Source organism: Amblyomma mixtum, chromosome 3 (assembly GCF_055824585.1).
Source record: "Amblyomma mixtum isolate Tamu chromosome 3, ASM5582458v1, whole genome shotgun sequence".
Lineage (NCBI taxonomy): Eukaryota > Metazoa > Arthropoda > Arachnida > Ixodida > Ixodidae > Amblyomma > Amblyomma mixtum.
The window spans coordinates 403,594,945-403,647,933 of NC_143014.1; the positions used below are offsets into that span (position 1 = coordinate 403,594,945).

Consider the following 52,989-nt stretch of genomic DNA (forward strand, 5'->3'; position numbering starts at 1 on the left):
GTGCGATGTCAGCGCACGTTAAAGAACCCCGGGCTGTCGAAATTTCCGGAGCCCTTCACTACGGCGTCCCTCATGGCCTGGGTCGCTTTGGGACGTTAAACACCAATAAACCAAACCAAACCTTCTATCTTTTGTATTTCACTCGCATCTTCATGCATTCTCCCACGGTGCAGTTAAGGCGTCCTCTGAGAAATTGCGCACTTACTACGCCTTTCCTAACCTTAAAACTAGGTTTCCTTGTTGGTATACTCTCAAAACATTCCCGACGCAGAAAGAATTGATGAAATATAACAAAGACGACGGTATCCAAACGCACATCGTGTTAGGCTATCGCAAGTAACAGAAATGAATGAGTGAAATGAATGAACGAATGAATGAAAACTTCACTGGGTTCCGGTTCGTCCTTAGCCGAAGATCAAAACAGGCAACGCGATAGACTGCGGCGATGATCAAGTGGATTAAGGCACCAGGAAACGAATCAGTTTTAATGCATAAGCATTTCTTGTCGTCTCACGAGTGGCGTGTACAGGACCTGTCAGCAAAGGGTGTCATCAGAGAGTGTGTGTCGTGGGTTCGGATCCCACCGGCGGCATGTGGTTGTTTTTTCTTCTGCTTTTCTAATCAATTATCTTTAAGCGATAACAGATTCAGTAAGTAATTTTCTAAATTGATCAACACCACAAAAAGTAAATAAATTAAAAAAATCCCCTCAGTCCCTTGGTTTCTGTGGCTGTTGGCGTCTCTCATATATATGTATATATATATATATATATATATATATATATATATATATATATATATATATATATATATATATAACGTAATTCGGTTGACACACGGTAGAAAAACAACAACTTTATTCTAACGTTTCGACCAGGGTCTGGCCTTCGTCAGAGTGATGGGGTACAGGCAAAAGACACAGTTTATAAGGGAATGTACGCGGGGAGGGAACATTCTGATTGGCGCATCGCAGCGGCAAACACCTCAGTATTAATCCCCAGTGAATGATAAATGTAGTCAACGAAGCACAGTCAAAAATTACTAAATCATTGTGGAGGATAACCGCAATCACATTGTGAAAAAAATGTAAATAATAAAAAAATGTTTTGGTCCTAGCTCAAATGCACAAGAAAAGGCGAACAACAACAACAACAAGAAAAAAAAATAATAATAATCATCACACACGAGAACACAGGTGAATACTACTTTTGATTAAACAACGCCTCTTGTGAAAGGGTATGGTACTAAGATGCGGTGCTGTTTCAGAGATAAACAATTCACTAAGACAGACAAAATAAAAAGAAGTAAATTGTTTATCTCTGAAACAGCACCGCATCTTAGTACCATACCCTTTCCCAAGAGGCGTTGTTTAATCAAAAGTAGTATTTACCTGTGTTCTCGTGTGTGATGATTACTATTATTTTTTGTTGTTGTTGTTGTTGTTGTTCGCCTTTTCTTGTGCATTTGAGCTAGGACCAAAGCATTTTTGTATTATTTACATTTTTTTTCACAATGTGATTGCAGTTATCCTCCACGAGGATTTAGTAATTTTTGACTGTGCTTCGTTGACTACATTTATCATTCACTGGCGATTAATACTGAGGTGTTTGCCGCTGCGATGCGCCAATCAGAATGTTCCCTCCCCGCGTACATTCCCTTATAAACTGTGTCTTTTGCCAGTACCCATCACTCTGACGAAGGCCAGACCCTGGTCGAAACGTTAGAATAAAGTTGTTGTTTTTCTACCGTGTGTCAACCGAATTACGTTTATGTTCTACCGGATCCATCCGATCTTCACCCCCTTCTTATATATATATATATATATATATATATATATATATATATATATATATATATATATATATATATATATATATATATATATCGTACCATTGTAGTGTCCGTTCGTTCGCGCTCAAGGCCGCAAAAAACGGGCGTTATCATTTTTGTTCGTGACGCGAGAAGCGACCAGGCTAACGTTCATTGATCACAACCATGAAGAGCTGCATCTACGTTTTTCCAGGTTACTGTAGATGATCTTGACCTGTTATCTCAAAGTTTCCTTGCCCGCTTTAAATTGAGCGATGCGGCGAGCGGCAGCATTCGTAGTTCGACGACTGACGAACGCGTTTCCTGCTTATGCCGCTGCCGTGCTGTTAAGTTCGTTTGGGGGCGCAGGTCAGCCCAAATAAAGAGCTTCGTTTGCAACTCTTGCTGCTGTCTTCCTGACCGCTGGACTGCCGTCATTACAATCTGACATCTGGTGGAGGTGCCGGTAGCCTTCCATGTACCGGACACTCCCTGCAAGTCGTGCCGCCAGCCCTCTGAGTCATTCACCGCAGGACCTGACTCCAGTCCACCGCGTAGGCCGACGTCTGCTAGGGGACGCACCTGAGTTCGAGTCTCTGCCGGACCCTACCCAGAACCGAAAGCAAAGAGCAACGTCCGCCATGAGCTTGCCCCAGACGTCGACTGCAATCAGGCTGAAGCAGCCCCGGGTGCCACCAACCTTCGACGCTTCGCCTGGTGCCGACCCCGAAGAATGGCTGGAACTGTTCGACCGCGTAGCTATCTTTAACAACTGGGACGATGCCATGAAAATTAGGTACGTCTTCTTCGCCTTGGAGGGACCAGTAAGAATCTGGTTTGAGAAAGAGGAAGCTGGCCTTACGAACTGGGAAACCTCCAAGGAGCAGCTTCTCAATACTTTGACAAACGTCGTGAGAAAGAAGAGAGCCCAGCAGCTGCTACAGCCTCGCATACAACACCCAAAGGAGAGCGTTGCAGTGTACACTGAGGAGATGAAGCGTCTCTTCCGGTGTGCCGACGCGAGCATGAAGGAAGAAGAAGAGTAAAAGCTACGGAACCCACCCAAACCGTCGCGGAATTCGTAGAAGAGGCATCCATCATGGAAAAAAAACTTGATGCCAGAGCCCGCCGGTATGACTGCCAGCAGCGCGTTTTCTCAGCAAGGTGCCTGGACACCACTAACAACGATAACCAGTGGGAGGTTCTACGTCAAGTGGTGCGAGAAGAGCTCCGACGATTGCTGTCAACGGGAACACAGCCGCAGATTAGATCGCTCATGGACGTCATCCGGGATAAGGTTCAACAGGCCTTGGGTGTGACACCGACAACCACGCAGCCTCTGCAGTCCCCAGCCATGAATTACGCCGCAGCAGTGCGCCGTCCTGCACCTCGATGACAGGACCCAAGTCCCTATCGCTCTCAGTCAGCTGCGCTGGACCGCCGCCCTCTCGCCCCAACCCGCCCGTCCTACAAGCGTCGCACGCGGCCGAGGAAATGCGACGAGTGGAGAACTCCCGACAAGCGCCGCCCACTATCCTTCCACTGTGGCGAAGCCGGTCACATCCTCCGGCACTGCCCATAGAGAAGAATGGGCATCCGAGGGTTCTCTTACGCCACCCCACGACCCCGACCACGGCCAGCGACCAGCCGAAATCGAGGAGTTTTAGTGTCCGGAAGAATGCTTATCGCTGAGCCGCCTATCACGTTCCCCGTCGCCATCGTCACCGCGCTTTTTTCTCCTAGCCGACGTTACGCCGTGTGTGGATGCTCCCCCAGCCCCCGAAGGTTAAAGTGAATAAAGCAGCCTCTAGAGGTAAGGTTGCTTCTAAGCTCAAGAACAAAGATCCTATCGACGAAAACGCAAGACCATGCCTCAACTACGACGACAACACCGACAACGACGACGCGACCATACTTGAAGCTTTTACCGCTGCCGAGATAATTAACGTCGGAGTACGCCCACCGCAGCCTCGCTACTCGACGAAGCCGAGATCGGACACCGAAGACAACGTGCAATAGGAGAATGCGAACAAGTGACATTGAAGTTACGGTCGACGGTCACGCGGTTACTGCCTTGGTCGACACGGGAGCTGACTACTCCGTCATGAGCGGGCCACTCGCTGTCCGACTCAGGAAAGTAACAACAATTTTGGATGGTACGCTGATCCGCACCGCAGGGTGTGACCTTATTACGCCGTCAGGACGCTGCACAGCGAGAGTTACAGTAAATGGGCGAGCTTATGCTACAACCTTCCAGGTCCTATAGCAATGCTCGCGAGGCGTGATTTTGGGAACGGGCTTCCTGAATGAACATCCGGCGATCACCGACCTTCGATCTAAGTCGATCAAGCTTTTCACGGACAAAGCCACACCTGCTGTGACGAGCGCGACTCATCACGTGGCCTTAAAGGGACACTGAGGAGAAATTGAAGCTGGCTTGTATCGACAGAATAACAGCTCCTGATTACAAAAACGCCACTCATACTGACAACAAAGCTCTTGTAACGTAGAAAAGAGCAAGAACCAAAATACAGGTATCGCCGCCACAGGCCAAACTCGCAAGTACAAGCGTGATGACGTCATAGGACAAAACAGTGTTCCTAGAACCAATGGTTCTAGAAACACTAGAACACGAGAAGCCACGAATCACTGAGGCGCAGCCAATGCATGCGCAAATCTCCTTGACGTCGCCACATGGCGCCACGTATCCGGTAGCAACGCGCGCGCCTGCAGCATCGGGACCAATAAGCGCCTGCTCACCGGCAGTAGGCGGGCTCCCGGTATTCCGCTAGCGGTAACAAGGTACACGGTATGCTAAAGGTGTCTATTTGCTAGAACTTCCTTGACGACTTCGAGAACGGGATCCATCGTAACGCTGGCAAAACGCCGGTGCAAAAGTAAACGAAGCGACGGTAGCGACGGCCGCAGTAGCCGATAGATGCCTTGAACGTGCTGCCCGCGGTAGCTTCTTTTTCGGCTGCTGCCAGGCCGCACTGCTGGCCGTCAGAAATCACGGAGTCTGCGCTACGTCATGTGCACGTCATGTTTCACGTCACTTAGTCCTGTGTCGTCATAGGAGAATCCCAAGTTTGAATCAGAGCGGCGTGAAAAACTTTTTCAACTTCGAATCCAAATTTCTTAGAAATAAATGCATCTTTCGCTGCCGGCCAAGTGGCAACAAAGCCATGAAATGCCAAACTATCGGATTTTGCTGTAAAAAAATATTGATAGCTCTCCTCACTGTCCCTTAAACGTACTCGACGAAGCATTGAGCGTGCCTCCCCGATCAAGTGTCGTCGCCTGCATAGGAGTCATTGAAAATGCCGAAGGTGTCGTCGAGGGGAACACCCAGTTACTCCTGGATCGAGGACTGGGCGTCGCAAGGGAAGCCGCCCAAATCCGAAGTGGCCAAGCCTAGATGCTGCTAACCAACTTCACCGGAGAATACCGGCATCTAAACAAAGGTACGACGATTGCTTTTTTCGACGAGCTGGCAGACATCAGAGATATATTTGCCCTCCCCGACCAACCCGTAGAACCATGTGACCGAGGCCAACAACCCACGTTTGATATCAACCCAGCATTACGCAGCAGACAAGACCAATTACGCAGTCTTCTTCAAACGTACAGCGATTGCTTCTCATCAGCATCGTACGTGCGACGAACCCGGCTTGCCAAGCACCGCATTGTCACAGACGAACACTCCCGACCACTGCGGCAGAGCCCCTACCGCGTATCTCCCCTAGAACGCCAAGCTATCCGCAAGCAAGTTGACGAAATGCTTCGTGACGACGTCATCCAGTCATCAAGGAGCCCCTGGGCAGCACCTGTCATCCTAGTGAAAAAGAAAGACGGCACCCTTCGCTTTTGCGTCGATTAATTTACCGCCGCCTGAACAGCATTACTAAGGAGGATGTCTACCCCGGGTCCTCCCCCGCATCGACGACACATTGGATCGGCTGTACAACGCTAAGTACTTTTCATCAATGGACCTGAAGAGCGGCTACTGGCAAATTGAAGTCGACAAAAGAGATCGCGAGAAGACTGCGTTCATCACACCAAATGGACTCTTCGAGTTCAAGGCCTCTGCTCTGCCCCAGCGACGTTCCAGATACGGTGCTCGCAGGCTTGAAGTGCCAAAATTGTCTAGTCAACTTAGCTGACGTTGTTGTCTTCTCCTCAAGCTTTGAAGACCACCTCAGAAGGCTTCGGACAGTGCTAGAAACAATCAAGTCTTCAGGCCTAACGCTGAAACCAGAGAAGTGTCACTTCGTCTACGAGGAGCTGCTGTTCCTTGGTTACGTGGTAAGCAAGGGTGGAGTTCGCCCGCACCCCAGAAGACGGCTGCGATCGACGAGTTTCCACAGCCTCATGACAGGAAAGCTATACGCAGATTCCTTGGATTGTGCGCTCATTACCGGCGATTCGTCAAGAACTCTTCGCGCATCGCTGAACCTTTGACCCAACTTCCCAAGGCTGACGTGCCTTTTAAATGGCAAACGCTGGAAGTGGGTGGAAGCTTTCAAAGAGCTGAAGCGCAGCTTACAGTCCCCTCCTATGCTCAGACACTCTCATGAAAACGCCGAAAACGAAATTCATACAGATGCAAGCAGTGTGGGCTTAGGAGCGATCCTCGTTCAGAAAAATGCTAAACAGGAGAAAGTTATCGCGTACGCTAGCCGTTCACTGTCGAAAGCCGAAGCCAACTATTGGACGACCGAGAAAGAATGTCTCGCCATTATTTGGGTAATGTCGAAATTTCGACCTATACCTGTACGGACGACCGTTCAAGGTTGTGAGTGATCACCATGCTCTGTGCTGGCTTGCCAATTTGAAAGATCCTTCCGGCCGAATTGCTCGTTAGAGCCTGCGTCTTCAAGAATGCGACATAACTGTAGGCTACAAATCTGGCCGCAAGCATTCTGACGCAGACTGCTTGTCACGAGTCCCCGTCGACGCAGCTCAGGAAGAGGTAGACGACGGCGCTTTCTTAGGACCGGTAAGCGCCAGCAGTTTCACGCAGCAGCAGCGCTCGGATCCTGAGTTGCAAAGCCTAGTTGATTATCATAAAGGCAAGACCGCATCGCTCCCCGAGGGTTCAAGCGCCAGCTGGCGTGCTTCGTCTTTCACAATAATGTCCTCCTGAAGAACTTCGCGCCCAACAGGACAGTGCATCTTCTTGTCATGCCCAAAAATCTCAGGCAAGATATTATGTAGGCATGTCATAATGAGCCGACTGCAGCGCATCTCGGTAATGCTCGCACGTTGCACGGCAATGAGGAGAAGTACTATTGGCCGCGGCTAGCTGCTGACGTTTCCCATTACATGAAAACATGCCGTGAGTGTCAGCGACGCAAAACGCCTCCGATTAGACCAGCCGGACTCCTGAACCCCATACCACCTCCAACTAAGCCCTTTCAAGCAAATAGGGATGGACCTCCTCGCCCCCTTTCCGACCTGTTCATCAGGTAACAAGTGGATCATCGCGGCCACCGACCACATGACCCGCTACGCCGAAGCAAAAGCATTGCCTAATGATATCGGAACAGAAGTCGCAAAATTTTTTCTCGAACGATTTCTGCTGCGACACGGAGCCCCCGAAGTGCTCATCACAGACAGAGGAACGGTGTTTACAGCGAAGCTGACGCAAGTCATTTTAAACTACAGTCAGACAAACCATCGGAGGACAACTGCCTATCATCCGCAAACCAACGGACCCACAGAGCGTCTGCGCAAAACCATCGCAGACATGCTCTCCATGTACATCGACGCCGAATACAAGACGTGGGACACCATTCTGCCCTACGTGATCTTCGCCTATAACACTGCCGTCCAGGAGACAACCAGGTTTACCCCATTCCAGCTTGTATAAGGCAGGAAGCCCACGACAATACTCGACGCAATGCTCCCGCAAGTTTCAGACGAAGACAACCTCGACGTTGCCGCCTACCTTCATCGCGACGAGGAAGCCCGAAGACTTGCGCGGCTTCGCATTAAAGACCAGCAGCACACCGACGCCCGACACTACAACCTGCGCCGGCGAGACACGCATATTACAAGCCGGGTGATCGTGTTTAGATATGGACGCCAATTCGCCGCCATAGATAGTGAAAAGTTGCTGCGGCGCTACTTTGGTCCGTACAGGGTTCTGCGTCGCATCAGTGATCTCGACTGTGAAGTCAAGACTGAGCTCCATGTACGCGAAAAAGTAAGCGACGCGACGAGGCGGCGCGGCGACGACGGCTGGCTGTCGCTCCTTCGCCCACCGGCCAAGCTCCATGCATAGCGACAACGCGAACGCGAAACGGAGACGACGATCAGTGTTGCTGGCATAATACACCGCAAAGCTGTTTGCGTTTATAACAAGAGTCACATTATTTGCAAGGATTAAAATTTTGGGCAGAAAAATGTCAAATAAAACGTGTTTACAGCTTTGTAATTGAATGTCATTGCATGTCATTTTATGTTATTGTCACGGGCGCCGCCATGTGAATGAATGAATGAACTTTATTTCCGTCATCATGGGGCCTCACGGTCGGGGCGCAGCAATTAGGAGGGGGCACCTCCCAGCCGGCTCTCAGCACCGGAGACCGCGGAGAGAGTGTTGTGGTAAGCTGTCTCCGCCTGCTGAACGTGGGGCGCATACCTGTTTGAACCTCGCGCGCTTTCTGACCTCAAACGACGCATACTCGCTAAGCCTAGCAGCACAGTAAACACAAGCAATCTGAAAATCTGGGGTGTTTTATCGCTAAAATTCTGTGGTTGACGCAAGTTCAGAGAAAGCGAAAGCTTCGTGAGCATTTAGTTTGCCGTGAACGTGGGGCACAGCGTAGCGACGACGACGAATCGGTGGTGAAGCAAGATTCCCGGCCAGAGCCAGCGCCATCTTTGCCAGAGCCGGCAAGAGGCTCGGTAGTGACGTACGCTGCCAGGTTAGCTGCTATTGGCTAATCGCGTTGGCAACTTCCGGGCGACGAGCGAAATTTTCTGTGAGTGCAGATCCGAGCGACACGACAAGCGACACGGGTATTTCGCTTCGCGCGACGGTGCCGCTCGTCGCTTGCCGCTGTCGCGTTCGCGTTCGCGTGAGTTTTCGCGTACATGGAGTTCAGCCTTCATTACCGACGGCACGACAGCATCTCAGCGACGACGCACACGACCGGAAGTCGTACATGTCGTACGCCTTAAACCATATTATGAACGCTAAAGGGCTCCAAGTTTGCATTCTCCGTGTTGATTTTCATTTTTGAAGCATCGAGGCGGCGCTTCTTTGGGAGGGGGGTAATGCCGCGTATCATTGTAGTGTCCGTTCGTTCGTGCTCAAACACGCAGGAAAGGAATGTTATCATTTTTGTTTGTGACGCGGGAAGCGACCGGACTAACCTCGATTGATCACAGCCATCAAGAGCTGCATCTACGTTTTTCCAGATTACTGTAGATGATCTTGACCTGCTATCTCGAAGTTTCCTTGCCGGCTTTAAATTGAGCGATGCCGCGAGCGGCGGGCATTCGTAGTTCGACGACTGACGAGCACGTCTGTTGCTTACGCCGCCGCTGAGTGATTAAGTTCTTTTGCGGGCGCAAGTCAGCTCACAAATAAAGAGCTTCGTTTGCAAGTTTTGTTGCTGTCTTCCTGAGCGCTGGACTGCCGTCACTACAACGTCACAATAGCATCCGGCGATGCCTTCATATAACGCCGGGAAATCAGTCAAAAATTCTGTTTCGACAACTCCTGTTCGCAGAGAAGGTGAAATAAAGAAAAACGAAATTACTTCATCAAAAAATAAAGCTCATATCTTGCTCGCTATGGGGGGCACCTACTTTCCAATATCGCCAATATCGCATAAAAAAAGCGGGCACATTTCCGTCTTAGAAGTAAGGTGCCATGCGTCCTATATTCCGTATCCATGCGTGAACCACCGTTTCAAAGCAATTTTGCGTCTTTTCCGAGCAAGCGTACTTAGTTGCGCCTGCCAGTCTTTCTCTGTTTTCAGCTTTTCACATTGACCCTAAATGGGAAGGCGCACCAGTTACTATTGCACCAACGCTGATGTGGTAAAACGGGTTCTCGCACCTCCTCTGTCCGAGACGCAGGCGAACACCAGCCAGCCGATACACAGCGCCCAGACGAGGTGGTGGTAGGAGGCGTACAGTGCCGCAACCCATGGCGCCGGCAGCGCGTCTCCGTCGCCCCAATCCTTGGTGCAGAAAAGCACGGTGGCTCCACCCAAGAACACCGCGCTCCACGAGGCCTCCTGGCACACCTGCACACGGCGGTCAAGGTGAGCGGTGCGGTTGGCACGGAAATGCAGATGGTGAGCGCCTCCAGCAGCAGAGAGTTATAGGCTTACAGCAGAGCATGTAGCAAAGCGTGAAGCGCCATCCGCTACCGTGATCCGCTTCCGTGGGGCACCGTAGGTATACGCGCTGATCGGTCCCGAGTCCCGACGCGGCAGGCGCGCACGCACCTGACGGGGACGTGGCGCCATCTGGCGCCCCCGTGGCGTTTTGCGCACGCGCGGTGGCACCTCGCGGAGGCGGATCAAGGAAGCGGATCGCAGGTTGCGCTATGCTACAATTGTCTAATGAGAAAGATCAGCGGGTTCTGCCGAGGCCAGAAAAGAACTAAACGAGCGATGTGTATTGCATAACACATGAAAGATGGCGCCTGGTAGCTATTTACGCTGCAGATGTGGTTATATGCGATGAATTCCCGTCCATTTTGATACTTACCTTTTCGTGAGGTGACTAATGCCTTATAAAAAAGAACCGATGTGAGAGTTCGAACTTAGTGTATGAAAGGGTGTTTTAAATGAACCCAGTTATCATGGTGAAAATTAACGCCGCTACAAAAAGTATTCGTATGTGTTCATAATGCTTGTCGTGGAGCAACCTTGCGAATTGTCAGCCCTGTGCTATTATTCAAAAAGTTTATTTGCGTGTGTGATCGTAATAGAATAGGCTATGAGAGCTAGCGCGTTCAAATTTGGATATGCCTGTTACTTTGGAAGAGCGCAGCTTCAGTCACACGGCGGGCATCAAAAAATATTCTCGGGTGCCAGTGTTTGAGTCTTTAATGCGAAAGCATTTCTAGGCTATGTCGGCGGTGTCGTGTCACCAAAACGTGTCCGCTAAACGTGTCCGCAGAAGTTGTCACGTTCTCAGAACGGACAGCATCAAACGACTGCGTGGTTCTCATCGATAGAGGACGGTGTCAGCATGCTGCGCAAAAAATTATGTGGATAGGATGATTAGTTAATTAATTATAGCTAATAATGTCGAAATCACGTCGAAATAGCGCGGACGACGATAAAGCGTATGGACGGCAAAACAGCGGTAGAAGGCAAAATATTGGGAAAATCGGAAAAAGGTGAAAATAAAGTTTGAATTTAAATGCATTTCATGAGCGATAATAATTCTAACAAAAAGTATTATTTACATACAAGAAATAGTTAATAAATGGCAGCAAAAATAATTGGACGGTTCAATAGGGTTCCTAGGGGCTGGACGGAGATACGCCAAATTTGAAAAACAAAAATGCTCAAGATAAAAGAAGGTATAATAAGGGTAAATAAATCGGTTTTCAACTGAAGCATCAGAATATTACCCTGATTCAGCAGTTAAATTAATTAACAAGCAAAAAGAAAATGACAAAGAGCGGCAACGAGTGCCGAGGAGGCGCCAATGCTTTCGCATTCTCCCAGTGCGGGTCGCCGCAGTGATCTCTAAATGCTGGTGTAAGAAGATCTGATAGAGCTTCACTCAGAGACATTCTGAACCTGTTCAGCTTAGCACCTGTCGTCGGTCATAATAGAGAATTATGAGTCTAGAAGCAGACGGCGTCTGGGTAGGAAGATCAACTGCAGCGTCCGTCTGTGATGCTTTCAAATCAGTGATTCGTAGCGTTGGCGGAATATGGTCACTGGCGCTAGGACTTGGGGTTCTAACCTGTGTTCAGAAATTTTTTTTCGTCACAAGATATTAATAAAAAGTGCTCGTTTCAAGACCTAGAAAATATATCAGTATCAATGAAAGAACCGTTTATTTTCTCAATCGATTTCAATAAATGCTCATTTCAAGACCTAGAAATTATATTAGTATCACGGAACAATTTCATGCATTGTAACTACAAGTACTTTTATTACAACAGCTATAGGGGACTTCTTTTCGGTGTTCTCTCATTCAGACTTCTGTAATCTGCATACATGATATACGACCAGAACCCTATCTGTGGGATATGACTGCAGAAATTAGGTGCGAATTTGAGGTAACAAACTTCTCTTTCAAAGACACCTCAAGATACCTCGAACTTCGTTTCCTTTCTGGGTGGAAAGTGGTGAATTTAATTTTGTCCCCTTCTGTCATACGTCGTAAAAAGCGCTTTTGTATGGGCCTCGACAAGAAAGCAGTTTATAATGGTAATTTTAAATGGTAAGTATAGCAGCTGTAGCAATTTGCTACTCTGCCAGTCGGGAGACTGCGTACCGTACGACAGCTCAAGAATTCAGCAGCCAATGCCCGACAAAGAAGACCCTCCAGCGGATGGCGGCGGCCGATTGTCATGGCGTCGCGGTTATGCCCCCGCACCTCCAGCAGTGGCATTGCAGGAGGCTTTCAGGTGCAAGAGGTTTAACCGCAGATTAACAGCATTAGCCGCGAATATGTCAATTGGCTGACGCCCTTGGCTTGAGGGCCTCCTTTGAGGAGCGTTTGCACCTGTACTCTTAAAGCTGTGCTGTAATCATTTAAAAAAATAAATTAATATATATTACCAGTATAGGAGATAAGTTGCGTTAGCGCACATAGCTCTTTTACAATTCATTTTCCTGCTCAAAATGGAATGAAAATAATGAAAATTTATTGTGAAAAGCCAGGCAAAACGATGTTTGGTTCCTAGGGGTTTAACGTCCCAAAGTAACTTAGGCCATGAGGGACGCCGTAATGAAGAGCTCTGGAATTTTGACCATCTGGAGTTCTTTAACGTGCACTGACATCGCACAGTACACGGGCCTCTAGACTTTCACCTCGATCGAAATTCGAATGCCATAGCTGGGATCGAACCCGCGTCTTTCAGTTCAGCAGCCAAGTGCCATAACTTCTCAGCCAGCGCGGCGGATCAGAGGATGACAAATAACATATAGCTAAGGAACAACTAAAGTGTCCTGCCACGCTAATACATACTAAGTTGAGGCTGTTAAAAGAATGACAACCCGCGGTACTTATGTAGAGCGGGGAGTTCACTCTAAAGGACTCATCTACTATCTGTTAAAAGAATGAAAATTAGAAGTGCTCCCACTAATATATTTGTTAGAATGGGCAATAAAAAAAGAGACCTTTTCTGGTCTCAACAGCGTGACGTCAAAGGGGCAAGGCCCAATGGGAAAAATCACCCACTTTTTCTTCTAAACTGGTTTTGCATGTGTCGATCATTTTCCCATCACCTTTCTTCTCCCGTTTACAGACCCCTTGGTATGAGCAGGGTATGGGCAGCACCTGCTGCCCCTCCCGGTCAGAAGGCACATGATTTGCCCGCCAAACCAGAGGCACCTTGCGCCGGTTACAAATGCCGGGAGATATATTTAAAGTTGACGTTTGCTTCTTCAGTTCCTACCTCAGCAATTATGGTAAGGTGCAGCACACAGAGGCTGCTATGGAGCGCTTCACCACGCTACTGCCGGAAGCGACTCTGCAATCTCGCGCGGGCGGCTAGACTCGACGCAAGGACTCGAGCCCAGCGTAATCGCAGTTCAGTAGTCGGGAAAAAAAAATGTCAGCGTGAAATGGCCGCTGCGCGGGCGACTACACGCAATTTTTTAACCGTGCTTCATAATGTGCGTTCGACGAAGTGTAGCTGTATCCTATCACAACTACGTCGCTTCGCGACGCGGTGAATCCTATATAAGTGTAATCAGAGGAAGAATTTCCGTTCAGATTCCGCACCCTATGGCGCAACTGTTCCGTGATGCGGGGCCACTGGTTGCGAAAGGGAAGGAAGAGGCCCTTGATGAAGCGTGGCGAGGCCTTTTGTTGCGTGAGTCACACCATGCACTCACTTGTTCTCTATCTTTTCGAATCTGCGAGTCGCTCCGCGGAGTATGAAGCATGTTTGATAATTGTGTTTCTCGGAATTTCGCCCAGTGTTTGTGTGTTCTTAAAGCTAAGAATTGGAACTTGGACTGAAAGTTTTGTCACGTTACAGTGTTTTCTCCACGCGTCTTTGCAGGTGCGCACTGCAGTGCACAATGCATGGAGTTTGGCTCTTAACGTTTGAGTATAATATTATGTGTGTACCACGACTCAATTAGGAGTCGCTTTTGAGGGTTGGTTTCATGTTGCCGGGCAGCAGTGCTGTCGAAGCAAATTTTGTAATTTCGTGGTGGGTGCAATCTGGATGACCGTTTGCCTCGCTGCGCTCACTCGAGATGTTCCGAACGTAGTTCTTGCACTGATTCTATTTTTCAGCTCTTCGTTTCACCAGTGCACGTCATTTGCCACTTCCCATAAGGGAGTTCGTTCATTAGGCCCTCATCTCTTCCTCTTGGAGGACGAACCTTGGGCGGAACGAGGAATATTTACCTGATGAAAAAAAGGCACACACATAAAGTTACTACAATGCATAGCCAAGTGTGCCGTTAGAGAAGCATTTAATTGATGGCAATACTCGCGCCTTGAAGAGCAAACCGTGTGCCCATACACTCTTCTCCGCAAATGAAGCATATAACAACAAAAACACGAAATAAAAACACACAAAAAATTATGGGGGCATCTAAGCAATTCTTGTGATGTGTAACTGCGAGAGCACTGCTTGTCGCTGAGTTCTTGACGGGGACTTGGGGGGGGGGGGGGGTGAACGTTATTTCACTCCAGCAGCCTGCTTCCCACATTTCGCTGCGTCGCGATGGTCGTGTACTTCATCGGCAGTGAACTGCCGACTCCGCCGCCACGCTTTGCTGTCTCGCCTGTTGATGTAGACGCGAGCGATTCAACTTGACGATGAAGTTTCCATAATGTCGCAACCTCACTCACCGAAAGCTGAAGGCGAATTAACGGCGACAGTGGGGTCTTTCTCTTTGGTGTAATCTCTAGCCGCGTTTACATGAGTACGACAGAGCCGCATCGCATTTCCTATCCTATCTCGCGGAGGCGACACGCCAATGTTTGCATCCACCACATCAAGTCAGGCTGGACAGTCGCATCTCGGCCAGTGTCGGCGGCGGAGTGGGCTAGCCGCTGCCGTCTCGATTCTGGTCTGCTTTGTTACAAGAGTGAGGGGTATTGTACAGCGACCTGAGGAATATGGACGGGCGCCCCCCAAAGCTGCTTCCATTCCATTCCATTCTCGGAAGGACAGCCGCATTGATGGTGATGACGTCACTCATGTGCGGCGTGTCTGTTATGCGTGCCTGAGGCCTGAGTGCTCCTCCCGTGACGTCACGACAAGAGGCCCAGAAGCCCAGAGTCGCCGCCACTTTTGGCGGAGCTTAAGGAATCGCGATTGGAATCAACTAGCAGCAATAAGCTTCCATTTATCACTCCAGATTTTTTCTTTTGTTAAAATACTGGAATGAATAGCAGACACTTTACGCTGAATTTATTTTGAGGCACTAGCCGCAAACCATCCGAGCAAAGGTTTTTTAAGCACCTCTATCGCATTGCGCTCTCTCAGTAGATGTTTTTCTTTATGCATTACTTGAAATGAATTTGCCATTGTTTAAAACTTTACCTTTTTTTCACCTAGTTTTATGAACCACAGTGATAATGAAGAATTAAACACTCTCAATTAGCTTCACAACTGCGTATGTGTATTTTTATTGGAGATACATGCATTTGTTCTAAGATCATATTTTAAATGAATACGATCCCTTGAGGTGCTTGGCTTAGAAGTATAAGACGGGCATCCCGGAAACTTTGATGGGATTGCTCCTGGGCGAAGGCGCAGATGCGAAAGTGGTGCAGTGGTGGTGCGCCCTGTAACCTCGTCGATGTCGGAGGCCTCTCGCACGGTGTCAGACTCAATGAAGTGAAGCTGGCAAGCCTAGAAGGACGTGTAATTTAGTTTAGCAGCTGTAACTTGGAAAGAGAGTTTTCTTGAAAGGCTGCATTCGCTACCTGCAATGCTAACCAGCTGCTTAGTTTAAATACACTATTTTTTACAGTACATGCGCTTAAGCTTATCGTATTTTGCAAAAGTAACTATTCTTTGAAGAAGCTTCGAACATCTAAGCCCCGTTTCACATGCTGCGACTAGAACGAAAATAGTCGTCCTAGTCGGTGACGCCGCAGTGCGATTTTCGGTCAGTGCCTTCACATGCAACGCTGTACTCAACGAATTCGGTCGGCGTGACAAGCAGGGTTGCTAGATGTCTGCTTATGCAACCCGTGAATAAACACGACTGTAATGCAACATGGAATGTGTTTATATTATATTATTCATGCGTACTTTTAGATACCAGGTAACATTTCATATGTTTTTAGTAAAGTAAACAGTTTTGAATTATTCAAAAAGTACGGTGGTGCGCTGAATGAAACCCTTGAGACGTGAAAATAGCGCGGGCCACCAAGGCGTCGATATAACGCTTGGGCTCGCGCTGCTCGGGCTCTCCCCGCAATTTGGCAATGGCGACAGTCGGAATGTACGATCCCGAAGGCGTGCGCCTTTTGATACTCGAGGAGTACTACCTCCTCGAGAAAAAAAAGTTGCTGATTGCCATGGACCCAGACAGCGTCTGTGAAGCGGAAGACGTCGACACGCCGGCGCTTTCCGCTTCCTTCGATGCCGAAAATCGCCGGCTCCTGTTGCTCGAGGAGTACTGCCTCCTCGAGAAGAAGTTGTTGGAGGGCCTGCCGACACCGAGGCGTTGGTGGGTGCGGCCAGTCTGGGAGAACAGGAAGGCGGAGTCTGAATTTTACACAGCCGTGAGTTGAGAACTTTTAATGCCGCCTTGTGTGTTTTTTCGCATATTTGCTGCTTGCTGAGTCTAGCCATAATCGTGGTGTGCAGATGCCACTCCTGATCTCGGGAGACCGAGATTACTTTCGGGGCAATTTCCTCGCTGGCGTCCCAGAACCCTCCTCGCATCGCCGCCCGTCCTCCTCCGCTCCCCTCCTCCTCCTCTTTTTTTCTTTCACGGCTGTTGCGCTCTTCGGTCTATTCCTCCGGCGAGTCTGCCTCCGCGCACCGCCGCCACGAATCTGCGCGTCTTCTGGACCACGCGGTCTGTGTTTAATATTTTTCATGTTTTATAGTTTAATTTCTTTATTATTTTGTTTCTTTTCATATTTGCATTTTTTTATTTGTTTTATTTCACTCACGAAACCCGTGCGTTCACTAGATGTGCCTTTTCTCTAATATTTTTCGTGTTTTATGATCTAATTTATTATATTTTTGTTTCTTTTCATACTCGCAATTTTTTCATTTGTTTCATTTCACTCACGAAACCCGCGCGTTCACTAGATCTGCCTTTATTCTTGCTCAAACCGTGTTCGTGGCGGCGACTACCATTGAACTGCCAAACGCCCTGGTTCGATTCCCAGTCTCAATAAAGTTTTTTTTTTGTTTTCTTCGCCGGAACTCGAACACACTTGCTAGCATTCCCTGCTCACGGCAGTATGAGGCATTAAAGGCTTTCGCCTTAATAAAGCGATTCTGCTCGTATTTTCTTTCACAGCTGTTCTGCTCCTGGCGAGCTTCTAGGGCGTCTGGCTCGCGATTTTCGCGTTGCCCTTCGAGCCATTTGTGTGGCCGGCACGTTCCTCGCGCAAAGAAGGCGACTGCGCACGTACTTAAAATGGCGTTAAAGGGCGATTCACACGACGGTCCGTTCGCCCGCGGCCCGCGCACTACCTGGTCTCCTTCCGTGATATTCTCTCGTATTACCGAGACAAACGAATGGAATACGCGCCCCCCGCTCCGTCCCTCACCATAGCGCAGGCTGCACATTGGCGACAACTACAAACCCGGACTGCTCAATACCCAATACTGCTGCATGCCCGATACCCAGACCAATTCTCGTCATCATGCAAACTTTTGCGGCAAACCAGGCGCCCCTACGATTTACATCATTGGCAATAAACGTTTCCACCACCACCTACGTGTTCATGCGTCAGCACATTGAGAGGCGCGCTGACCAGGCCGCGGTCCAGAAGACGCGCAGATTCGCGGTGCGCGGAGGCATAGCCTCCTCTATTTTTTCTGTGCCTGGTCAAAGGCTGCTGAAGCGCCGTCTGACTCCGCCGTGTTTCTCCGCGGGGCGGCGCTGCCAGCCCAGGATGGATGGGCGTGCGCGTAGTTGCGGCCGGCTGCAGGGGCTTCGGCGGCCGCGGAATAAATGTGGCCTTTGCCTACTCCACAAACGACCAACTCGTCCTAAGCCATTACCAAAAGTATATAAAAGCAAACATTCGACAACACAAAAACGACGTCCGCAACTATGCAAGAAAGCGCGCAGTCCTCTAACCGAACATTCCTAAGACACACAATCAACATCGACGAAACCAGCACACTCAGAGCCGGAACAAGTTAGCAAAAACGCGCCTAATCCTTGTGCACTGAAATGCGCAGCAACCCGGAATAAAGCGGCGCTAAAAACAGATTTCGAATTAGCTGAATGAAGCCCGGCCGGCGACCGAAGCAGACGGCCTGTACAAGGCGCCGAAGAAAAACAACAACACAAGCAAAGCGACAAAATCAAACGTTGAATGCGTCAAATACCTCATTGCTAAAGAGGGGTTCAAGTTTGTTCTGACCAGAAAGTTTTCTTCGGACCCCATAGAGTCGTTTTTTGGCTGGTTAAGGCGGTCTGCAGGAAGCAATGATCAGACAGATGCTAGAGCGGTACTCGCTGGCGTAGAGGCCTTAAAAACTGGGTTAGTGTCTGCTTCCCAACACAGCAACGTAATAGAAACGGAAAGGCAAGCACTTGGAGCACTGAACAGTGCACAGAAACTTGCAGTCACCCAGCGCGCGGACGACTTTCCACCGGAGGCGAAAAGTCTCCTTGAAGACCTTCTCAGGACACAGAAAACGTTGCTGCCAGCGCCAGACACTGCAGCACTTGCGATGTTAGGAGGTTATTTGGCTCGCGTCGTTCAAGAAAAAATTGATTGCAGCAGCTGCAATGCTCTTCTCACGCGACCAGCCTCATCTGCGCCCAGTGACAGTTTGATCCGTCTTCAGGACAGAGGAGGCCTCCTTTATCCTTCAACGCAGTTTTTGTATGTTCTGTACGCCCTCAAGAGCTACGTCGAGGTGTTGCTCAACAAAAGACGGTTCTTATCAAAACCCCTGCAAGCTGCAGTCAACAATGCAGTTGAGGCTCTTGCAGAACATGGAGCACTGAAATGCGAGCTTGCGTCCAATGACCACCACAGCCAGCTTCTGAAACTCATCTGCGGAAAGTTTTTCCGCCCTGTTTTTGCGAACTATGCCTTATCGGTGACGGACAGGAACGATGTAGTGAAACCGCTGACATCAAAGCCTCTATCTAGAAAGATTTTGAAGTTGTGAAAACATTTTTGCATGTATGTTTTATTCTATATACGACAGTAAATTTTTTTCCATTCACTCATCTGCTTATATATTGGGTCAGATACGACCTATGCTAAGAATACGTGTTTTGTACAAAGAGGCACAGTAACAATTACCGTCGATATAGCTGTAAACTTAGGCATTCATCTCGGTACTGGAGCAACGTTCGATATGTATGCCCGGCCGCCGATTTCATATTTTCCTTGATGAGCAGCTTTTACTGAAGTACATGTGCACATGGCTTAACAAAAACAATTTAGCACTTTAACCATCGTGTCCGCACATCAATCTTACTAAACGGAGAGTAGTATACACAGTAGCAGAATTGCGCGCCGTCTTTTACGCTGCGTGCAACTCCTGCCGCGTCGTCTGCTCCATCCTTAAAGCCCATCGATAATTTGAAAATAGCGACACTCTCCTCCACTCCGGCGTTTTCCTCCTCGAATATCCTCGCCCGCCGGCTGCGCGCGCTGCACACGGCACGCTTTTTTGGCCATCGCTCGCTCGCCGTCCGGGCAGTTGGCTGACACATGCGCGCGCTCTTAAGTTCGCGCTTTTTCCACGCTCTGTTATTGAATAAAAACAGGAGAAAGACATGCGACACGCGTGACTACCACGAGCCACATAAATCAGCGTCTCGTACGCGCAATGAAAGTGCCAATTACGAGCGCTTGCGGCCCGAACAAAACCACTTGCTGCATACATCTCACATTCTTTTTGACTTTTCAATACCGTAAGTTTCAACACGTCATAGTATATGAAGCATAATATTTACAATATATGTGAACATTCCTGAATATTTTCAGCATACCAATGTTTAGTTAAATGTATATTCTCTTCGAACTAATTATCGCGAAGTACAGTTTATGAAGTTGTTCACGCCGGCGCATTTGCTTCAATGGCCGTCCTAAAATTTTTCATTAAGGTTCAGAATGAGTTTGGCACCGCGCAGTGCACATGCAACGGCTTAATCGTTTTTGTAGTTGAGAATTTTCGCGGTGGCTTAAAAACGAATATGAACTTTTCATATAAGCATGAAACGACTTCAGCTCCCGCTGTCGGCGACCTTGAGGTGATGTCGAGCCGAAGATGAGAACCAAAGATCCGCGCACCGATTTTCCGTCATCCAAGGAAAGTGTCTGCACCCCAAAATTTGGCCCCCTCAACCACCGAAATTTGACCTTGTCCGAATTTCACCAAAATTGGTGTCAAGCCTAATTTTAATATGACCAATTCAATGGTGAGCTCCAAAATTAGGTGGGCTATCCCCAAAATTTGTCTCTCTGGACCCCATAAATTTGACGTCGTCCATATTTGACCAACATTGGGGTCCACCCTAATTTGACTATGGGAAACTCAGTGTTGGCTTCCAAATTTAGGTAGACCACCCCCAAAGTTTGGCACACTTGGGCATTTTCCGCCCACATTCTATTCCTTTTTAAATCCGCTTAGAGATGTTTCGTTAGGAAAGAAAAAAAACTGATAGCAACGACCGTGACAAAACCCAAGAGAAAGTTATAGGGTCTTAGCAATTTGGTCAGCCACAGTCAAGGCTATCCTAAAGCAAGTGCCTGACTAATATAAGCCTTGAGTATACAGTCACAATATGACGCACAGTTTTTAAGATGCAATGTTTTTTACAGATGAGTCGTGTAGTTTTACGCCGAAAATATTCATAAAAACCACGAATAAGCCAGCTGTGGACATCTGTCACCCGTTGGGTGCAGTTCTCAAAACAAAACACAGAAAACAAAAACATAATTAGGGAAATGAAACAGCTCAGATGTAGGCCTATAGTTTTTGAGCGGATGATGTATTCAACAAAAGGCTACGCGACCATGCTCAACTAAAGCAAATGATCACAAATTGTAGCAATGAATATACAAAAATGGCATGCATTGGATATTTACAATACTTGAGTAGATTCAGGCAAAGATGGAAAGCACTGAAGTTATTAAAAAATGAATTATTTATGTGAATGCAATATGAGGTCTTTTCCGAGAATGTGGCATTGATAATCTCACCTGGTAGAAGCGTAACGGTTCAGCAAAACAACAAATAAGCGTAGATCGTTAGACAAGTTGCATTCATAAAAAATCTAGGTTAAGTCTCGCTCGGGACATGCGCCGCATTACTGCGATTGTGCACCATTACCAGGGGTTCGAAAAATTTACCGCACCGCGGATACCGCAGCACGCATACCAACACTTTTGCTTCCACACTTGCTAACACATGCACACACATTGTATGCATCAGCCTCCGCTATTATAGCACGTTGAACGGAACCATGAAGTGACAACAATAACACGCATAACGACGCAAAATGATCAGTGAATTAAGTGAGGTTGTTGGCTTTGTGATGCGCATGCATGCAGTTTCAGTATACACAGTTGCTTGGAAGAAATGCACAGTTGCTCGCAGAGGTGGGCAGTCTTCGTCGGGGTAAAGTTCTTGCGGCCGATGTTGAGCAGCCGCTTTTTTCTTCTAATGGTGTCTTTCTTGCCGCTCGGAATCGCGAAAAGAACAAAGGCTTTTTCATGCCGGCTTGTGCACTGAAATGCGCAGCAACTCGGCATAGCGCTGCTCTAAAAGAGCGCGAATAACGCGAAGTGCAAGCGCACAATGCCAGGGAGCTCGGTCGTAGCAGCGGCGGCTGGCCAAAAAATGGCGCCGACAAAAAATGAAAACACAAAAAGAGCGAATTTTCCGCGCGCTTTTCCCGGAGACCGCCCGCGGAGCCAATCACCGTTGAGAAAAGCGCCGATGGGAGAGGTGAGAGAGGAGGATCGGCGAGGGTGCGCGGCGCGGCGGCATAGTTCACAGAAAGACGCTACTTTCAAATTATCGAGGGGCTTTACTCCATCCTGGGCTGCGCGCACCACTCGTCGGCAGCTTCGCGTACTAGCACGAACGGCGCCTAACAAGTAACAACGGCGTTTCCCGCGATTGAGCGGGCACGAAAAAAATAGAGGAGGCTATGGCGGAGACAGATTCGCCGGAGGAATAGACCGAAGAGCGCAACAGCCGTGAAAGAAAAAAAAGAGAAGGGAGAAAAACAGGAGGAGGAAGGGCGGCGCTGCGAGGAGGGTTCTGGGACGCCAGCGAGGAAATTGCCACTTTCGGAAGTTCTACCGGATGACGCCGGAGCGTTTCGAGGAACTCTATGCGCTGTTGGAGGATGCACTCACAAAAGATTACGTGACACGTGAGCCACTTCCTTCACGAATGAGGCTCGCGATCACCCTCAGGTTAGTGGCCATGGTGTTAGAATAGGTTAGGTGTGTGAACGGGCCGTCCCGCGTCGGAGAGCAAGTGGCGAGAGCGAGGAACGAGTTTCCGCCAGCCGCCGAGAGATGGCGCGGACCGTTGGTGGCTCAGTGGCTGCGAGCCCGCGGCACCCGCGTGTGTCAATGCTTGTCCGTCGTGTGCGTCTTTCATTTTTCTCGCTGTGCACGTGGCTTTCGCTGCTTCTTCTTCTTCTTCTCCACATGCTGCTATCCACGCATCGTTTTCTTCGATGGTGTATTCTGCGTTTGCGTGATGGGGAAAAAGTGCTTTGTGACCCGTTGCAATACGGGCTACAAATCCTGCAAGGAGAAGTTTTCGCTTTTTTCGGCGCCGAAAGACGACGAACGGCTGCAGCTGTGGCGGCGGGCCATACCAATAAAGGACCGAGCTCTGCAAACAACAGATTACGTTTGTGAACGACATTTTGAGCCGAGTTGTGTGTCCAAAACCTGGACGGCAGAGTACAATGGGCATGTGCTGCAAAGCGCACCACGACGTGCGTTGTTAGCAAAGGACGCGGTGCCCACGAAATTCCCTGACTGTCCTGCCTACCTTTCGAAGACTTCAAAAAGCAGAAAGCGACCCGCCGAAAGACAACCGCTAGAACCGAAAAAACTGAAGAGCGCCGAACCTTGCGCAGAAGTCTCAGAAGAAGGTAGCATGCGCTCCTCGTCGATTACAGCTGAGGCGTACAACGTGACAGCGGTTGAAGAAGAATCTGATTCCAACTCACCAACAGCGACGATATCAGTATTCGCAAGCTTGTTCGAAAACCCTCCACTCCATGCTCCACTCTCGTGCCTACCGTCTAAAGGCTGGAGTTTTCACCGACTCGAAATGGACAAAGTCAAAAGTGTTGTCTTTCTTCAACTAAAACGCTCCAGGAGATCTGCCAGCCAGTTGTCGTCGGATACCTCACGTGCTGCATCGGCGGACGACGTCACGTCAGACACGAATGAAGCAACGTGCTCGTGGGGCGCCATCTGTCCTGCTGCTTCTCTGATGGCTGCCAAGCTCGTCGAAATTAATGACAGAATGGAGGTGAGAGTAGTGGTGATGGGCAAAGTCGTTTCCTTAGAGGATTTGAAATGTGCAAGCTCTGTGAGATCTTTGGAGGACGATAAAACTATTCTGGAGCAGGTAGACAAAGTAAGGCTTTGTACTGGAGGACCAAGCGCCAAAGAGTATCCTAAGGCTGAGCCGCAAAGTGCGTTTCTTGATTACGATAATAAATGGCGCCACAAGATATGTCCACTAATCCTCAATGCTGCTGAATCGGTTTGCCAGAAGTGCTCCAGTCTCTCAGACACATTCCGAATTCGCCAGAAGAGGCTAATGGACAAGCAACGCAAGTTGAAGCCTGGTGGTGCTCTTTTTTCTGCGAAAAACTTGCAAAACGGCGAAAAACTTGCAACGCTCAGGCGTGCGAACTATGCCCTCAAAAGATCCAAGAATCGCCTTTGTAACCGGCTGAAGATCCTCACTGCCGAGCTTAAGCAAGCCCGTGAGCGCCTGCAGACAATTTCTGGAGAAGACCTTGAAACGAAGCTTTCCGAAGCTGAGCTACCAGGAATACAGCTGACAGCAGTGAAAGAGTGTTTGGCAGCTGCCAAACTGGCAAATAAAAAGAGCAGGCGCTACACCGAAGACTGGCTTTTGCTGTGTCTGTTACTGCACATTCGCAGCCCATCGGCTTACTCCTTCCTTCGAGAAAATGATGTTCTACCGCTTCCTTGCGTCACCGCAGTGCCAAAGTACTTAAGTTTGGTGAGGGTGAAGTGCGTATTTGACACGCGATTTTTTGCCGCATTTAAGAAAAAAATGGCAACCAAAGACGAGTTCCAGCGACATGGGATTTTGGTGCTCGATAAAATGCAAGTGAGAAAGGAGATGAGAGTGCACTCGAAGTCAATGACTTATTGTGGATTCAGCGATTTTGGGGACAGTTCGCCGACCAGCGATGACCTCCCCGACTGTGGACTGGTCTTCACTTTTCGAGCATTTGGGGACCACTACTCACAGCCAGTTGCTGTCTTTGCGAGCAAGGGTCCTACAAAAGGGACGAAACTTGCACAGCTCATACTAAAAGCGATATTTCTCCTGGAGGAAGCAGGTGCGTTGGTCGATGGAATAGTGTGTGACGGAGCAGCTACTAATCGCCTAATGTGGAAAGAGTTTGGAGTGAGTGGGGCTCTTCGGCACACCAAACACTTCTTTACTCATCCTGTTGACAACAAACGCAGTGTTTTTGTTTTTTCCGATGTGCCTCACCTCCTCAAATGTGTGCGGAACCGCTTGCATCGACAAAAGGTTTTGGTTGTTAACGGTGAACGGGTGCACTGGGAGCACTATGACAGACTGTTTGTTGAAGATTCCAAGCAACCCGGTCTGGCACGTGTATGTCCTAAAATAACATTTTCCCCTATCAATCCAACGAACACTGAAAAAATGCGTGTCAAGCTGGCGACCCAGTTGTTCAGCCGTAGTGTAGCAAAAGGGTTGGAGTTTTATTCGAGGAGAGGCACGCAACGATTAGAAAACGTGAAAGGAACGATGGAGTTTACCATGAAACTCAATGACCTCTTTGACGCCCTCAATCGAAACTGCCCGCAAGAAGGTATTACTGTAGGGAGCAAAGATCTGCGAGTTTTAGCTTCTTCATTGCATTGGCTAAACAGGTGGGAGCAAGATGTACTATCTGGAAAGATTTCCCGTGCAAATTGCCTCACCGAGCAGACCGCAGAGGGTCTGCGCGTGTCAATTTTATCTGCACTGGAGCTGTCTCGGTATATGCTTAAGGAATGTGGGTTCAGCTATGTCTTGACGGGCAAGTTCAACCAGGACGTGCTTGAACGTTTCTTAGGAATAATTCGCCAGGCAGGCGGCCAAAATGACCACCCCTCTATGCCCACTTTCCTGCAATTGTATAACATGCTCTCGGTGTACAGTTTGCTCAAGCCGCCAAAGTTTGGCAATTGCGAAGTCCAAAGCGCCAGTAATGCACATGCACTAACACTGAATGATATTAAGCTTGCGTTCAAGGCTGACACCGAAGAAAAGACACAGCTTCAGCAACTAAAACAAAAGCTGGATGGCTTAGTCGACGCGGAAGCTGAGTGTGAAGACGTTTTTGATCATGTGTGTACAGAGCCAGAGGTTATTGACTGTATAATTTATTACCTCGCTGGTTTTATGTGCCGAAAACTTACGAAGAGTACAACATGCTCAAAATGTAGAGAGTGCCTTATAGGAGAAGCTACTGCACAGTCTCTAAAAGAAAGTGCTCTAGTTCAGTGCAAAACTCGAGGTGGACTGTTGCACCCGAGTAGGACCATCTTCCACCTTCTGCAAGCAGCCGAGGCTGAATTTCAGAAGAATACTTTTCATAGAAATGTCTATGAATTGACAGTAGAAAGCATACTAGAAAGCTACCATTTTTCTTTTCCCTGTCCGGAACACAAAGAAGAAATTATGGCAGGCCTTCTGCATCACTATATAGCAATGCGAATGCGACAGGTCTGCAAGCAAAGAAAAGCTGATGCGAAAAACAAAACGCAGCAGCTGCGAAAGCTTGCTAAACTTGTTTAATGCGTGATTTTTTACTTATCTGTGTTTTTTGTGTGCCAGATCTTTTTTTGTGAACTAAACAGAAGATAGCATAATGTAGCCGGATCTCATGCAAACTTTTGATGCCAAAATTTGCGCAAACCTGTAGAATGTGGCCTTTTTTGTGATTGCAGATATGTGTGTGAAATAAATGTTCATGTAGCATTGTGTTTTTTTTTCAGAGCATGAACGCAATATTCGGCGCTCGAAAGCTACGCAGAAATTCGCACATATAACAGCTGCAAGCGAAAACACGAGAAACTCGTTTCCGGACGCCAACTTCCAGAAGTGCCGACAGTGTTTTGCATAATCAAGCGCAACACCGCTCGCATTATAGCTTAATATGAGGACAGGCTATTAGGAGCACTTTCAGACGTATCGCAGAGTAGGTGCTGTTACAGCCCGCATCAATTCGAAATTTCAGTGCGAGCGAGAGCGAACAGCCCTTATTTAGTGGCGTACGATTTTCACGGCGAGCATTTAATACAAAGCGCCAAAAGGGGTTAGGTTTATTCCGACTAAGGCAGAGTTGGCTGTGATAAAATAATGCAAGTAGCCAGCAGTGCGCGCGTTCACCCTGTCCGTGCTATACTCGAATCCACGCAAGTCTACCCGCGCGTTTACGGGCGCTGCGCCGCTGCGCCGTCGAGGGCCCTAAGGCCCCTAAGGCCCCAAGTTTGGCGCGCCGCCTGCCGGAGTGCAGGCACACTACGAGCGCCGGCGCGCCGCGCCGGCGAGACTCGTTCGTACACCTAACCTATTCTAACACCCTGTTAGTGGCTTTACTGCGTACAAGTTCGTGGGGTGTCTGTACGTCTGCGGCCGATTTATGATGTCAAATTCTTGTTCGCATCCCAATAATTCTGTCATTCCTGCAATCAGTAGTTGTGGACTTGGAAGTCTGAAAAGTCACCGCACATACCAGAACGGGCAAGCGGTCATGTCTCTTACCTTGTTGCCACATGGCATTCGTAAAACTGAGCTGCAATATCGGGGCAAAAACTGTGTTTTTGACAATCGCTTCGGTAGGCTAACTATTTCATTGGAGCGACACAGTTTTGAGAAAAAGAATGTGGAAAGTTTTTCTAAATTTGGAGGGACTGCTCAGTGCCATAAATCTTGCATTAACTTTCTTCACCTTCTCTTCCACTTTTGTCTTTTAGGTACTTGGCATCGGGGATGCATATGCAGGAGGTGGCATTGTCCTTCAGGGTAGGCATCTCCACAGTAGCCGGGATCATTCACTTCACATGTCGGCTCCTGTGGAAGGTGTTGCAACCTCTCTGCTTAAAGGTATGCTTTATGGCATGTATACCTGAAGACTGTAGTACATGCTTTCGTGATCATGCATGCATATTTTGGGGGATGATGGCCACATGACCCATGCTTTCTTCCTTCATTTCGTGAGGAAATTGGCAAGTAATGACTGCAGACATAATTCAGTGGTTCCAGTTGTACAAAAGCTCCCAGGAATGTGTGATGAGGGGTCAGTGGGCATGGTGTGAATAAAAACAAACTAAAGAGTGCCAGATGAGCGTAGGCTTTTAACTGAGAAACCGGAATGCAACGCTCGTCCTGTCTACTCTGCCTTTGTTTAGCCTCGTACAGCAGTTTTGTTTTCAGTTCTACAGTACTGCTATGGGAAGTGCCAGAAGCCTATGCAGCTATGAGTGTTTACGCATTGCATGTCTATTCACTTTTTTAAAACATACAAATTTTAAGATACACTGAAAGTATTAAATAAAACAGCATTAATGAACTTGTGTAATGCAGATGAACAGTGTCGTTATAATGCTGGTGCAAGAAAACTGTTTAGTCTTGCTGTGTTAACTTGAGATCTGTGTTCAATATACCCTTGAAATCTCCATTAGCACTTGAATTTATAAATATACCATCACTGCCTCCATGTAACAATCTGATCTCTTACACCACCCCCGCTCATAAATGTGCATCTGATGGCATGGCAAATTTTTAGTTCAGATGCCAACAACTGAAAAGTGGTGCGAAATTGCGAATGGTTTCCACCAAAAGTGGAATTTTCCCCACTGCGTGGGCGCAGTGGATGGAAAGCATGTACAAATACAGGCGCCACCCAATTCTGGAAGCCTGTACTACAACTACAAGGTACTACCAGTGCTTTGTTAGGTTTCAGCAATAATGCTTATTGTTTTGGTTCCTTGCAGGGCACATACTCCATTGTGCTGATGGCGGTTGCCGACAGCAACCTTAAATTTATTATGGTTGACGTCGGTGGCTACGGTCGGCTGAGTGACGGCGGCACACTAAGTGCATGCAGGTTCGGAAAGAGCCTGGAGCGAGGTGTTCTTGGCTTGCCAGCCCCAAAGCAACTTCCCGGCTCTGCAGTTGCCGCACCCCACCTATTTATTGGGGACGAAGCCTTTCAGCTTCGACCTGATTTCCTCAGGCCCTACTCTGGCAGGTGCCAGGAAGAAGAAAAAAGGGTCTTCAATTATCGCCTGAGCCGGGCAAGGTAAATTATGGTCTGAAATGCTGTTCTCAGAACATCTATCAATATATGCTATTTATTTCCAGGAGGTGCGTCGAAAGTGCATTTGGTGTGATGGCCTCACGTTTCCGCATTTTTCGGCGTGTCATCAACCTTAAGCCGGAAAATGCGGATTTTGTGGTGTTGGCAACATGTGCATTGCACAACTTCCTCACCGAGGACGCCTACTACATCGATGGACAGTACGTGGACCACGAGGACCACTTCGGTAACGTAACCGAAGGACAATGGCGCTCTACGCTGGCAGCTGATGGAGGCTCAGCGATGCTGGGCCTGCAGCCTCCTGCTGGCCATAATTTCTCTAGGGCAGCAGCTGAAGTGCGAGACATTTTTTGCTCTTATTTTTCTAGTGCTGCCGGTTCTGTACCATGGCAGCGTGCATTTGCCGGGTTGCGGCCATAAATAAGATCTTGTTAACAATAAAATTTCGATGGAGGCGAAATTCTAGAGGCCCATCTACTGTGCAATGTCAATGCATGTTAAAGGGCCCCTGCCCACCCCATGGTCGCAAACACTCTCTACCTCACTTTGAGCGAGCCTCCTCTCCTTCCATTCCCTCCTCGAAATTTTCCCTCCCGCTCCTCGTCGAGTAGGATCGGCAAGGCAAAATCACCCCTTCTTTCTCCAATGTAAGCCGGAGGCGTGGTGTCTGTGGAGTGCGTCACAGGGCTACGTCATGGCCCCGCCTTCAATAGAATTCTTTTCTTGGTTTTTCCTGCTGGGTCTGTTCGAGGGGAGGGGGGGGGGGGGCGCTGCGGGCGCGCACACTGAACGATCGAGAGGCGCGATCGGCTCGACCACCTAGACTTGTTAGCGAGCGCATCCTTTCATACATCTGTTTGTCATTCCCAGTTAGCGAGCCACCTTTTCATTTTTTTAGGCCTCCCCATCGCTTCACGAGCGGAGGGGCGGAAGTCGGTTCTGTTCGAAACACACGGCGAAGTGCGGGCCCGGCAACCGCCCGTTTGCTTTTCATGTGTGTTTGTGTTCTGTGTGTTTGTGTCTTTTCTCCGCTTCGAAGCCCATGTCGTTCATTGGAGTCAAGGCGTATGCAAGATGCATGAAGGATAAGCGGTGTCTGTGCGGAGCGGTCAAGTGGGCGAGCGAGGGAAAGGCTCTGCTGCACTACTAATTAAAACCTTGTTTTGGGGGGCTTGCATAGAAGAAAAAAAACTGAGAAGGGAGCGCGCACGCAGAGCGTCTCGTGACGTGATCACGGCGGGGGGGGGGGGGGGGGGGGGGGGGGGGCGAACCAACTCTCTCAGTTTTACTATTTTTTTACTTTTTATGGCTAGGGTTCAAGGCTGTCGCCGCACGCTCCCTCCGCAGTTTTTTTTTTGTTCCTTCATGCGGGTTTGTAGGCATGAGCCAGAACAGAAGGCGCTGCGGAAAGCGTTGTGCAGACGACGCGACGCCAAGGCTACGCCCGACCTTCTCCCGTCAGTCAGAACGATGCACCAATGGAGTGCCTTTAGCGAAAGTAACCCCCATGACGTCAACGGGGTTCAGAGTAGTGGGACGGGCCGTTTTTGTTGAAGGAAAGAACGAGCGGGCTTTGATTTGAATTTTCGCAGCTTTTCGGGGCGCGCATGGCTCTAGTATTTTGCAGAGGTTATCTTCGATGCCTCATCTATGCAGCGGGCTTGTTTTTCAAAAATGTCCGGACCCTGGGCAGTGGCCCTTTAAGAGAACCCCAGGTGGTTTAAATTTCCAGAGCCCTTTCACTATGGTGTCCCTCATAGCCCGAGTTGCTTTGGGACGTTAAACCCCCATAAACCTTTTTAATGAGGATCTCTCTCTCGGGTTTTATACTTTCGAGTGATGTACTGGTGGATGGCCGGCATCGTACCAGTAAAAGGGGGACAACCTAACTCTTTAACTATCGACCAATTTCTATCTCCTCTTCCTGTTACAAGTTACTTGAACACATAGTTTCTATCTTGCTGAAAATAATATTTTGTCACCTGTGCAGCAAGGTTTTCGAAAAGGTTTATTGGGGGTTTAACGTCCCAAATCAACTCAGGTGATCAAGGGACGCCTTATTGAAGGGCTCAGTAAATTTCGGCCTCCTGGGGGTCTCTAATGTGCACTGACATCGCACAGTACATGGGCCTCTAGAATTTTGCCCCCATCGAAATTCGACCGCCACGACTGAGATCGAACCTGCACCTTTTGGGTCAGCAGCCGAGCACCATAACCACTGAGCCACCGTGACAGTCTGTGTTGTAAAGTGTAGAGTTCATCACAGCAATCTCGTTTCTGTACAAGGGCAATAAGGAGCACTGGTGTGCACACGTTCTCAATATGATCCTTTTATCAGGAGTAATGCCATGGTGCTTTCTTGAACTTTCATTTTTTAAGCTATGGCTATGATCAATGCCAATAACATGGCTACATTTTTGTCTGAGCCCTGCGTTCAAATGTGGGACCTGTTTTGGTTGCTTTGTAGACGTCTGCTTGCTCAGTACTCATTCATTGTGACTGCTGTATAACACAATGGTAGATGTGCTCGTGTATATAGTGTATATAATGTGTACTTATGCATGTTCGCATTATTTGTCTGACATGTGTGAAGGGAGCGACGATTTGTTTGTTTTGTGAATATTTGTATGCATATAGATTATACTTGTGGAGTTGTACCTATTCTCTATCCAGTGTTTGCCTATTCCTTGTATTCCCGTACCACTTGTGTTGAGTCTGTCATTGCCTCTGTCTATAAGGAGGTGCGAGCTTGTCAAGCCGCCCATGAGGTATATGTGTTAACAAAACCCGCATGTCGACCACCAAAAACCAAACTCTTGGGCAGCAGACCATAAAGGGGCTCTTTATGAGCTCTGCCTAGCCAACAATGATGTCCTGAATGCTAGCGGTGCAGGCAGATCATCTTATCCTTTGTTGCTGTGGGAGCAAAGCAACGAAAGGAATTTTACAGCATTTCATTAATAATGTGCACTGTCATCAAGGGCTCCAATGCAAAGAGCCATGGGCAGCTTACCTCTGATGACAGTGAAGTTGCACTGTACAATTAGACCGAAAATAGTGTTTGTTTTTTTGTCAGAAAGAAATAAATGCCTCGAATTATCCCCCACTATTCCTCGGAAATAAACGAACACTGCAAAAAGCACAGCCTAGTTAAGTGTGAGCAACACCTCATTGTGCTCCTCAATAGCATAATCAGAAACCATGGCTAGGCTACGTAAATGCAGTGGGCAGTCTCTTCTCTTTTTAAGCAATTGAAACAAGATGTTTGTGACTGTAATGTCCTGGTAGCTCGGTTTTCTTTGTCTTTGTCATCAGTGTGCCACGTGTGGTCACCAGGTCTCATTCATGCGTCTTTTGTACCAAAAAGAGGAAGTGCTACTGTGTTTTTCTCTCTTTTCCAGTGCAGATAATATTGTCTTGAAATAGGTTGCAACACAGGCATAATATGCGAAAAAAAACAAAGCCTGTTTCAGCTGTTCCCCCTGAACACACGGCATTGAGTAAAGCACATTCATACTATTGTTCTGTGAGCCCTACAAGGTAATAACTTGCCATGGCTTCTTTGCTCCATCTTTTCTTTTCAGAACTGCAGCACAGTGAAATAAATGTGGTGCCATACATACTGCATCTCTTGACACTTATTTATATTCTGATGTATCAAATGTTTAGGGGAATTCCCCAAGGTGGAGTAAATTTGTAATAAGGGAGTAATTACTCATTGACATCCACCTGAGCGCAGCCATAGAGCTACAAAGGAAAGCTATACAGCTTTCCTTTGTAGCCGTATGGCTGCGCTTGGGTGGATGTCAGTGAGTAATTACACCCTTAACACTTATTTATTCTGTCGTTATCATCAAGTAGTAAAATGAGTAATAAATAATCAGTAATAATGGTAATAAATAAAAAAATAAATAACGTAATAAATAAGTAATAAGGGTGTAATTACTCACTGACATCCACCCAAGCGCAGCCATACGGCTACAAAGGAAAGCTGCATAGCTTTCCTTTGTAGACGTATGGCTGTGCTTGGGTGGATCTCAATGAGTAATTACACCCTTATTACTTATTTATTCTGGATTTATCATCAGGTGAGTGGGATATACTCCCTGACTGTACTGCCCTACAATGTTCAGAAGTTCCATTTGCATATGGTGTCTCATATTGTTTGGTACAGTTGCCACATATGGCTTTAACGACAGCAAGAAGTGTTCGTCTGCATCTGCTGGCCTGTGCGCCAGTAATGCACTGCGAACAGTCGCAAGCTGTGCATTCACGACATCGAGCTCTTCCCGTGCTTTACTCCGCTTTTTGGGCTGCGGCGGGCCATTCCCTGCAGACTGGCTCGTCGTGCCTTCATCTTCATCCACAGCCACAGACTGAGAGGTGCTGGGCTGCGGCACTTCAGGGCACAAAAAAAATGTCCTGGAATGAGGCTGCTGGTGCTGAATCTGCAGCTGGAGACCCTAGTCGTGGGTGGTCTTCGAGCGCTTCTTGCACGGCCACCACCTCCATGCTGCTGTGTCCTCTGCAGGATGGTCACATTACGTAAACATTGAGCACTAAGAGAATGTAGTGATAGATTTTCACAGCAGCACTGCGAATACACCTGTGACTCTACTGATCACTATGTCGCAAACCTGGCATTCACGAAATCGAAGCTGCAATGAAACTGCACAAACTAAATTGAGGCATTACATTGAACAGTTATTGTGGTGGATGAACAATACACCCTGAGAAGCAGTACATGCAACATTAATTTTTTTCTGTGAAAATGATGCCTAAATGTTTCCGCTCGAAACTATCGCAAACAAGTAAAATGAAATGTGGGTGGGAAAGTTGCACTGGAGTAATACTTACTGACGTACTTCCATCTGGTCTTTTAAAAATCGCATCCTTTCAAGGTGCACCCCGCACCTGCTCTTCGGCAACGCTCCAGCGCCACTCCTTGAATCACATTCGAGGTCTCTGAGCTTCCTCCTATATCTGTCTTTCGAATTTCTCCATCTCTCCTGGGCACAATCAACTGTAACTGAAAAATGTATGAAAGTTAGCTACAAATGAAACTAGTTATCTGATTTGAAGTATGAACGCTTTCTCACATGCTCCAGAAATTGTCTAGTACGTTCCCAAGTTGTTTGTGTAAAACAAAACTGACAGAACTACACTCTATTAAAAGCAGCAAAATGAGCCAAGTATGACTAAGAAACATTCCCATATCCGTTTCTTGGTTTCGGCGAGTGCTTGGTTCCTTCATATTTTGAATGAATATTCAGTGATATTCCCCTGAACGTGCCTTCACTTCAGCGAGTGAAAATGCATACCACAATAAATAGTGACAGCACAAGACAAAACTTGGACGGGTTTGGTGCCGGGATAAGGCTATTTCGACGTTTGAGCACACAAATGTTGGCAAAGCTGCCACAGTAACTTCAAAGGTCCAGAATGATTCCGGTCACTTGAGTGCCTTTATAGCGAACCGACAGTCCACAGCACGCGACTATTTTTCCATTTCGCCGCCACCTGAAGCCGTAACACAAACTCGGAGGCATTCGTCTCGCGCTGAGCGGCAAAATTTACGGTACTTAACCGGGCACAGTCGTGTAGTCCCAATTCGTGAACAAGACTGGGTGTCATTACGCTTACTGTCAGTTTTCTTGTTTAAGGATTAGAAATTTTACTGAAATGAGAGCCCACTCTGTGCACGTGGTTGGCCTTCGCAGTGTGTAAACAATTATAAGGCCTGAAAAAATATGCGAGCAAAAGACGTTTTCGATATTTTTTTTTTGAGCAGGGCACAGTATACTATGGTTCAATGGCGTTTTTATGTTCCCGTTAAACAAAGCAGTGCAGAGTACCACTGTTTAAAACGCCGAGAATCCGCACGTGCAGCTGCGTGCATTGAACATGTTGCCTGCGTCGACCTTCCGAGCCGGCTATCGTTTATTGTCAAACAAAGGGCGGTGCAATCACTCATGATCAGAAATTCGACATTACAATTAACAGCGCTAAGAAAAAACATACTAAAATAAAAATGGACCAAAAGAAGTGGTACTCACCGTTGGGGTCGATTGATCGCAAGGCGTCTCTAACCTCCTCCCACAGCCCAGTTTTGTTTGCATTCTTTCTGTACTCATTCGATTTCACGTTCCACAAAAGTGGCCGCCTCTCCACTTCATCGATGAGAAGTTCATTACAACACGCGCGCGTGCCTTCAACACCTCGAGGAGCAGACATGTTCTTGTGCCCACGTGCACGCGCAACAACCAAAACACACTTTGTGTTTGCCGCTGCATCCGTTCTGCTACACGTGACCGCACGTGACATGACATAACGATGCTTCCCATTGGTCAGTCGCAGCGCGATCACATGACGCTGCGTAAGGATTCCAACCGGACGGAACCGCTGCACGGAATGTGTTGATGATGTTATGACCCGCGTGTTTTTAGATGCAAGGCAATATTTCGTACGTTCTGATTAGAATAAACAGTTTTGCTTACGCCGCGGGAACAGCTCCCACGTGACCCCACGCCGAGACGGCGCGTGACGTCACGTCACGTGCCGTCTCGGCGCTGCCCATTGGTCAGTCGCAGAGCGACGCTGCGACTGAATTCCAACCGGACGGAACTTGGTCGCAGGCCGTCTGCGGCTAGACCGACGGCCCTCTCCAGTCGCAGACCGACCGAATTCGCAGCGTCGCAGGCGAGAATCGCATGCACGTGAAACGGCCCTTACCCTGGAGTGCGGTGATACAACGAAGTTCTCTCGTAGTATTGCCCTTATCCAGGTGTTCTGTTCTTCTTCATCCCGGTGAAACTTGAAAACGTGGTTTTTGGGACACGATTTGTAGTTAATCCGGCAACTGGGCACGCAGCACCTGTTAGGCATATCACGGCAGAAGCGTAATCCATGTTCCACTCTAGCGATGGTAGGGATGGCATTAGAACACCGTCTCGGACACAACCGCACGCGCAGCAGGAGGTGTAGGCACAGTCAACGTCTAGAAAAAAATTGCGTTCGGAAGCATGTCGCGACATGCCGTGACTTTCCCCGAGGCAATGAAAGGAGTGCCACGTGTTTCCAGAACCGATCGCATTGTCGTCTCCTTCGTCCCCCACTCTGACTTCTCGGTACAGGTGGGGTTAACCATTGTGTACCTTCCAGGCCTCATCTTCAACGCGAGTGCGCCGCTCGTAGCTTCGAGACGTGCTGCACGGAACTTCTATGTGGGCCTCTTTCGCGTGACGTAGCTCAAGGGGGGGGGGGGGGGGGGGAACGAACAGCCAGCAGGCCTTAAGTTATGCCTGCCACGGCTTACTGGCTACGGCGGGGTTTTCCGTAACGAGCCAAGTACCATTATCACACGCATGTTTAGCGACGCTTTCTCGAAGTGCACTTTTCTTGAACGAATGACACTTTCGGTTCGCGCTGTCGCACGACAATCAAGTGTCATTTGGAAATGATGGCAGTGGCGAAGGATGCTGTAGTACCTTTGAGAAATTAATTTGCGCGTAAATACCTAGAAAATACAATTGTTCGCAAATCTAATTACTCCAACTTAATTTTCAGACTTATTTCGACACCTGATTAAGTGTTAACTACAAAAAACGTCACGATCCGGGACAAGTAATGCCCCTGCCACACGGGCGTTTCGAATGCCTTCCAACCGAATGTCATTCGACTCGACTGCCGCCTTGTGGTGCTAGACGAATTTTTTAACAGCATTCGACTGAGATACATTCCAATTGGTGGCGCTACGCAAATACATTCGAATTCTTGTGGGTGCCTCCCAGAAACGAACCCAGCCCGCACTATTCGCTCTGACACACAGCCGTCGCCATCGCTTCGCCCCCTCCAGAGAAACGCCGGACTGTTTTGGTTTTGAGAATGTTGATTTTAATAATAATATAATGCCTTCATTCGTGTCATACACAGTATATAGCACTCAACGCCGGTTGTAGAAGCTGTCATAAATGTCAGCTTGAGAGAGCCGCAGGCCACCAAGCACTAGACAGCGCGGTACAGTGATATTGCTCCTTCAAAAAAAAAACACAATATGATGCAGTACACAATACACCCTGACCAACGAAATTCTTATCTTCTATAGTGGACTGTCATTCGGAAATGTAACATTTTCATGTGTATTGGTAACTTTTTTTGCTTCTTTTTTAGGAAATATTTTTTGTACACCCTAAGTGAGTGCTTGAGGATCATAGTACACCACTGAACATTTACCGCGTAAGCGCAAAGCTTCCCCGCGAATGCACCGATGAGGACGAGTGCACTCCTTCAGAAAGTCACCTGCGGATATCCCACTCTCAGGCAAGGCACTCCATGGTACTCTTGTTTGCATCGCTGTGTGCAAACTGCTAGTGGTCGTTTGCATGACATGAAACGCAAGCTGCACATTAGTTACCTTAAATAATCTCAATTTTGTACCGGTTGTACCCTTGCTTGTTTACACAGCGTGAACACTCTGCAGGAAGCGCCGATGCGACAGCGCGCCTTCGAAAACCTTGGTATCTGGGTTGCGGACATCGCGTAGGACCGGCGCTTCTCGCTAATCGTCCCTCCTTTCTCCTGTGAGTTGAATACTTCATTTTGAATCAGTTTATCAAGAAGCATGTTCGGTGACCGTTCGCATTCATTGAAACAGCGTTATTTGTTATCCACAAGCGACGGCGACGACTGCTGCTGGCTGCTTTAAACACTGAGCGGCAGTCTGGGTCCTACCTGGCGCTTCCCGTTCAGCGCATGCGTGCGCTCTAAAGTAAGCAATTCGATTTCAGGTCACTCTTTTACTTTAGATTATAATTGAACAAAGAAACGCAAACAATGGTATATGCACTTGTTTGATAACTACGTGAAAGAACCAAGAAACTATCCTAATTATCCACTGCACTACTTATTGGGAGAGCTGTGGTGGCGGTGTCTTATGTACGGGTGGGATTATCCTTACTGTGGTCTGTCGGCAATTGCTCCACCTGAGTCCCTTAATTTAGACAATATATGTCTGTCACTGTCCCGTAAAGCCAGTGCTCTCGAAAAACATCGAGGGCTTTTATCACTGCTGGCCCCTCAGTTCATGAACGCTCAGGCAACACGATGCTAGAGACTGCGTCCAACAGAACCTTCAGTCTCCTCAGAGTGCACAGGAGTGTCACTCCCGTCATAAAAAAAAAGCGCGGAGAGTGCCACTATTCGTGGTCGCGCCAGTTCATGTAAGATACATTAAGTTCCGGATACGAAGTCCGTCATTTAGTTTATTTATTTATTTACGCAATAATGCAGACCATTTCCTTGGGTCCAAACAGGAAAGGCACAAAGATATAAAATACAATGCAAGAGCAATCTGTGAGGAGTAAAAAAATGTGCACAACAAACAACATTGGAGAATATGCCTATACAGTACTTAAAATACGTCATGAATTGCCTTCAGAAAGTCACCTGCGGATATCACACTCTCAGGCAAGGCATTCCTGTCGGTAACTGTCCTCGGAAAAAATAATGCTTTCACGGCGTATGACGCTCAGCTGTGATCGCGGGGGGTGAATTCGACGCGTTTGTAAAAACTGCACATAGCGTAGCGCCGATAAAAGAGCTAGTTCATTGATTTACCGCAAAGATAGGCGACAGCAATTACGGCACCAAGGCGGCACCTTCACTACGGCGTCCCTCACAGCCTAAGTAGCTTTGGGACGCTAAACCCCCATAAACCATAGACCTTGTAACGCCCCAAATGATTGTTGAGATTGGCCTTTTGGACACTTCCATTTCTTTCGCCCAAAAATTCTTCTCCAAGCATCCCATATCCCTGCTTTTGGCGTCCTTGACTATTAACTTCTTTGTATAAATTTTAATTTGGCTTCTAATCACGGGTCTAAATCCTGAGTTGACTAAGGTGGCACTCGGTGCTTGTTGGCATGACACAGAGACAAGATACGGCGCCTAAGAGACACGGCACACTGTTTATCACTGCGACATGTTTCTCCCGGAATGTACCTTTCTTCTACATCCTGGACGTTGCAAAGCTTACAACTTGTCAAAAAGAATCACCGAAAGCATTCTCGCATCCTTCCCAAGGGCCGCTGTCTTGCTAGCGTTTTCAATCGACACAGCCTACTCGCCCCCTCAAGCGACTTCAACAAACCCCTCAACCACCTAGCCTTTTCCGTCCCCTCTTTCTCTTCTCACTAGGCGCCTTTCTCAGTACACGACTACTGAACATGATTTCGTCAGGCACAGAGAAGGCTTCCCGCCGCATTGATACTTTTCTCTCTCCCACAAAGCCCTTCCTGCTCCCCTCTCCTCCCACAGTGTTGAAGCTAATCCTGACAACGGTTAACCCGACCGCCCAACTCCGTCGCGGTGCTCCCTCCGTCTACCCGCGTGCGGATATGCGGGGAAGGAAAGGGGAAAAGAGGAAGGAGGAGTTCAGGGTGAAGCAACCCGCGCTGGCAGTTTGCCGAACTAAACGGCCATGTGCCGGAAAACTATGCCCCATAAGGCGCTTGAACCAACAGTTCTCTGTCACGCTAGTGCAACGCGGCCACTAGCTGCGTGCTTTGTAGAAATAATTTGTATATAGGCCGTTTCTGTATACACACATATCCTCGTGCATTAAATAGCACATTGGAAAGAACGGAAAAAAAGGCCCCTCGTGGCGTATGCGTTGCGAGCCCGCCTGGCAAACAGAGGGCCTGGGTTCGAACCGCCATGCCGGCTGATGTCTTCTTTCGAATGGTGATTTTCGTGCTTACACGCACTGCCGACAGGCCCTGTATACGCTACTCATGTGAGAGCAAACGCCTACGCATTAGTAATTTCTAGCACCACTGGTTTCTGTCACAATTATCGCTCGTCAACTGGCTGCCTGGCGCAAACCGCTGAGGTACAGGAGCCGCTTTACGTTTCCCTGTGGACTAAAAGCGAGCGTTGGACAGCATTGATTTGTTAAGGTCGGTGAGCCCGTGCGTGGTGCGCGTGTGTCGATGGGTCGGTCATCGAGAAGGGACTCAAAGGGTTGATGGGTTAAAACAAGTATTTACTTAAAGGCAGAGAAAAACACAAAAAAGGTAAAAACGAACAGCAGGAGTAGCAGAAACTGTACACAACACGAAACGCGACAAGCAGGAGACGGCAATACAAAAATACAGTCATCCAACTGTAGCGAACAACAAGGAGGCGTACAGAGCATTAAAAGTATGAATATACAAAGCGTTACAGAGGTAGGAAAAGGAAAAAGTCCGGCGGACAATTCACATACGGGGCCGAGGCGATGACACAGGTTCGGGTAGCTGTCGATGCGGCGATGTCTGGAAGGCGGCGGGCCTTGCACGATGGAACGCGCGTGCCTCGGCGCGGTAATTCGGCCCTCCACGCCCGCAGGCACACCACCCAACCTGTTTAGCTGCCTGTCTCCTCCCGACTGTCCTCAGCTCCCTGCAACCCGGACGGGCCTCATTTCTCAACGCGGCGACGACGGGGCAGAGGGGTCGCATTAACCCGCGAAGCTCCACCGGAGCGCCGCGCGGTACGGGAGGACAAGAGGGACAGCCGTCGCCGAGTCGGCCAGGCCTGCACTCTCCACTTTCAAAAAACAGCATACCCGCACCACCACCCTTGAACTTTCCAGGCTTCCTGGAACTCCAGTGTCGGCTTCGTTCGCCGATGGCCGAGCTCCGAGAAAGACCTTGACGGACCCCCAGCAACAGCCACGGGCCTGTTACTGCGCTATCTGAACGCTCCCTCTGCTCTCTCCTGATGAGACACGTCCCGCTGGTCTCTGACAGTTTCGCACTGCTTCGGGAACTGAGTCTCTGTCACATCTTTTGCGTTGCAGTTCTTTCGAGCACAACAGTGCGTGTTCTTCAGTGGACACGCAGTTCGGCAGAATCCACCGAGGCGGCTGGTTGCGGATTTTTTTTCTCGCCTGCCACAAAATGTACTCGAATTAAATTTACAGTTTACAAGCAACGAAGTTGGTGTGTTTTATGCGCCATTTTATATATTTTTATGCGGACGACCTTGATCCTTAATTTAGGTGTGAATCTGAGCAAAAAGTCACTTTCTGCGAAATTTGGAAGTAATTTTTTCAAGTAAATTTAATTTATTTCTAGGGCAAGCTGCAGGGAAGCGTACAAATTATTGTGGCTGAAGCTTTAGCGACGTTTATGTAAAATTTTTCTTTAAGTGCGGCATTTTTGCGTTTTAATTAATTAAGAAAACACGGAAAATTCTTGCATGGCTTCATTCACAAATTATGATGAAAGAACAAATCAAGAGAAATATTCTCAAAATCTCTCATTGTACCCTGGTTCACATATCATTTAAATATTTTATACTCCAACTTCTCCTTTTCGCCGAAACTTCAAATAGCGCTCACGAAAGGAAAACATTTTTTTCGAGAAAAATACTTCACTCAAACTGCATTCGCATAACAGCCAACATGCCCAATTTGTTTCTTCAAAACAATCGCCGGTGGTCACTTTTGCGGTCACCGACGTTTCGCGTGGAATGACACCAAATCTTATGAACGGACGACTGCGTGAGTGACGCAACGCGGTCTTCGCCGGAGCACGTCGCATCGCGGACGGCCGGTGAACGAGGCGTCCAGCTACTCCGTCGAAAAGGTGATACGACAGCCATTGACAATAGAGCGGGCGTTGCGCAAACAAGAGTTTCACACCCTCGCCGGTGATAAGCTCTTCATCCTATCGCATCCTTGCCGCCAATTCATGCTGAGCCCAGCGCCCATGGTGTGCGCCGTGCTAAAATGTGTGTTCATGGGGCCACGCCAGATTGCTGTCCGACGGCCTTCCCAGAACAGTTTTCGCTGTAGAACACACTCCTGCCGCGCACTTGTCTGCCGCCAGCTCTTTCCTTTCCGCGTGGAAGTACACCAGGAGACACAGCACCCAGAAATGGCACGGCTACCCAATAAACAGTCTTTCCACCAGCGCTTATTCATGAACGCTGCATCATCGAGCGCTTCAGTCAGCGAAACGCACGATTTCCAGCAAGTTTTGAGGCGGTTGCACGTACACGGCGGCGTCAGCGACGAAGAACAGGGCCACTATACTTTTTTAAGACTGGTTTATTTATTTTTGCTTTTAAATCTCATTGATTCGCTGGCTGTTCAATCTAACGTAAATAGCGGCCATCCAGCCCCATTGTGGCCAGGCATGTACTTCTGGCAGTACGATCATCCCGCACGTCCCCATGCTCGGGGCCAGTAGCGCTGCACCGCGGCTGACAGGGCTGGACGGTGGGAGAACCAGCATGCGTATTCAAAATCTAGAACACAACGCGGGTTTCGCGACGAGCGCGGAAACGCTCGACCAATCGGCACCAGTTCCATAACAATATGACACACGCGAACGCAAGGATGCAGCCAAACACGCGCTTCCGACGCCAAAGAAACGCACGCGAACGCCGCGCTAAACACGTATACAACCTTCCCCAGGCCGACAGAGTGTGCTGCGGCTGGCGGAATGTAGGCTACGATTCTACCTAAAATGCGCTCTACGCCGGTCCTGGAAAGCGTTTCATGCTGCGCCTCCCCTCTCGGTGACAGCATAGAGCGCAAGCTTGTTTCTTCTTGAACCATTGCCGTCTTTCAGATCAACAAGGCAAGCTTGCTTTTCTTTTACAGCAGTAGTTATACGATGGACTTCCTCAGGGTCGACGGCATTACCGATGCGCAACATGACGCGCGTCGAAATGAACACATGTGGAGCAAGCCCATAAGGACAATACTTTTCACCAGTGAGTTGCCACCACCGCGGAGGAGGAATAAACTATTTAAATAAAGCACTATAAAAAACTGCAATCGCTCCGCCAAGGCCTGTCGCCGTCCGCCGAGTTCAAAGCACTCCAGGAGGATGAGAGTAGTGTAAGGGAAAAAAGAGGTGCTAATAACAGCATTACACCAACTTAAAATGTCTTCTGTATCTACATGTCCTCATCCCCCCCCCCCCCCGCCCCGAAAAAAAAAGTTTTGCGCCAGCCTGTAGGGCAGCCAGGACAGCGAGCTGCATCACCCCATGCAGCGGGAGACACCGTAACACACCACAGAAGATGGCCAAACACTTAACACATCTGGGATCTGCACCCCTTACTCTGCAAAGAGCAGTGCACAACGCCCCCAAAGTTCAGAAGACCACTCATCCAACTAATGACTCACCGAAACATGAAGCTTCGAAGCTTGTGAAAGCTGGAGCCAACGTAATACTCCGCTGCGCACACGAACGGAAGAAAAAATTAGCTTCGACGCAACTATGCATAAAAAGCACCCCTGCGTGCACACATGCACGGAAAAATCACGCGTGGGCAACCAGCTGTAACAACGTTGAAACACAACAAAACTTGTCAGACTTCACCACACTTGTACGAAATCATCCGCAGTATTAACAGAGAATCAGGAACCGAGCGCCTACGTTTAAATTAACAGAGTGTCTAGCGTTCCGTCCAGACGGAACATTTGCTGCCGCTGCAGTTCCGTCCAGACGGAATATTTAATGCACCTAGAGTTCCGTCCATACAATAGACAGTAGACACTTTTAGTTGGCCGTACGGAACGGCGTTACGTACGTAGGAACGTTGCGGGTCGCGAGTGCGCATGCGCAGAACGTTCCGTACCGCTGGGCCACTTGCGTACGTACGCACGCATCGTGTCGTTGCGTGCGTGCGCTACGGGCGCGTTACGGGTTGCGTTGACAAGATGGCGGCGCGCAGCTCACCCGCTTCGAAATAAATGCATGCAACCGCTGCATTCTCCGACGGGATAGCTCGCTCAAATGGTAGCTGTTCGCTTTTATTTTGCACACTCTCGCCCACACGCAGAAGTATAAGCGATAACTAGCCCCTGTTTTTCAAATAATTTGGCGATTTTCAAGCTGTAGGCCTAACCATGTTTGTTTACCTCGTAGCAACGACACCTGGCGGAGCACTTCTCTGGCTTTTAGTCAATTATTTCATTTTCTTCTGCTTGCATAGTTTTTCTTGGAACAAAAAAAAAGACTCGCGATGCAGCCAGCTTCGTTACCAGTAATTAAATGCTTCTCGGCATTTCGATAGCTGCTGTGGTAGTCGCGCAACACACGAGAATCACAACCTGAAGCAAACAAAACAGCGAGAACGGCTGGAGGAGGATTGGCGAGAGGCTTGGCTTGGCTAATGTCAAGAACTTTTCAAGCATCAGTTCTTATTTCTTGCGCCAGATGGCGCGGAGAAGCACAGCAGTGAATTTTAGGATGCGCTTGGTACGTCCACTTGGAAGAACGCTAACGTACGGCTAACTAAAAGTGTGATGGACGCGCCATTCATACCGTACGCAACGTAGTGAGCGTTGCGTACGTAAGCCCGTTACGTACGGCCAACTAAAAGTGTCTAGTTTTAGTTTGACATAAGTAGAAGCTATATGTACGTAGAGTGCTTACGGGTCACCGGTGCGCATGCGCAGAGCGCAAAGTGTCTGCGTGAGTCGCATGGACGTACGTGAGATTCGGATCTTTGCGTTGCGGTCTTCACGTTGCTTGCGTACGTGGCGTTGGCAAGATGGCGGCGCCCTGCCCGCCCGCTTCTCAACGATAACAGCTTCGTCGCTGATCCCTCGACGTGGTATCGTGTTGTAAACTGCTGTATTTGCCTTCAGTTGGTCCATTCTTGCTCTCGCATGAAGTTTTAGGTGAGAACTGGCTTTTGTTTTCCAGTTAGAAATCCATTTCAGCAGCTATTAAGCCTGACTGAGAAGCGTTTGTGGTCGTCATAGCAACGAGTGTGAAACAAAATTAGTTTTATTTATCTGTACTAGATGGCGCAACATGCTAGCGCATTTTTTAGGTTCTATGGCAGATCTACAGTTTGCGTCCCGTACGTGTAGCTAAAACAGTACGAAGCGACACGAGCGTACGCTACGTAGACTGCTCACGTTTACGTACGTGAAGGTTCTACGTACGTAAAACTAAAACTGTCTTATGTCCGTACTGTCCAGACTATACGCCTAGTGCATACCGTCATAAAGTGTACAAACATTTGTTGCTGCACGCTTTTATTGCTTTTATTTTGGTTCAGTCGACGCTAGAAGCGCTGTCACACACCAGGCGGAACAGGATTGCCACTTTTTTAAACGGACATTCAAAAGTCTGGAAGCAAACTGGGTTCCCAATCCCTAACACCAACTTTAAGACCGTCTGGACATAACTCTTGTGGCAGATAATGCTGGACGGAACTGTATACGGTGTCAGATACAGTTCCGTCTGCACGGAACCGCATCGCTATAAGCAGTTCGAACTTTAGCGCAAATTGTAGTTCCGTCTGGACAGAACTCTAGCGCAAATTGTAGTTCCGTCCGGACGGAACTCTAGTGCAAATTGTAGTTCCGTCTGGACGGGACTCTAGCCACAGCCTTAAATTAAGATTAATTGATTAACATAAACGAACACGCATCGGCAAGCCAGGGAACTACACAGTAGAGGGTGCCCAATTTGTACCCTACAATAAAGCATGAAATGCAACATCCGGTTGAAAACACCACTCAGAAGTGACCACAACAAACTCCGTCAAGTGTAAAACGCGCTAAAAGGCAGCGGCTGCATAAAGAAATGAAAAAGTCATCTGGCTCGCGCTCACAATTTTCGATGACACGGACCGAGGTAACGACCCTACCGCAGGTCATAGACGATCGACGAAATACCAGAAGCAGTGGTACCATAACGGACAATCACTTTGCAGAGCGGCGATGCGGGCGCTAGAGTTGCGGTTTACTCCATCCACTCTCTCGGAGTGCCTATAGAGGGCGCTAGCGGGTGCCAGCCCCTAGAGTTACCAGCGCCTAGCGATGACGACTAGCTGTCCTGTGTCTATTCACATATTTTCACGTGATAGCTTGCTTCGTGCGTCCAGTCATGCATTTCTTCGCTCACGTTTGGACGCCGGAGCACGTGTCATGGGCTGAGCGACATTGTGAGCTCTCCCGCATGGGCGTCCGGAGGGGGGGGGCAAGGGGGGGCGGCTGCACCCCCCTGGAAAATCACTCACTCGAACCGTGAGTGATGGCCGCACGTCAGGGGCGGCGGTGCGCTCAGCCAAAAGAGTAAAAGCGGCCCTGCTTCCACGCTTTGGGTCACATCTGCAAAGTGCCGCGTCCGGGGACGCGTCGTTACAGACATACAGCGGCACCGGCGAGCATGTGTTTCGAGCCGTCTTGAGATGTGTGCCTGTTTCTTTGATCTCTAGAGAGATAGCGACACGGAGGCAGACAGTGCACACCCCGGCCACCGATGAATTCTTCAGGAGGGAGGGACAAATCAGCCGTGTCCATCCCCGCTTTGTCGGACTGCTCAGGGGCAAGCGGGCGATGAGTTGGCGCCGCCGCCGCTCGCTGTCTCCTCCGATCCACGGGAGAGCGCAGTTCGGTACAAGCGCCGCTTTCAGAATTTTCGGCAAAGGGGATTAGCCGCTTTTGTTCACGGCGACGAAGTCTCCAGAGGCGCCCCCACACCAGCGTTCCTTGCGTCTTCTCCGGAAACCAGCGCCTTTGGTCAAGGCAGCCCGATGGCGCCTGCCTGGCTCGCCTGTCACCTCTGGCTGGGCCTCAAATCCCAACAGCGCCCATGTACTGTGCGATGTCAGTGCATGGTAAAGAGACCGTCCGTCCCTCATAGCCTGAGTCGTTATGGGGCTCTGAGCCTCATAAAAACACACAAAACAAATTTTCCGACCGGAGTAGCGAGTGTCCCTTCCCCTCGGAAGTCGCGCGGCGTTCCTTGCGTGTGCGCGCCTCTTTGTTTGTGCTTCGGTGTTTTTAGTGGCCGGTTGTCAACGAAGCTGAGAACAACCAAGACAGCGGACGAGAAAACGACGAGCGGCGAGTAGTGTGTGTGCAAATACTCGACTGTGCGGTTGCGCGAGCAAGATGGAGCGAGGTGTATGAAGCTGCGAGCGTGCATTTATCTTGTAAATAAGTTTTCGCTGCATACATAGTCATTTTTTGTTTTCAACGTACGCATTCAACCGTTTTTCCAATCAATGAGTATATATTTTTAACACTACCAACCCCGAGGAACTCCATAGCCAGCTTTGTCTCGCGCGGTCCCGAATGATGGATATTCGACGCTTCTTCAAGCGTCAGCGGTTGTCTGACGAAGCATTATCCAAATGCGCCCCTGCAGATTCTGGTGTGACATGTGACAACGGTGTAGCATTTGAACAGAGTGATGCAAGCTTTTATCACCGGACAGTAGCTGATGACGTCGACTCCATGGAAGGGACTCTGTCAACAGTGAGTTCAGGTGATGCAGCAGGCCGAGATGATTCCATTTCTCCTTTCTTGGGATTCAAGTCCGGATTTGACCAGAGCGATGCAACCTTTCATCACCGGACAGTAGCCGGCGTCGTCGTCTCCATGGAAGGAACTCCACCAGCGAGCTCCGGTCACGCAGTAAGCCGAAACGATTCCCTTTCTCCTTGCTTGGGATCGAAGTCCGGAGACAACATCAAGAAAACAAATAACTTGCCTCAAGAATATGACTTAGGAGAGTTTCTAGGCAAAGCTAAACTCACTGGCATACCGGACTTTTTGAAGTTACGTCTTCTTACTAAGCCATGGTCGCCAAATGTCACATATGATTTTAAGAAGGATGTAACACCTGGAAAGAGGCCTTTTCGACATCAGTGGCTGGGAGATTACGCCCCCTGGCTTGCGTACTCAGCGACAGCGAAAGGCGCCTTTTGTCGTTTTTGCGTCATTTTTACTCCGCGTGTTCACCGGGGTACTCAAGGTAGTTTTATCGTGCGCGCTTTCAGTAACTACAGAAAAATGCACGAGGCGTGCAGGGATCACGTAAAATCCCAATGGCACCAGGAGGCAATGACGGCCTCACAGAACTTTATGGATGTGATGAAAGGCAAGCAGCTACCCGTTGTACAGCAGCTGAACAGAGCACTGCACGCGCAAGTTGAAAGGAATCGTGAGAAACTATTTCCAATAGTTTCCACCATTGTCTTTTGCGCGACGCATGACTTGCCGATTCGCGGCAAGCAGTCCGATAGTGGAGTCTTCAATGATCTGCTTGACTTTCGTGTAGAAGCTGGAGATACTCTACTTCAGGAGCACTTCGCTTCTTCTGCTGGCAATGCCAAGTACACTTCTGTCCGCGTCCAGAACGAGATCATCACAATCTGTGGCGACATCCTGAGAGAGCAGATAGTTACCGAAACTAACAAAGCGTTTGCTTTTTCCGTTCTTGCTGACGAAACTGCAGATATTTCAGGAAAAGAGCAGATGTCTATAGGCGTTCGCTTTATTGACAAGGCGGAAGTCGAAGTGTGCGTTCGAGAGCAGTTTTTGGGATTTGTAGAGCTGGAGCAATTAAACTCCGCTTGCATCGCCGCGGCAATCTTGAATCTTTTGACGAATGTCGGACTGATTCTTTCGAACCTCGTTGGACAGGGGTACGATGGATGCTCTACAATGGCTGGAAAAGAAGCTGGAGTGAACAAAATTATACAAAAACAGTTCCCGAAGGCACTATTTTTCCACTGTGCAAGTCACAAACTAAATCTCGTCATCAACGATTTGAACGACGTCTCTGAAATTCGAAACACAATTGGGATAATCAAACAAACCATAAACTTCTTCCGCGAGAGCGTGCTCCGGAGAAAATTGGTGCCCAACATTCCGATGCTGTGTGAGACAAGATGGTCTGCAAAGTACAAGTCTATTAGGATCTTCTCTCAGCATTACGTGGCCATAGTCGAAGCACTCGAGCAGCTCGCGTCCACGGAATCATGCTCGAACGCTGCAACTAGACAACGAGCTCACATCCTCTACTGCGCAACAACAAGCTCATCTTTCATCGTCTGCTTGCATATTGTAGCGAAGTACAGCGCTCGGCTCGAACCAGCTACGAACATTCTGCAAGGTGTATCCATGGACTTCCATTCAGTGCATGGCCACATCACTGAGCTACAACGTATTTTTCGCGGCCACCGGACAAACGCTGTAGAGGAGTTCTCTAACATCATGAATGCAGCAAGGGAGGCAGCCAATCACTTAAATGTGGTGATATCTGTACCAAGACAAGTCTCTCGTCAGGCCCACCGAGACAACTACGGGATTCAGTCGCCAAAGGAATACTACCGTGTGGCAATATATGTGCCGTACTTGGACTCCCTCACTGCTTCTTTAGCTCGGCGCTTTTCTGAAAGCAATGAGAGGAGCTTCAAACTTCTCCAGCTGCATCCATCAAAAATGAAGCACTTGAGCCGTGTTGAGTTCGCTGTTCTCGCCGAAGAACTCCAGTGCTTTTACGGCATCCACAACTTCAAGGAAGAGGCCATCTCTTGGTACGAGATGTGGTGCAACAAAACTGGGGACCCATCAGAAATAACTTACTGCGAGCTTCTACATCAGGCCAAGACATTCTTCCCTGGTGTTGCAAAAGCCATTGAGGTGGCTCTGGCTTTGCCAGTTACTACCTGTACGGTCGAACGCTCCTTCAGTACAATGAGGAGAGTGAAAACGTGGCTACGCTCAACGATGACAAACGACAGACTGGACGGCCTTTGTATGATGAGTGTGCACCGAGAGCGTGTAATGAAGCACAGAAATGAATTTATCACCAGTGTCATCACGCAATTCGCCCAGAAAAATCCGAGGCGTCTACAGTTTCTGTTCAAGGAAGACTGACTGAGTGACTGTCGTTGCGTGTTTGTGAACATATTGTGCTGTGTGCTGGTCATCAATCCGGGTGTGTCGAGAACCCGTATGCAGCAAGACTGAGCACTCTTCTCCACGAAGTGATAGTATCTTTTTGCATTTTTATTAATTTTAATTGTTTCTTCGTTGATAAACTCCAATGTATCTCTCCTAGCCTCGCTTTAATTTGCTGTTTGTAATTTTTCTTTCATGTGTGTATTTTACTTATTTATTTTATTTGTATATAAATAAATAAATTTACTCCGCAAATAGTGCCTTTTTGCTACGAACATACCCCCCCCCCCTCCGGCGCCAACAACCAATGGGGCCCCCCCCCTGCAAAAAATTCTGCGGACGCCCTTGCTCTCCCGCACAGATTTTAAAGAGCAGCAGACCTGCGGCGCTCAGCGTTCCTCGCTGCTGGACGCTCCGCCGCGCTCGCACGCTGTTTTTCGGCTTTAGCGGCGCGCTCAGCCGCCTAGGCCACCCTACCTTCTTGTAACGTGGCGACAGAGTCGCGTTTATCTAACCTGTCCGGCTCCACTGCACGGCCACGGCTGTAGAACTAGTGTTCCCAAGCGTTTGGAAACGCAGATTCAACGGATGAAGCATGATCGCGGTTTGGTCGCTAAGAGATGTTATATGGCAATCAGAACACAGAGCAGTGTAGTGACGGTCGAGTGGCATCCAGCGTCGGTTAACAAAGCTCGAAGTGCAGTTCAGTCGGTGTTGTTTCGAATACCGCTCGAGGAGCTGTAGCGGTGAAGTTTTTTTCCGCGCTGAAACCATCCGGACGGATGGTTCCTAGTTGATTTTTGTTGTCGGCTATGGTTTTATTGGAACGCTGATGGGTAGTTCATTTCATGCTTGAAGCCCCCGTGTGATGTGCACTAGTCAGCGCAGGAACCCAAGGAGCAGTGCACGAACCCAAGATGGTCTGATTAGAAGTGGAGCCCTTCACGACGGTGTCGCTCTCAGTCTACGTCCAACTTTGGGTCGTTAAACGCTACTCCTTTGCTACGTTGCGGGGCCGAACCACTACAACCATGGTCACAAGGGATTCTGTCTCGCGGTTGTGCAGAGCCTATACTCCGTTTCATACATAGCAGTCAACGCAGCCAAGGCTGCGGCGCCTGTTTGCGCTCCTCGTCCGCATCGTAATGTAGTGCGTCGAAAGCAAAAATTGTAATGAACTCAAAATTAAAGTAAATGTTGGTTGATATTGCAGTATAATGATAACGGTGTTTTATTTTGCAAAAAGATTGCTTTTTCTTTTATGTTCTACAAAACAGAGTGCCTTAGTTTTTTGGGTTTTTTTCGGTCCCTCCTGTATCAGGTTTTCGCAGCTAGGCCGGCCGCGCAGGCCGGCCGGTCATGTCGTCTGCTTGAGTTGTTCACATGAAGTATTTCCTTCCTCCGAGACCTGGTGCGCTGTTCTCTTTTCTGTAAAAATCACCGACCGTACAACCGCTGTAGGCCACTCACATGATACGCGTAGCAAGTGTTATATATACCATTCCATAACCTACAACACCAGTTTCTACACTCTCGTGAGTTGTGGCAGTAGTGAAAAACAACGATAGTAGATTACGATCGAGCGAATGGACAACTTTAGTTAAAAAGATGATATTTACAAAGGTTAAAAACATGAGAGCGGATGTCAGCAATTAAATGCCAGCCACAACGTTCACTCACGCTGCGCTTACATCTCATTGGTGTGCAAGAAGCCCGAATTTTTACTCGTTACCGCGAGAGGACGATGACGAGCTACTGTGTGGAGAACGAAAAGCGAGCTTCGTCAACCTCTTTGTGCGCCCTATTCAGGAACCATGGAACCTGGTCGTCGGCTTCTCGCAATACAGAAATACAGAAATGGTACTCCGACTGGCTCATGCACCTTAATATTTCGAAATGTAAATGCATGCACATATCACGCAAACGTTCCATTAGTAATTTCCAGTACTCCCTGAACTCTGTGGCGCTGTCAGTACCGAATTCATACAGGTACCTTGGCGTCGAAATAACGAACAAGTTAACATGGTTAGACCACATTATCAAACTTTGCGCAAGCACTACCAGATCACTTGGCTTTATCCAAAGATCACTATCAATGTCCCCTCTATCAATCAGACAACAAGCATACGAAACATTCATTCGCGCTAAAATGGAATATGCCTCAGCAATATGGAACCCTCACCAGGCTTACTTAATACAACTGCTCGAAGCTATCCAGAATCGGGCAGCGCGCTTCATAACGTCGCAATATTCGTCTCGACACAGCGTTACCAACCTAAAATCGTCTCTCGGCCTTGAACCATTAGCACTCCGCAGAAAAATATCAATTCTTTGTCTTTTACACAAACTATACTTTAACTTCCCTGCACTACACTATTAGGATCGGGTGAGCGTGGTCGGACCGGAGAAGGGACGAGGAAGGCGGGAGACGGGGTTACGAGGAGAAAACAAGGAAAAGAGAACTTTATACAGGAATATTTACATTATTTACATAAGAGAGCAACTGAGAGGGACTCTCAGTGTGAGGGAACTTCTTCAGTAGTCAACAGGAGTGCACGAAACAACGCCCGTTAAATAACGCACGGATTCCCCAGATCCCTGTCTGGGGAATAGTTCGAAGAATGACGTGTCCAATCAGACGGACCGTTGTGGATACTGTTGATACCGCCCACGGCAGGGGCGGCGCTGGGCCGTGGGGGGGGGGCACTCTCGCAGCTCGGTTGATGAGAGAGGGTAGAGGCTCAGTAATTAAACACTGCTGTCTTTCACTCAGCACACCACCACACACTGTTCGTTGACCCGAGGGTCGACTCGGCCACGGAACGCCGCCATCGTCGCCGCATCTTCGGCCTTCGGCGGTCTTTGACTTCGCCGCTGCCACCATGGTCCCACGGTCCTGGAAGGTCGCTGCCTAATCCACTTAGGCAGCAGGGGAACCGCGAGCTGCCTTAATCCACAAGGCAGGGGGGGGGGGGGGCATCCCAAACCCAACAACACCTAACTTTGTTATCTGCTGCCTTACGCTCATCTCGCCGATTATTCAACTCCCTCAGCATTCAGCGGTTGCACGGTTCATCCAACGCTTTCAACAAATCTTTCCTTCCCATCGCCATAGAAGAATGGAACAATCTTCCTGATACCGTTGTCATCGAAACTAATCCCGCCAGATTTAGGCAGCTAATAACAGACCACTTGAACCAACTATAGCTACTTCCCTCGCGATGCTCTGCCTACAATTTGAACTGCTTGTGCCATTGCGACCCCCCCCCCCCGTCCCCCCCCCACAAGTGTTTTGCCACTTATTTAATTTCCGTACATTTTAATGTTTAATTTTATATACTACTGCTTTGCCTTATATATTCTGTACTATTTGAATTACCTGACGCCAATTGCACATCAAACTTGTTATTCTTGTTATTTTTTGTTATGCTTTTCTATGTTTACATGCCTTTGTATGACCGTTTCACACCACTGTCTTCCCCCCCCCCTTATGTAATGTCCCAGACAGGACCTTTAAGGGTTCAATAAATGATGATG

The 52,989-nt window shown here is 48.5% G+C and overlaps 2 protein-coding genes and 1 pseudogene across 2 annotated transcripts; 2 read left to right on the forward strand and 1 right to left on the reverse strand.

The window, feature by feature from the left end:
• Positions 1–16,440: 16,440 nt before the first annotated feature.
• LOC149357429 (uncharacterized) lies at positions 16,441–27,610 on the forward strand. Its single transcript, XM_089576587.1, has 4 exons — positions 16,441–16,725; positions 16,811–16,867; positions 22,463–22,584; positions 27,394–27,610. Exons 1-4 carry the CDS (start codon positions 16,441–16,443, stop codon positions 27,608–27,610), a joined length of 681 nt encoding a protein of 226 aa, XP_089432713.1.
• LOC149357430 (uncharacterized) lies at positions 18,079–19,332 on the forward strand. The gene is made up of 2 exons (XM_089575391.1): positions 18,079–18,088; positions 18,444–19,332. The coding sequence occupies exons 1-2, from the start codon at positions 18,079–18,081 to the stop codon at positions 19,313–19,315; spliced, it is 882 nt and encodes a 293-aa protein (XP_089431517.1). The 3' UTR covers positions 19,316–19,332.
• Positions 27,611–32,928: 5,318 nt separating the features above from the next.
• On the reverse strand, positions 32,929–34,973 carry LOC149357431 (uncharacterized; annotated as a pseudogene).
• Between the last annotated feature and the right edge of the window lie 18,016 nt (positions 34,974–52,989).

Coding starts and splice junctions, on each gene's coding strand:
- LOC149357429 (XM_089576587.1), top strand. CDS start 16,441: ATGTACGATCCCGAAGGCGTGCGCCTTTTGATACTCGAGGAGTACTAC. Junction 16,868..22,462: donor GGGGCAATTTCCTCGCTGGC/GTCCCAGAACCC, acceptor CACTTTCGGAAG/TTCTACCGGATGACGCCGGA. Junction 22,585..27,393: donor AGGCTCGCGATCACCCTCAG/GTTAGTGGCCAT, acceptor TTTGTCTTTTAG/GTACTTGGCATCGGGGATGC.